This window comes from Passer montanus, unplaced genomic scaffold (genome assembly GCF_014805655.1).
Source record: "Passer montanus isolate IOZ18808 unplaced genomic scaffold, ASM1480565v1 scaffold2, whole genome shotgun sequence".
NCBI lineage: Eukaryota > Metazoa > Chordata > Aves > Passeriformes > Passeridae > Passer > Passer montanus.
Genome location: NW_024366591.1, coordinates 23685111 through 23748595, shown reverse-complemented (window position 1 = coordinate 23748595; position 63485 = coordinate 23685111). Strand labels below are relative to the sequence as shown.

At 39.7% G+C, this 63485-nt stretch overlaps 4 protein-coding genes and 1 pseudogene across 7 annotated transcripts in view; all 5 read right to left on the bottom strand.

Annotated features, from left to right (window-relative positions):
• Positions 1 to 11753: 11753 nt before the first annotated feature.
• LOC120501213 lies at positions 11754 to 12790 on the bottom strand (annotated as a pseudogene).
• Positions 12791 to 17828: 5038 nt separating this feature from the next.
• On the bottom strand, positions 17829 to 26498 carry TAAR1 (trace amine associated receptor 1). The gene is made up of 3 exons (XM_039707448.1): positions 26404 to 26498; positions 22469 to 22596; positions 17829 to 20249 (listed from the first exon to the last, which is right to left on the bottom strand). Exon 3 carries the CDS (start codon positions 20143 to 20145, stop codon positions 19144 to 19146), a length of 1002 nt encoding a protein of 333 aa, XP_039563382.1. The 5' UTR covers positions 20146 to 20249; positions 22469 to 22596; positions 26404 to 26498; the 3' UTR covers positions 17829 to 19143.
• Positions 26499 to 33555: 7057 nt separating this feature from the next.
• LOC120501231 (vascular non-inflammatory molecule 2-like) lies at positions 33556 to 52865 on the bottom strand. Of its 4 annotated transcripts, none has more exons than XM_039707174.1 (9): positions 52485 to 52865; positions 49441 to 49448; positions 39226 to 39459; positions 38988 to 39118; positions 37749 to 37941; positions 36842 to 37133; positions 35667 to 36040; positions 35307 to 35510; positions 33556 to 34038 (listed from the first exon to the last, which is right to left on the bottom strand). In XM_039707174.1, the coding sequence occupies exons 3-9, from the start codon at positions 39436 to 39438 to the stop codon at positions 33919 to 33921; spliced, it is 1527 nt and encodes a 508-aa protein (XP_039563108.1). In that variant the 5' UTR covers positions 39439 to 39459; positions 49441 to 49448; positions 52485 to 52865; the 3' UTR covers positions 33556 to 33918. The 4 variants fall into 4 exon arrangements, with proteins under 4 accessions (XP_039563108.1, XP_039563109.1, XP_039563107.1 ...); XM_039707175.1 differs by lacking the exon at positions 52485 to 52865 and adding an exon at positions 52310 to 52389; XM_039707173.1 differs by lacking the exons at positions 49441 to 49448; positions 52485 to 52865 and adding an exon at positions 41328 to 41394 and having other exon boundaries at positions 39226 to 39481.
• On the bottom strand, positions 43925 to 52248 carry LOC120501233 (pantetheinase-like). Its single transcript, XM_039707177.1, has 6 exons — positions 52230 to 52248; positions 50280 to 50472; positions 48572 to 48863; positions 47052 to 47425; positions 44716 to 44886; positions 43925 to 44353 (listed from the first exon to the last, which is right to left on the bottom strand). Exons 2-6 carry the CDS (start codon positions 50433 to 50435, stop codon positions 44234 to 44236), a joined length of 1113 nt encoding a protein of 370 aa, XP_039563111.1. The 5' UTR covers positions 50436 to 50472; positions 52230 to 52248; the 3' UTR covers positions 43925 to 44233.
• Positions 52866 to 57102: 4237 nt separating the features above from the next.
• SLC18B1 (solute carrier family 18 member B1) overlaps positions 57103 to 63485 on the bottom strand; it is a 17136-nt gene continuing 10753 nt past the window's right edge. The window contains exons 9-14 of the mRNA XM_039707125.1: positions 62698 to 62789; positions 61455 to 61550; positions 60797 to 60871; positions 59001 to 59094; positions 58855 to 58901; positions 57103 to 57616 (exon numbers count right to left, since the gene is read on the bottom strand). Of these exons, the coding sequence (XP_039563059.1) occupies positions 57544 to 57616; positions 58855 to 58901; positions 59001 to 59094; positions 60797 to 60871; positions 61455 to 61550; positions 62698 to 62789 (477 nt within the window). The 3' untranslated portion in view covers positions 57103 to 57543. The remainder of the gene's footprint in view (positions 57617 to 58854; positions 58902 to 59000; positions 59095 to 60796; positions 60872 to 61454; positions 61551 to 62697; positions 62790 to 63485) is intronic.

Here is a 63485-nt window from a genome sequence, read left to right as displayed (position 1 = left end):
CATGTGTGTAAAATGAAAATGAAAGTATGTCCCGTTTGGGGATCCATGCCCAGTATGGTATGTAACGCCTGAAAGAGATGGAAGTTAAGCCACACCAGCACGGTGTGATTTTGTGGTGTGATTTTGAAAAGCCCAGTATCCAGATCAGGACTCACCTTCCTGACTGTATTTCTGCCTCCCAGCTCCTGCTCCTGCCCTGGCCCCTAATGAGCAGGCACACAGGCCCGGCAGCGTGGGTGGCACAAGCTCCAGGGCCACCAGTGACGCAGAAATGAGGCACTCATTTCCAGGCAGCTCCCTGGGCCAGCACCATGCATGATGAAATGAAGGGGAGCAGCCCAGCCCTGGCCTCATGTTCCTGATGAGCATCGTCTTTCCAAGGCATGTGCAGTGCCTAAGCTGTGTGTAATTTACCATATGGGCCAGTTTCATTCTCTGCCATCACATCTCACTTGTGCACCTCTGGCTTTACATAGGAAGAGTAATGTTTTCAGTATTTGGCAAAGAGTCTGGCAGAGCTTCCCACACAGTTATTACTGATGCATTCCAACATCAGCAAGAATTCCTGTTATTATCATTGTCATCTCTGTTTGCTAATTTAATCAAAATATCCACTCCAGAACCTGAAATGAGATTAAGTTCCTATTATACCCAGGCCTGCCCATAATTATGATGGATGATGGTTTCCAGCTTGAACAGATTTATAGGTTTATTATACTGCAGAATGACCTGTAAAACCTCTTTATTAAAAAAAAAAAAAATAAAAAAGAAAAGCATTGACCATTTGCATGTTATTTAGGCTGGCACTTGCTCTCCAGCAATAGTAATTAACATAGAAGCATATGTTTTAAATAAACAGAGAATTCTATTCCCAATATTGATAACATTTCCTTTAAAAAAAAGAAAAAATTCACTATCAACTTATTTTCAAATCTTTCTTTGCCTAACAGTTTAATTTTCAAAGACATGTTATACTTTCATCTGCAGTAGTGAAATGAGCTGACATTAATATTTCAAAGCCCAATGTTTAATTAAGTAGTACCTGAAAATACATATTTTCTCTAACTTCACACACACCATTGTGAAACAATTAACATTTATAAAAGGCATAAAATCAAACAGCATTGCTTTGTTCAGATATAGAAATACAACCCTACAGAAGAAAAAATATTAAAATTTAAAGAATCTATGGACTGCAAATTCAGCAACTACCTCTGATAGAATCCAATAGGTTTTCATTTGGAAAATGAGGTTATTATTAAGCAACCAATATTCATTATTTTACAGCTCATCATCATCTTTGTCCTTCTCTTCATTTTCAATTCGTAATTACCTTAATTGCTTTCAGGAACCATGCAAAATAAAAGAAGAAACTTACACAAAGGAATCCTGACAAAATTTGTCTAGGTAAACCAAACAGATATCAAAGGTAAGGGGACACAGGACAGAGCTATAAAGATAAGGAAAACATTGTTTAATGATATTTCCAAAATGTAGTGTCAGAAAATCAGGCAATCTTGGCTACTCCCAGAATTTTAGCAGTATTTGCTCCTCACTTACCTGCTCTGCCATTGCTACTGCACACATCAGTACTCTGGGTTCTGCTTTCCCCTTCTCCATCATTCCAGCCTGCACTTAGCCAAAAAGGAGATCTAGCAACAGTCACAAGATATTATGGTACAATTCTCACATAAGAGCATAGATGGTGGTCACCCACCAAGGGACTAAATGTCGTCCACTTCCACAGAAGAAAACTATGAAAGCAGATTATGCAAAGGGACTCAAAAAAAACCCAAAAAAAACCAACAACAACAAAAAAAAACCAAACCACAAAACCACAACCTAATTGACTGCATTCATGGCATATAGCCTCAGTAATCTGTTAAGGAACCACAAAAACACAACCTAATTGACTGCATTCATGGCATATAGCCTCGGTAATCTGTTAAGGACTGGTAGATAATATCTAAAAAACAAATTAGCAACTTTGTGAATGTTCCCTTTCTCTATAGCCTTGGCTGCAGTGAATTCAGAGCAAAAGTTGTAAAGTTGTCCCTGTAAGTTCTTAAAGGTGTCAAGGTTGTTAAGTTGCCCCTAGGACATGACTTGGTTTGAGGCTTGCAGATTTCTGCACTGCTAAATGTCAAAACTTCTGTTATCTGCCTTGCTTAAGCCTGATACCCCATTTTAGATGCCCAGATGTGTCTCACCTGGCTCTCAGCTATTGTGCAGACATCTCAGGTTCCTTGTTACACCTTATGTGACATTTATTATAGAAAATCTGCAATTATGGGCAGTATGGGACAGTTTTTTACTTTCTACTACAGCATGAATGGACAGAAGAAAAGTAAAAGCAGCTTTGGCTTCTGTTCCAAGAATCAATGAATATTAATCTGGCAAAATGGGGGGACATCAGACACTGGGAGAATGAAGTAAAATTGAATTACACTCCAATTCCAAGCACAAGGCTTCCTATAAATCACAGTTTAAAACCACTATAAATTTATGATTACTCTCTATTCAGGAAATCACAAAAATATCACGTAAATCCTCTTTCTGGTCTCCTTCATTCAGATACTTACTCTAATTTCAAATGTTTTGAATACAAATATTTTTTCTCTGACCAGAGTCTTAACCTTATGGACAAAACCAAAAAGGATTTGAAATAAACAGATGTCAAAACATATTACATAATCTCAAAGTTGTAACTAACTTGTACTAAGAAAGGAAATTGTTCTTGACATTCAAAAAATAATGACAAGATAAAACAGAGGTAAAATAGTTTTACCATTTATTTTATTGCACGCAATAAAATATGTAGCAGCTAAAACAATCACTGTATTGCTCTGGTGTCCTACAGAACATCTACCGTGCCATTCCTTTTTCTATTTCTTACATTTGTAGGGCCTGATTCAATTACCTGCTGCATGTTGTAAAATCTTACCACCTTTCAACAGGCTGTCAGGCATCTGCTGGTCTCTTGCTGTTAGCTGCATGCTTCTGCAGATGTTTTTTTTTCTTCTAGTGTTTGTACTTTTCCCCTTCTCATCTGATCATGGAAAAAGAAACGAGTTCACAATTAAGAGAAGGGTCAAATAATGACAATTTACATCTTTCTAATTTGGAACAAGTAGAGATTTTTATCATGTATTAACTTACAATGTTAAGAATGCTATCACAAAATTTAAAACTGCCCATCATATTGTTCCTTCTCTTCCTTCTTCAGACAAAATTGCTGGGTACAGTCTCAAACTGAACTTTTGTTGAATGTGCTATGCAGCCCAGCAATCCACAGGAAAACCCCCAAAAATAGGATAAGTGAACTATCTGATATGGCTCAATCTGCAGTGAAGTCATGCATAGCCAATGTCTTTTTTTATTGAAACTGCTGCACATAACCTCTAAGATCTAAATACCTCTAAGTAACATCTGAATCTCAGTTCCTTAAAATAGAAGAAGAAAATTTCAGAGGATTATTGATTTTCTAAAAGGGTCATCATCTGTGCCCTTTTTTTTTCCTCACAGCTACCAAAAGAGCCAGTCTGGGATCTTTAAATAGAATATAACAGTTTGAGAAAGCTATGGGCTTACTAAAGTGACCTACACAGAGCTAGAACACTCATATCTCAAATCTTCCATCACTTGTATTATAGCCTGTAGTGCTGGCTCTTGCTATCCCTTAGTAGTGAGCAGTGACCACCTCTGAAGAAGTTGGTTAAGTGTTTTATCATTAATGCAGAGTGGTGGGAATGTGTGTAGAGTAAATACTCTCTCAGTTCCTTTTAAGATCCTGTTAGGTATAACACACCCCATCTCCCAGCCAGGGGTCCCAATAGGATATGGTGTGCAATTTCCTACTTCTTATACAAATGTAAAGATTTAACCTTAAGCTTTGTAGCTGGAAAATTCTAGTCTAAAGCACTTGCAATAAATTCCTCCACCTGCTGCATCCTATTTCTATGTAACTTTTGCTTTTATGATTTCCTGCTTTTGGTTATATTGATCTGCTTTCTATCTATTAAACTGCTCATGTAGGACACATCTTCTAAAGCTGACACGATCAGCTTTAGAAACAGTACCTCTGTAAGCAACTTAAATCATGTTAGAAGTGAATATGGAGAGAAAAGGAATCACTGCCTTCTCTAACTGTAGCATCTTTGTCCAAATCAGTCATTTGTAGAGAAGGATTAAAAAAAGGATAATTTAGTTCCAAAATTCAATTTTGTCTCTTATCTTTGACATTAACAACTTGTATATTTACTTCACTCTAGGATTTTCTTAATACAAAAGAAAATGTTATTTCTTTCAATTTATTGATCTTGTTATCCTTTGTCTCTTTTTTCTTTTATGACAAATTTGCAGATATTAATCTCATAATAAAGTGAAAAATACCAATGGTTTATCATATTCAAAACATTATATTTCATAAGTTTTTTCTGTCCAAACTTTTTTCTGATTGTGATCCCAAAGTACAGTTTATAGTAATTATTGATGAAGTAGAGGAATTGCAAAATATTGTCAGAAAATGTCAAAATACACATAGAAAAGAGATGAATAGTTAAATGTGACAGTCTTTGGGTCAATAGTTCACTGCAGAAGAATTAGTTACTAACAGGTGTTAAAAGTAATCCCTAAACTGCACAAGTGTTCTGCAGGTACAACCAATACAGCCCTTCTCCTGAGCTCCCAATTCCCTTTGCTGTTGCTTGCAATGAGCAAAACACAAGTCATCTGGGAATAATCTAACCAAAACAAGCAAGATGTTACCAGGACTTGTTAATTCACATTTCAGAAGAATAATTAGAAACTTAGGCTATTTTAAGCTGGTCGAAAAGTAAGGGAGAGGGGAAGGTAAGGTAGTGTGCTTCACAGTACTGGCAGAACAAAATAAATGAAGAATAAATGTACTGAAATGCAAGTCACCAATTAGTCCAGCCTGTGGAACGCACTGAATTACCTTCAACCACCTGGATATGGCCCATCCAAAGCTGCCTTTTCACGCTGAGCAATATTTTAGTGGTACAAAAAGGGCTGACATGGCTGAACTGGCCTGGGCAAGGAGTAGGAGAGAGCAAGGTGGGTTGAAGCAGACCTCCACATCCCCCATATTCTGCTGGTTCCAGGCACCAGCACAGCCCTGACCTGCAGCCAGACTGCCACTCCCAGGCTGTGCAGATACCACTCACTACCTGCAATTTCCACCAAAGGAAGCAGAAATGGCCAATATAATTGCCTGCAATTCCTTCCTTGCTTGTCCAGTGGTGAATCTGCAGGATTAGAGGTGTTCTGGTCCAGGGCTGCTCCATAGACTTTAAACATGACTTTCAAATGCTCTAGAAACACATTTTGTTCCTTTCTGAGTGGACCATGTTGCACTGCTGGTCATGTTACGTGAATGAGATACTGATTTCTGCTAAATTGTCACAGTGAGAAATAAAAGTCACTATCACTAGTATTATGGGCTGATTAAAAAAAAATTAGCTCAAAAAATTAGAAAAGCCAGATGCACCAGAATGTTTTGCATCACTAAATAGTGTCACCTTCCTTCTGTACTCACACATTAAAATAGCTGCATAGCAGCACCCAGTCATCACTGCGGTGTCCTGTCTGTGGGAAAGGGGTGCAGTGCAGTAAACACTGGGGAGACATAGCTGAAGCTTTGCCCATGCAATCTTTGACAAATATTATAGAGTTTTTATTTATATTTCATTTATTCCCTTTCATTTCCCTGAGGAAATGTACCAACCTTCTTAAATGATAACTTATTTTCATAAGGAATGCAGTGTAGCACATGGAAAGGCTGACAGTTTTTCCAAAAGTAGGCCATCATACCGTAAATTAACCCACATTTAAAATATTTTCCAGCTACATAATGAAAAATTACTTTTATAAAATCAGGCTGAGATTGGTTTGCCATGTCTGCAGTCCTGTGAGTAGGTAAAAATGATGGGAGTATTTTCAGTTGGAAAAGGTTTTAGCTCTGTTCTCATCCCCTAGCTCATTTGGAAAGATTGGTGTAACTAGGGCGCTAATTTTCAGACAATGATATCTAAATAACTACCTCCTGTGATTTAAGCATGAGTGCTTCCACTGACTCATGGATACAATGGTTCTTCCATGACTTGGTCATGTAACTTGTGACAGTGTACACACAGCAGAGAATCTGGATAATGTATCCTGTACATGTTCCAGTGTGCTGGGTCATTTCCCAGAACCCGACACAACATTTCTTAGGTTATTGTATTGTCTTGCTGGATCTAAGTCCACTCATAGGTTACCTGTTACTATATGTGACAGTAAATGCAAATACAGAAAAGACAAAGGAACCTATATAAATATTTGCAAAGTTTTCTGAAAGGAATTCCAAGAATTGCTAATTAATTTATAAAGAATAGAACAGGAAGGCAGTAGAGTACACTGAAAATAGTAGTCTGAGTCTTGCAACTGCAGTGACTATTTTCAAAGTGTTTTTTAATCAAATGATAAAGCATAAATTGTAAAACAGCAAGCAGAGCTGAAATAATCCATCCAGAAGGTGTCATTGCACAAGTCCTTAGGTGCTGAGAAGTTACTAAAAATTTCAACTATTGAAGAAAGGTAGTCAAGAACAACAACAACAACAAAAAAAGACATCTAATGAACCAACAACAACAGCAAAAAGCCAAACCAGAACTGTACAAACCAGCTAGTACTTAACCCCGAGACAACCAAGCTGACAGTTAACAAAAATAAAATTGAAAAGCTATCTAAGAAAATTACTTCTTTCTCAGGGATGGTGGTTTTGGTGATAAGGAAATGGGTGGAAGATGGTATAATTTGAGACAAGAGAGAGAAATCCAACAGGAAGGTGAGGTGCTGCACACAACTGCATCACAAGATGTGCAGGGGCTGTAGGAGGGAGCCCCAAGGTACTGGCATGATTTCATGGAGCTGGCTATGCTGTGGGCCATAGCATGACACTGGGGAAATGTCAGTTTTGGCCATGGAGCAAACCAGAAACTTGTTGGGAGACTGGATTTCTGGAGATGATGGATGGATTCACTCACAGACATATTTCCCACCATTTTGGACAGGATGGTTCCACACCTGTACGTGCACGCAGCACAGGGGCAAAGCCCACACTTTGCATTTCTAGGCCCTGAAATCTTAATAAAGTCAGACCAATGCTACACCAGCTGTGAGCTCCAGAGCCTGGATGAAGTCATGTTTTGGCAACTTGAGGTATTCAACAAAGTACTGCAACACAGTCAGTCCTGAGGGAAAAAAAAACAGATAAAAAAATACTTACACATTGAAGAAAAAGGTCTGTTAGGGAAAATGTTCTAGGGAAAAAGATGTCCTTTAGTACACAATCTCTTTTTTGAGTATTTTTTCTCCATCCTGCATTTTGGTGGAAATGGGTAATTAAAAGTGGAAACATTCCTCCTTTCTTACAGGAAAAACTGGAAAGTCCTTGGTTTGTATACAGCCAAAAAGATTCATGGCTGTCTTTTGAGAAACTGCACATCCTTTCTAATGTCAGTGTTGGCTGTAACTTCAGCTTCTGAAGTTCAGCTTCAGCTTCAGTCTGTTGCTGCTGCAGCCATTAAGGCTGACACACAACTGATCCGGAAGGAAGATAATTTGATTAGGTTCTGTAAACAGAACAACAAATGAATTACGGTTATAGCTGTATATGCCCTTTTGTCAGGAATTTCTTGGAACAGTTACTTTCATTTACCTAATTTTCACTAAAGCTGATTAAAATGTTATAGGGTTTTTTTTGTTAAAAAACATTGTAGCTGAAAAATGGATGCTATTAAGCACTAATTTACTGGAATTTATCTGACTTCTTTGGCATATTTTAGTTTCCAGTAGAAAAATTAATGCCTGTAACCCAAAATTTTTAATTTAAATCTTGAAGAATCAATTTTGAAACTTCATGCTAAAAGATCAACACAGAGATCTTTTTGCAAAAATTAACCCAATCTATTTCTTGAAGTTTTTAGATATTTAGCTTGCCTTTTTTTTTTTTTTTACCCCTGTCTTAATATAATGTGTTTTTGACACTTTTTGTTAAAGCTGGTTTTGCCTGCAGACTCCACAAGAGGGTAAGAAATCCTTCCTCAATATTTAGGCTGTGATAGAAAAGATTAAAATAGTAAAATAGAGTTTAACTATTCTGAACACAAGCAGGCACTGCAGAAAATACCTGCGAGTTCCTGATCTACAAATCATTAGAGGGTAAAAATATAACACTTTTCTGAATAAAAATCACTGTCTTTGAAGAGAACTCTGAATGTCGCTGTTTGAGGCACTGCAACAGGGAGGCTGAGGGCAGATTTCCTGGGCGGGATACTCTTAACCACATGTAGCTGTCCTGTATGTTCAAACTTGGATGTACCAAAAAAGAAAAAGACCATGGAGGTGCTCCTAGACTGAGGCCCTTGCCTGGATGTGGAAGCTTGAACTTCCTCCTGAAACCAGAATTGCCCTTCCTCTGACGGCAATGTCAACTCTTGCTAGACTCAAGACATCCTAACCATCCTGGCTGATTCCCTGAGGAATAAGAACACTGTCTGTATTTCATATAGACCAGAATTCATACTAAAACAGTTTGCTGTGTAGTGTGGAAAAATAGATTAAAGTATGATAATGCTTTTCATGGAAAAAACTCCCAACTCCCCCAAAACCCCACCAAAACAAAACAGAAAAACTGACACAGACACTTCTGTTCCACTGTGTACCAGCAGGGATGGTCTGCAGAAAAAAAAAATCCCTTTTATTCTGATGCACTAGATTTTGTGCCAAGCAGTGGGGTATTTTTTAGCAGCAAGTTTAGCACCAGCATCAGGCTTAACAACAGGGAGAACAACATGGCATGCCACAAAGTCACTTGAGAGCCAAATTACACCATGTGACAGATCTGTAAGAGCCCTTGGCCAGAAGAACTACTCAAGACCTACTGACAGGTTGCAAGTTGTTTAGCAAAACTAGCTAAGTAGATACTCATTTAACATCCAAGAGCATACATTGAGCACACAGAAGGACATGACACACTGAAACCTCACAGACAGGTCAATATTATTCCCTGAAGATGAGCTAAGACAAAAGTTGTGACTGTAGGAAATGTACTGGGTTGACTGTATTTATACTGTATGTTAATGAAGTAATTTTATCATTACTTAAATGTCTCCAATTGCATGGTGTGTCACCAGCTAAATATTTAATACTTACAAGAGCTTTCAGAAATACCTAAATGTTTCTTTAGAGACTTAGACACCTAACATTTCTGCAGCAGATTCTTGTGAAACTAACAGAAGGGATTTAAACTCTGCAAAATAGTTGAGTACTGTGGAAAATACTGCTGGCAGCAAACATTGGGAAGACACTTCAAAAGGATCTGTAGTTGTCTCTGAGACTAGGGTTATAATTTTTTGTGCTTCATCATTTGACTCATGGTCTCACTGCTGGGAGGATATCAGGGACCATACATAATTCATTAGCTTTCAATAAAAACCCATCATGGACTAGTTTTGACACAAAGACAAATCTGGCATGCAAACTTCTCTGAAGAAGGCAGCTTGACCTGTATCTTAAGTAATTTTATCATTACGTAAATGTCTCCAATTGCATTGTGTGTCACCAGCTAAACATTTAATACTTACAAGAGCTTTCAGAAATACCTAAATGTTTCTTTAGAGACTTAGACACCTAACATTTCTGCAGCAGATTCTTGTGAAACTAACAGAAGGGATTTAAACTCTGCAAAATAGTTGAGTACTGTGGAAAATACTGCTGGCAGCAAACATTGGGAAGACACTTCAAAAGGATCTGTAGTTGTCTCTGAGACTAGGGTTATAATTTTTTGTGGCATTTCTTTACAGACTTAGACACCTAACATTTATGTAGCACATTCTTGTGAAACTAACAGAAGGGATAGTTGAGTACTGTGGAAAATACTGCTGGCAGCAAACATTGTGAAGACACTTAAAAAGGATCTGTAGTTGTCTCTGAGACTAGGGTTATAATTTTTTGTGCTTCATCATTTGACTCATGGTCTCACTGCTGGGAGGATATCAGGAACCATACATAATTCACTAGCTTTCAATAAAAACCCATCATGGACTAGTTTTAACACAAAGACAAATCTGGCATGCAAACTTCTCTGAAGAAGGCAGTTTGAGCTGCATGCAGACAATATCTGGCACAGCTGGCTGCAACTCTCTATTGCAGAGAGTTCACCTCTCCCTGCCATTGCTGACACACTACAGGCCCTATGTATCACCCCCAAACACTGTGTATCTCACATGGCTCAGCCCCAAAAGTAGAACCAGAACGTTCCTGGCCACTAAGGTGGTGTGTGAGAGGTGTTGTATGTAAAGGTTGCCCTCTGCTTCCCCAGAGAGTTGACACCCAGAAATGCACTGCAGGAGCAAAGCCAGATTAAAATGAGTTTAGAAACACCTGAGGCAACAGCACAGGCCCTGAAAGTCAGGGCTAGGCTGTGTTGGAGATTCAACTTTCCAGAACTGAGTCCCTGGCTGCAATCAACCTGCTGCTCAGTTTTCTTGCTCTCCTCAAGCACTGCTCTGGCTGCCCTTCTGTTTAATCCAAGGGTCTCCCTAGGCGTGCATGGAGCAATGGTATGGGACAACACATTATCTACCTTGTAGGTGACTAAAGACTTTATTGCATCCAGCTCTTCTCTGTTCCCTGGTCTGGCTGTTCAGCTAGTGACAATTGTGCATAAAGAGAGAACTTGTGTCAAATTAAAGACCTTGGGGTTTCTGTTGGGAAAGGTGAGAGCCTTAAACAAGACTTTAGAGAAGTCTGTGACCTTCCAGGTCCTTGCTGTCTTAAATGATTCAGGGCTGACATGAAATTTGAATTCTCCAGATCCAAAATAGTACATGTTCCTGTTACCACAGATCCATTTAGAAGTTTTTAGCAAAAAAACCAAGCAGCCATCACTGGCATGGCATGCTAGTGCAGACGTGATTAGCTAACAAGCGGACAAAATGGATGGCTTTCTGGTAGTCACTCTTTAATAAGGGTAGAGTATACACTGTAGGCATAATGCAAAAGGTAAGTCAGGGGTACAATTCGTAATAAAAACACTGCTGTGCCTTGCATTCAGTAAAGACAACTCAGTTGAGCTTATTTTGAATGTTTAATGTGTGAATGCTGACAGTGCTTCTTTCTGATTTCAGAGGGAGGTCAGCATGGCAAGGACTTAAGTTAGAGGTTCCAGTTCAGTATGAAGGTATGGTGAGCTGTCAGCAAGCATATTTTTTACAACTGGAGCCTGATGTCTAAACAAAGACCAGACAAGCACAGAGCTGAGTGGGAGCCATGCTCTGGTTCCTGAGTACTCCTTCCCAAGTATAAAGCACATGGAAGATAAGGGATGAAATCCTGATTGTATTGTTTTCAGAGGAAAAGATTGACTTCAAGCCAAAATTACACTCCCATTCTATTTCCTTGGGAATAGCAGGAGACTATACATCTGCTAATGCCCTCTTCACAAAATGATCCTGGGATACATTCAGTTTAGAGTCATTAAGAGTGAACCCTAAGAAAGACTAGCTGCATAAATACAAGACTAGGTGAAATACTGAGTTTATGGGCTGTATGTAAATAATTTCTGAAATTAAAAAGAATTGTACAGGACTGACTTATAAAATTCATATTGCAATCATTCTGAAACATGAATATTCAGCAATCCACTGTTTCTTCTTAATTTCTAGAGATAGTCTCACTTATAGAATCTATTACTGTGAGTGATCTTCAGATAAAACTTTTACTGTGTGAAAATGTGAATTAAATATTTTGCCTTTTAAGATATATTTAAATGTTTTCTGAAACCATGGATAGAAAAATCTATATAACAATGGATTGCAGAAAGAATTTAGATACCCAAACCAGTTTAGAGAATCAAACAGAGGCAAAGGAGTGGAAAAAATTAAAAATGGATCAATTAAGACTGAAAAAAAACCAAGGAAACCAACATATTAAGAAACCCAGCATAACAATACTCAAAGTCTTAGCAGTTTTCCTGTCTTTATTCTTAGAAAACTCATATTTCTTATTATTTTTGAAAGCCTGTGTGCCTGACTCAACTCTGATGTGTGCCTTTGGGAGACAGTAAAGACTTTAACATAAATGCCTATCATAATGCTAGCAGAAGCAAATAAACCACTGTAAATAAAATAAAAAAGCCCCCCACAGTTTGTTGAACACAATCAGGCACAAGCCCCAGCATTTAATCAGCATTTCATAGCCCTCCATTCCAGAAGCATAAGCTTCTGAGAAAAGCACACCAAAAGCAAAAGCAGCTGGCACTGAACAGCATACAGCCACTATTCATTTTATGACTGTGACAGTCAGGGTGCTGAAATAATGCATGGTGGCAGATTGCAAAAACAATCCACGGCAATGGAACAAATTTGGAAAATGGAAGCTAAACTGAGCATCAAGTCAAAACTGTAATGAACCTTGCAGAATATAATCCCAAAACCCAGCAGTTCTCTACAGACTTCACCATGCTGTAGGGCATAACGGCAAAGCCCAGCAGAAAACCTGTTACAGCCACAGATAAGATGAGGAAATTGGTTGGAGAGCTGAGCTGCTTGAAATTCAAGATGGAAATGATTATGGCCAGATTCCCAAAGACAGTGAGAATGAAGACTGGTGTTATGAACAAATACATTACCCCTCATATTCCTGCTGACCTAAAGTTCCCAGGACAGGATCTGTTTCCAAACTCAGAGCAATCAGTCAAATCTTTTGAGATATTTGGAGAAAGCATAGTCAATCCTTTCTGAGACTTTCCTTTCAGAAGTGCAGTCCCATCAGCAGATTTAATTTTCACAAGTGTCCAAAATATTCCAAATCCTAACATGAGAATACAAAGTAAGTCAAAAGCATAAACTGCATAGCTAAATGAAATGCAATAATTCTGAGACAAATTTTCTCTTGGTTTAAATAGGGACCAACCACAACAAATTATTCTTCTGAAATGGTACATGAAATTCAGTACCTGGAAGCTATTTTTAAATTAATTAATAATTAATATAATTAAAATAACATAATATTTAAAACAAAACAGTTGAAGGTTGAAAGACTTAAATTGAAAACTTAATTACCTCTTAAATTAACTAAATTCTTTTATAATAGACATTTTATTTTGTATCTGGAGCACTTTGTAAAATATGGTTCTTGCATTGTTTATACATCATAATAATAGTGAAATTAAAGTGATTGAAGAAAAACATGCATAGATAAAGAAACCTCTCAAGTCACTTCAATATATAAATATTATATAGGATTTATATGTGTATTAGAATATTGATATTTTTTCTGTGGGAGAAAAGTTATGTGAGCTGCTATACCTCAGCCTTCTTGAAGGTTTCAGTTAATGAGCTATTCACTCAGATGCTCATCTTAAGAGTCACAAATGAGTTGCCAAACACCCACTTACCAAATTATTTATGCTGCTAAACTCACCTGCTGTGCATCACCAAGTATCAGCAATGAACGTATCTGATGGAAATCGGTCATAGAATTGGTATGATAAGCAATATTCTTTCCTTTCCCTATATATACACCTGTTTTCTATTATTATAATCGCACTGACTAAAAGGGTGTGGAGACAGGTTGAGGTTTATCTCCTGTAATAGACTGTGATCCTGCTGCAGTAGTTATAAATGAATACACTAGTGAATAGTTTCAAGGGGCAAAATGTTCATTTCAATTTTCTGGGGAGAGCCAGACCCATTTCTTCTACCTCTTTTCCTGATAATTTGTTTTGGACAAAGAGTGAATTTAGAAACAGATGCAGAAAGAAATACTCTTCTCCACAGCAGTTTAATCCACTTAAAATGAATATGGGAAGCAGCTCAGACCACTGATCTTTTTTCCAATAGGTATCATCCTATTGGAATGAAGAAAATACAGAAATTTTGCATAAAAAGATTAAAAACAGGTATGGGCAGCCAGTTTTATAGGTTCATCCTTCTCCTATAAAGAGGGCAGCCTCTTTATAGGCATCTCTTAATGATACCATAAATAAATTCTCTTAGTAGGCATTCTTCTGTTTTGCTGTTGCTCTGCAAAACTGCAATGTGTGTTAACAGACAGATCCCTCCTGTGATCTGGCTCAGATTAATGAAAGATGGGGATTTATTTTTATTTTATGACAATACATTTAATTCCCAATAGACTTTGTGCTAAACATATGTATGCAATTTAGGGGTTTACACCAACAGGAGATAAAGAAAGCCAAGTATCTGTATTCCCAACACCATTATTTTTGTTTGCTGTATTAATGCCTTTACCCTCATGTTTAGGGGAGCTCTTTTGGTGACTTAAGGTAGACACAAGTCATGTTGTGCCTCATTATTTCCATGCTGGCCTTAAATACTGACTGAGGAGAACTATTTGATTATTTATTACTAATGGCTTTTATTCCTCTGGGCTAACTTCACTAAAGCAACAACAGCAAAAGACAAGCGCAAGTTTTCTCGAAGAATTGTTTTCTCCTGTTGGTAACTGAGGAAGTCCAAAGGATATGGGATGCACTCTCTTTTCAGTGTTCCCTCTCTAAATGACAGATAGCTTTTAGTCTAGGAGCACCCAGTGTTTAATGAAATTGACTTTTCCTATATCTCTGGGAAAAAAGAAGTCAAGCTATCTAGGAGCAGGCAGTGGAAGTTCCCATTGTCTAAGTTACCTGTGGATCCAGTCTCTTAAGAAATTAATTTGTTTTACAAAGGGTGTTGCGTAATCATTTCACAGAAACATTTTTGATTACCCATGCAGCTAGTTGGACTTGAAGTGGCAGCATGAAGGTGAAAAGATCTTATTAATAAACCTACAAAAGTAGGAAATTAAATGTATCTGGTTGTGCAAAACCATGTAACATTGTGCAAGACTCAGTAAATATTATGGGAATTGAATTTCATAGAATCACAGAATTGTTGATGTTGAAGGGGTACATTCTGCCCCACCATCCAGATCATTAATGAAGATGTTGAACAGGACTGGACCTAGCACAAACCCTTAGGGTAGTTGCTGGCCTTCAACTAGACCATGCCAATGATCAGCCCCCTCTGGGCCTGGCCAGTTTCCAATCCACTTCACGGTCTTCTCTTCCAGCCCATATTTCGTTATTTTCTTTGTGAAAATCTTATGAGAAACAGTGTTGAATGCCCTCCTGAAGACTAGGTAGATAATAACAATGGCTCTTCCTTTGTCTACCAGGCAAGTCAATTCATCATAGGAGTTAATAAACTTTAGTCTTTGTCTAATGAAAACAGATTAGTCAAAAAGTGCTTACAGGCAGACACAGTCTTTTTCTGAATTAAGTCTTCAAGTGCAATGTGTGGAAGTAGTATCATTGATAATGAATATGATCATAAAATCTGCAGAAATAGAAGGATTTCATAGAACATCACATCTAATGTTTGACTGCATCCAGTATTTTCTCCCTTGTTAATGGATATTAATGGATATTAATGCATTGTAGAGGACAGAGACTGCACAGTGTGCACTGCCTATATGAGTTAGTGATTTAAGAAAAGCCATACACTTTGCAATATTTACACATTTTGACAGCTCATTTTTTCCTGTTCAAAGACTGCACTAATGTATTTTTTTTATCTAGGAATTTAAAATACTCCTTTTTGGAGTGACTCTTTCCTTTTTGAAGTTTCCAGAAGGGTCCTGCTTGGACAGCTGGGGCTTCTCCTCTTTTCCCATCCTCCTACTTCTGGTATCTGAGGGAGCATGAGATCTGGACACAGGTGGCACCACCATGCATGAGGTGCTACATCAAAACATGAGGCACTAAGGCAGGACACAGGCAGCAGTTCAGTACTCTGAAAGTTGCTGTCAGCTTTGTACAAAGCGTGGAAAGAAGGTGACATTGGAAATAGTGCTCACTGGTGACAAAAGAACAGATGTAAGTTTGCTGGTGAAACACAGCCTTTCTGGAATAATTGCATTGCACAAGTTTTTGGGGAAGTCAAAATATTTGAAATCATCAACAGGGGAATGATTTGTTTTGCAAAAGGTAGCCATCTGGAAAATGTTCAAAAAGGTCACTAATTAAATGTGTTGATAGGGAATTTGACAATACCCTTTGCACTTTATTTGCATTATGATTCTTTGAGATTGCAGTAAGGTATATTCTGTTCCACCAGATCTAACTCATAATCTGATTAGACAACAGCATCAGGCATTTTTCTTATGTTTTCTTAATTTATTCATGTCTTGGATTCAAATAGAGTCCCTGTGGCCTCATTAACACATCTAATTTGCCTCATCCTGACACTGGGAATAATAGCCTTACACAGTCTGTGATTAGAGCTAATGAGAGAAAATAACCTGGGACTTCATTACAGTCACTGTGCCAGACCAGGCTCTCAGTAAATAGAAGGCAAGGAGACTCTTTGGGAAAGTGCCACCTTTAAGTAATAGGACACCGGAGGAAAAAGGTATTTCTGAAACTTTCTGAGATGGTTCATGCACAAAGCTGGCTTATATTTTAGTTTATTAAGAACAAAGAAGACAGTCTTCCAGGGGTAGGTGAAGCACACCAGCAATCTGTATGTGGAAACACCTTCTTCTGCAGAGAATAAATATTGGTGACACCTTGGCTAGACTGGCTTGCCCAGAGAGTTTTTCATCTGTACACTGAAAATTTATTTTACTATTTCCCCTTACACTAAATGGATTACGATGGTTTTATGCAGACACAATGTTTGGATGCCCTCTCTATTGGTTTTGGCTGGGAAAGTGTTAATTTTCTTTTTAGTAGTTTGTCTGGTGTTGTGGTTTGGATTTGTGATGCAAGCAGTGTTGATAACACACACACAATCCCCATTTAAGCTAAGACTGAGCAGTGCTTACACAGTATTAAGGTTTGAGTAGCCTGGGAGTGCACAACAGTTTGGGAGGCAACATCTGAACCCAGCTGACCAGAGATACTCCACACCATATGATGCATTCAGCAATAAAAGCCTTGGGTGAAGAAGGAGGAACTGGGTGTTGGGAGCTATAGTGGTTTTTTCCCAAATAACCATTACACAAGGTGGAGCCCTGCTTTCCTCAAAATGGCTGAAAAACTGCTTTGTGGTGTGAAGTAGTGATACATTCCTTAATTTGCTTTACTTGCATGCATGGCTTTTGCTCTACCTATTAGACTGTCTTTATCAGCAATTTTTCTCACTTCAGGAATGTGGCTCCGGCTTCTATGAGTTTATAAGAATTAGCTTTGCAGTAGGGTCCAGGCACTGTCTGCAGGGACTACAGTCTGTCCTACAAGGAAGTTGGGATCCTACTCATTCATAAACTCCTTCTACAACCAGAAAACAATGCCTGAGAGATACCACATGTTATGAAAAGAAAATTACCAACTGTAAGCTCTGGTACAGCTGGAACTGTCTGGAAACACAGTAATATTTCCAGAATTTAAGGGAGATAGGGCTATAAGGAATAAAGGGAAAAAAGCAGCTTTGTTAACTTCCTGGAGGGACTACATTAACATGTGCTGATCTTACTAAATATACTTTATAATGCCTTACATTGCATTTGTCATAGAGGATCTATCTTTTCTTCAATCTAAATTATGACCAGACAAAATGAGTTATCACCTGGCAGCACTTCTGAAATTATTACTTCAAGAGAGATCAAAGTGTCTAAATGATCACATATTTTATTTCAGAAAGTAACACTGTGAGGGTGAGAATGTTAACTACAGCTGGGCCAGACTCACTGGAGATGAAGGAAGAAAATAATTACATATTATTTATTTGAAAGAGATTATTAAAAAATTATCTTGCTTTATTTTTGTGAGATTAAGTATTAAAACAGTCATGTTGTCATTAGCAAGGATCCATAGTAGAAGTGCTGATATGGTGCATGTTTCATATGTTTCATTGTTCCTTTTTATGTCATTTTTAGGAGGGCAAACTTTACAAGATGGCAACAAAACAGTAATATACACAATTTCAGATCCTGATACCTTGCCCTGCTGAAATGTATAATCATTCAACTTTTAATATTTTCAGCATAGAGTGCTTCAGTACTCCATAGAGTACAGAAAACAAAGACGAGATACAAATATGATGCACTTTTACGAGGAATACAAATGGAGGACATTCTGCTGAGTATAGCTCTTACTTCAGTACAGAGTCATCAATTTCTCTCCATGGTCTCTTCTCAGATACTGATCATTTCCTGCCCACTCCCAGTACTGTTCCGTCAGGATTCAGCTGAGTTCAACCGCAGGATTTCTTCACAATTCTCTATATGCTTTCCTTGAAAGCTCTTACAGCATTGCCATGAGACAAAATAACACATGCCCAAGCAAAAAAAAAGTTCTCTAAGATGCAACGTAGTAAATAATGTTTTACATCTATAAACATTCATTAGATAGACATCATTTTCTGGCATTCTCGGGTGCAATGCAGCTTTTTTGCAATTGTTTTTCACTTCAAACTTCATATTTTTTCTTGTCTTTCATCTTGTTAAACACACTTTTGATCTCATTAAGCAGCAAAGCCTTTAAGTGGCAAACTCATAAGTGACAAGTTGAAATGGAAACAGAAAGAGCAACACAACCTTTCTCCATCTCACCTTCCCTCCACTGACTGTGCAGGTATGGCCGGTTATTGGCCTGTTTTGACCTCTGCACACGTATGGAAGGGGAAATACAAAACTTAGAGAGCTTTGGGTTATTAGACAAAGATGCCAAGAAATCCAGAGGAAAAGGTTTCTCTGCTCTTTCTAGAGGAGAACACAAATGAACACAAATACTGTAATATAAACATGTTCAAGAAATTAATCTGTTGCATCAGAATATTTTTTTAATTATGAAGATTTTAATTATGGGATATAAACTGCTGTAAGTTTTTTTAAATGGAACTCTTGCTTTTCTGTGCATTGCAAATAAATAGTTATAATCAAAACACCACATACAAAATCTAATCTGGAATGAAAGAATACGTAAAGCACAATAGTTGCTTATCTGCTTAAACTACATTTGGTAAATAGGCAAACAAATTTTGGAAGGAATTTCCTTCCTTCACAACTCTTACATCTAAGAGTTCAACCTCCAGGCAAAAGTTCAAAGCCATGAATCCAACCATTTAAAGCATGTTAGTCTGAGAACAAATGAGTCCTGGAAGAGTCCTGTTGAAAAACTTTTCCAAACAGAATAATCTTCAACGCCCTGCGAAACCACATGTAAAAAAATGCATAAACAATTGGGTTAAGTGTAGAGTTTAAATAGCCAAACCAAACCAAAGCATCAATGAGAACAGGAGGTATCACGTAATTCATAAATGGATTGGTAGCTGTAAAGAAGAAGAATGGAGTCCAGCAGATGAGAAATGCTCCCATTATGATGCCTAAAGTCTTAGCAGCTTTCCTTTCTCTGCAGAATGAAATGTGGTGCTTCATTTCAAATTGCATTTTTTTTCTGCTAATTGCATTGATAGATCTTGCCTGCTTCTTGGCTACAGAGTATATTTTCCTATAGATGTACAGCATAACAAATCCAGGGATGTAAAAAGACACTGTGGAGGCCACAATACCTGAAGTTTCACTAAAAATGAGAAAGCATCCTCCTGCACAGTAAACATGATTATAAATCTTTTCTGCCCCTTTCAAGTTTAGGTCTAGAAAGATCATCCCAAAAGCAAAAGCAGCAGGGACCATCCAGCTTATGCACACCATGACCATGATGACAAAAGTATTTATCTTTGATTTGTATCTTAAAGGGTCACACACAGCATAGTAGCGGTCGATGGATATGAAGGAAAGATGGAAGATAGAAGCTGTGCTCAGCATAATGTCCATGCTTGAGTGGATCTTGCAGAAGAACTCCCCAAAATACCAGCAGTGCTCAACAGAGCGCACCATACTGCAAGGCATGATGAAGAATCCCAGCAGGAAGTCTACCATAGCCATTGAAAGTATCAAGAAATTTGTAGGCGTGTGGAGCTGCTTGAAATGGGATATTGAGATGATAACTGTCAGATTTCCAACGACTGTGGCCAGAATAATGCAACCCATGAAGATGTACATGGAGATACGGATGCTGTTTGACCAGGTGCTCCTTATGCAAGAGCCATTTACAGATTCACAGCACAATTGCATCCTTACTGGGGTCTCAAATCCACGTAGCTACGTAGGACACGCACTGTTTTTCCCAATTCTAAAGTATGTTTACAACTGATTTTCCACTTTCTAGATGGGAAGAGCTGCAGGGAGGAAAATAAAAGGGCATTGTAAACACCTTCATTTGGTTGGATGTGCAGGAAATTCACATTTCATATACTTATGAAGGATGAAAGAATTTTGTAATTACATTTAGTAGAATGACACTTTCATCATCCGACTTCCCTGGAAATGGGAATATCCTTTGATAAAGTAAACTGCATAATGGGTTGTCCTCACTCCAGGACAGAAGTGACTCTGAGATGCCTGCACTGGGCAGTGCCTTGTCCAGTGGGCAGATGAAAAGCCCTTTTCAATATTTTCTGTTTCAGTTTTCAGTTCTAGTCTTCTTCATCTGTATTAGCTGGAGTACTCTATTTCCACTTTGCTCTTGAAATTCAGTAATTTTAAATTCTGAAGCTTCCTCAACTTCTTTTTGGATACAGAAGTTTAAAACCTACAAGTCTAAAACAGAAGTGCTAAAGCTGAGGGATCCATGCGTGACCTCTCCTCCAGCCCTGCCCTGATAGTGATGACTGGACAGATCAAGTTTTACTGGAAAATCCTTGCAGGCTCTAGCTGTAAATAGAGATGCCAGGAAAAGATCTCAAAAAAAAATTTTCTGCCCTTTTGCTGACAAAATAAAATGGAAGAATCTGACTAATCTAAAACATTATCTGCTGCATAAGCAAATGGGTTTGTTTTCTGTTGAGCTCTAGTTTTTTTTCAGTTCTAGGAGTTTAGCATTACTATGAGTATTGACTATATTTGTCTGTTTTTTTGGCTAAGGCACAAACATGGAGAGAAGCATTCTCAGAACATAGGTTTAGTTTGCATCCAAGGACACAAACACCAGTGTCCTCTTGTGTAGGCAGTAGCATGTCCCTTTTGCAAGTCACTCTTTTTATGAAAACATTTAATGACAGTACTTTATGCACTTGGCAAGCAATATTTATTTTTGAAAAATCTTTCTTATAAATAACAGAAACATGGTGTTATTGTGAAAAAATAGAGATAATTAGCATATGTTGTTCAGTAGCACTATCATTATGGTCTAAAATGGTTGTCAGAAAAATACTGACATGGCGATTCAGCCAGTACTGATTTAACCCACTTGCTTTGGGATTTAGCTGCCTCTGCTTATTCTGGATAGAACACAATTTAAAAAATAATTTCTTTCCCATATTAAACCAAATGTAATTACAAGCATACCATGGCACTGGAAACTGAATGAACATAGACAAAAAACAATAGCTTGCAAAACCTTGACAGCTACAACTAGCAACCAGCCTATGTTATACAGAGGGATTTTGCAAGTAGGGCCAGGCAGTGGCACCCAAGTGCCAGGGACAAGGTTCACCCAAAGTCACTCTCAGGAGTGGGGAACATATGGAGTGTGAGTATATTTATGTGCTGTTTGGGGTGCTTTTCACTTCCCCGTTTTTCTGCCTACTAATATTTAACACCATCTCTGCACCATTTCACCTCATTTTAATTATCACTTCATATACCTTTTCTTTCCATTTTTGTCAGTCTATTAATGTTTCTTTTCCTGCCTGTCATTCCTTCTTTCATCACATTTACACCCGAGGCCAGATGACTATTTATTAACTCAAATTTTCAATTTTCACAGTAGAAAGAATTAAACACCAATTTAAAAGTATCTACTGGGCATCATTGTAAATGTGCCACACAGATTTTGAACTTGATTTGTTCTGTTTTAAAGTTTAAATAAATTAAATGATTGTGATAAAACATTCTATGAAGCCAATCAAAAAGAATTAACATGCTATCTCTAGTTTTCCTTAAGATTTAAAAGATTAATAACTTCTGATTTTCTGATAGATAATCTGTTTTCTGATAGATAAACTGATAGATTTATCAGTTTTCTTATAAATAAACTGTTTTCTGATAGATAAACTGTTTAGCCTTAAAGAAATATTATCTGCCCTGAAAACAGGTTTTCTTAAACCAAAAAAAAAAAGAAAAAAAAAAATCAGGGAAATTTTTTTTCTTTTTTTTTAAATAAAAGAAAGTAGAAGGCCATCTTTGGATGGAAAAAACTCAGATAAAGTGTGTGGCTTTGCATTACATGGAAACTAAATAAATCAAAACACATGTGGCAAACTGTTCAGGTGAGCTGAACCCTGAAGAAGTTTTAAAGAAGAAAGCAGAATGCTTTCCTTCCATATATAGTCACAAAAGTTAAAATTAATAAAATGGAAATACAAAGAAGCATACTGTTAAAATCCTCTTCTCTTACCTTTGTCACTTCATTCTGGGTAGAAGTCTGCTCCTGACACTCATTTGTTTTCTACTGGTTGAGTCGCACTTCTTCCTTTTAAAGACCATCTCAGAAGGCAGCTAATCCTCTTCACCACCATTACAGTTCTGGGTAACACAAATTTTGAGAGAACAGGCTTTTAATCCACAGCTGGAGAAGCCTCCAGAAGCCCCCGTGTGTTACTGGGGCATGCTGGTGTGATGGACAGCATTCTGGGCCATTTGACTCAGTAGCAGCTGTTGATGTGAATAGTAGCTCAAACTGTTTATTTTGTCACCCACAAAGAGAGCAAAATCATGGCTGTAGCTCCCATACTGGCTCAATGGGCCTTATTTATAGGTAAATTAAATTGATTTGAAGTACGTTTACTTGTTTGATTAAAAGTTACAGTCATATTGTGAGTGGCCCAGTATTATCTAAGCAAAGAACAAAAGACACCATGTAGTCTACCTCCCATAAGCTTTTAAAATATAGCAAAATACATAAGTATAGGTTGGTTACAGCAGCATGTAAGATTTCATTGGAAAGTATAATGTAGACAGAGTGACACGTTGTGTATCTACCAGCCTAGTCATGATTACTGAACAAACATGTTTAATCTATCTATCTGTTAGCTCACCAGCTAACAGCTATTTGCAGGATACAACTATTGGAAAAGTGTTTTAAGTAAACACCTTCTATTGGCTGTACCAGAGTCACAGATGAGTAGCATCAATTTTTTGTTCCACAAAGGACCGTGCAGCCTTTTAAAACAGTGATACAGCTGAATGTAAAAAAAGCATTATTGTGATGACCATCAGGTAAAGCCCAGCTAAGCTGGGTGCCTCAAGGGCATATGCAACAAGGTGGGTTGAGATACTATTGCAAATTCTTCTGATGACCTGGGTTAGCTACTTCATTATGTTGTGTGCACAAAAATCAAAACGGGTGCATACAACTTAGGTCTTTTATAATTTTTTTTGAGGCTGCTATCATATACGGACTGAGGTTTTGCACTACAAGATTCTCTTTGAAAAGAGAGTTTGACAACTAAAAAAGTGCAGAAATAACAATCAGACTGAGAGAAAAATCACTGGAGAGTGTTGAGAGGATGTGTTTAGGAGAGGAGTCAGGTCCAATTCTTCAGAGCTGGGGAAAAGTGAAAAAGACATATTAGGTCCCAAATACTGGTCTGTGAAAGAGGCCTTCACCTCCTGAGATGCACAGAGCCAAGCACTTCTCTTTGAGGAATGAAGGTTTAGGTCTTGGTAACTACTGTCTTGACACATATGCACTTTATAGGAAGGTAAAATTTAGGGGAACAAACCCATGTTACATTACTCTGTACAACTCGTTGTCATAAAGAAGTCTGTCAGCCAGCTCATTAAGGGCACTCAGTCCAAGGCCATCCATGCATGCACACAGGGCTCTCCCTCCATGCTCCACACTCTTGAGTAGCACAGGGCCAAAACTCAAGGGCATTTTCTGGAATGGCAGCTCTGCTTCAAGCGCTTCTTCCAGAGGCAGCTCTGGCAGCAACCTGCAAAGCTCTGGGGGAACCCCTGGGGCTGGGGTTCCCCTGCCCTGGGCAGGTGTGCCCTGCTGCAGAGGGGCAGGCAGCAGCCAGCCATGCAGGGTGGGTTTTGCTTTGCCTCCTCCTGTGCCCAGGCTCTGTGTCTGGTCAGGGAGCGCTTCCCTCCATCTCCTGGCTTGCAATAAAATTGCACCGCAAGACCCACACACATCGGAAATGAGTGAACCACAGATCTAGGGGGAGCTGTGAGCATGGGAACGGTGGCATTTAACAGAGTGTTGGCTGGAATGAACGTAAAGCAGGAGGTTTTGATATATCAAGATAATTAAGTAATTAAGCAGGCGAAATTGCAAACTAATTTAGAGTGAGAAGGAACACAGTGGTAACAAGCTTTCACTCTGTTGGTGCAGATGCTTCAAACAGGCATTTTCTTGTGCCTTAATGCTGATATGGAAAAAATATTCCAAATATTTATGTCATGAAAATAGTCTCAGTCTTGCTCCTTAAAATACCAAAGAGAAGCATGCTGAACTCTGTTTTTGTGAGAACTCAAAGCACTTACAAATTGGCAGTGTTTAGCAATCTTTTGAATCTGTAGTATAGTAAAGCAGTTATACATCAAAATTCATATTTAAAACTTTTGTACAATATTGTTGCTGTGGTTTTTTTCCTAAATAAAATGATATTTCTGCAATAATTATTTTTGATTTGGAAAATAATTGGTTTGGAAAACCATCTCTCTTTTTTTGGTTTGGAAAACCAAAAAAAGAGAGATGTCACAATGTCTAAAATACTATGGGTCATCTACTCTCCTTGTTTGTTTGTCTTTAAAACATAAACCAATTAAAATGGAAAACGGCGCACAAGGGAATGGAAATAGCACTTTTCCAGACATAAAAACTATTTGAAAAATGTGTTGAAAATTATCATGCCCTTCTTACACAAAACTGGGACACTAGAAGTGGGAAAGAACAGAAAAGGACTTGAGAATGACAACTGTTACTTTGAGAAAAGTGTCAGGAAAGCAGTGGTTTCTACTGTGATTCATTTAGCTTGCATTTCTGTGGGTATTGTTTGATCAATCAGCAGAAAGTTTCTCATTTTCACACAGTTAATTTTTAAAACTGTTTCTCTGTTAGGGGAACCATGGAGGCTGTAAGGTGATCCTATGGCTGAAGAGGAGTTTTGAAAGTGTATAACTCCACTCATCTTGTATGCATTTCTCAGAAAAAACCCCAAAAGAGCACAATATTAAAAAAAAAATCTTCCTAAGTTTCCATTCATATGCTTGAAATCTAGAGGGCAATGCTCAAATTCCCAATAAGCTAGTAGTACAAAATAATTATTTCTTTATAGGGGTTAAACAGAAGATCTGGCAACTACTAATCTGAATGCTTCTTCTGCAAACATGGTGCAGTTCTACTCAAGACAGTCTGAAATTAGCCCAGATTTGTACCCTAGGAATTTGGAGAATACATGAGATGATTGAGCTGCAAACTTTTTCCCACGGTTTCTATTCCTAGTTTTCAGTAAAAAATACCATTTTTCCTTGCCAAGTAAAGCTAGCTGTTTATACAGAGTAATGCAATGTTTGTACTCTTTCTGCAAGTACAGTACTTAGGCTAAGGACTATAAATCCAAACTCCAGCATGAATGCAAATCTCTGAAATGCACAGAGGACTAAGAGATTCTGAGAAAATAATGTTTTAATAGCAAAGCAAAACATATCCATCCAAAGCCAAGGAATTATCTCTACACGGGGTGAGGGATTCTACATATTTGGTAGTCTCAGTAAGTAGTGCCATAACGTGGTCCAGTGCCTTCATTCTGCAGCAAAAGCTTCTCTCAGGGCTCCTGAGGGCAAGAGCAGCCCCTTGCCTCTCACTCCAGCAGGGCAAGGGAATCCTTGCAGCTGCTGCACAGAGCAGAGGCACAGCAGGGCAGGTCCCTTGTGCCTTGTCAGTGCTTCTCTGCACCCATCAATCCAACAGGAACGAACTGCAGCTACCGACTGTAACTGCTTTGTTGATATTTGTTGGCTTCTGAACACCACCTCTAAAATGGAGGCAAACCCAGAGGAGAGAGGCACTGAACAGTGAAAAGGTACGATCAAATTCTGCATCCTTAAGGTCCTCTAATAACTTCAGAGAAAGGAAAGAGCCTTACTCTGAATTCATAGCTGTGTGTGAAAAGAGCTTTGCCCCCAGCTGTGTTTCTCTTTCAGCCATTGGGAATGAACAGCTTTTAAAATGATACTTTAAATCATACTTACTGCTGTTGGTGCTATTGCTGTTCACTACAGAAAGAACTGTGCAGAATAACAACTTATCTTCAGTGCTAACCATAGGAGATTCATCTTTGAAAGAAAATTAGATCCCAGACTAGCAAATCAGCAGCTCACCGTATTCCGGACTGCATGACTCGGAGATGATACGGCACAGGAGCCACTTCCTCATCACCAGCCAGCGCGGGCTGCAGATACAGCGTGGAACTGACTCATCCCACACCAATTCTCCCAGCTAAGTGGCTGCATGCTTGGTCTGACTGGTTCACAGGCTGCTGGGAAAATCTCATCAACAGGATGACGTAAATCTTAAATATCCAGAAAGGATAAGTATGCAATAGCGTATGCAAAGATGAATCAATTTGGAGCAAGCTAAAGCCAGGCTTCTTTAATGAAAAAAAGCATGCAAAGTGAAGGAAATGTTTATTGTGGTCAAGGAATAGATGGAGCTAATTAGCACTGAACTGTTTTTAAGATCACCCAATATTTCACTTACTCCTTTCAGTTTTGTGTAATGTTGACAAATTTTAACACTTTCAGTTATCTTTAAAAATTTGATTTATCTATCCCAGAGTGGATATTTCCCAAAAGCTCCAAGCACAATACTTTGACAGTGTCTGAAAACAAGACTGATTAAAAGACATTGTTTCCTTTTAAAGAAAAAATTTGCTAGCTGCTTATTTATGATGCTCAGGTGTTTATATGATATGCTTTGTAACAGGAACTTAAGAGCTGTTGATTTCCTATCTATATAATTTTACCATGCCAGAGAACTATACCTGCAGCTCAATGACAGCATCCCCCATCCTCAAACAATAGTTTTTGTCTTTCCTATTTATATACTTTTACCATGCCAGAGAATATACCTGCAGCTCAATGACAGCATCCCCCATCCTCAAACAATAGTTTTTGTATTGCTGAGGAACCCAGGAATGAGCATCCTTCTGGGAAAAAAAATTAACTCCAGAGGAAAGAACTGATCCACTTTGGGTCGGTTTGTGTGTATCATTTGGTGGGGAGCCAGGCCTTTCAGCTCCTGCTCCTCAGAGGTTTCTCTGAGCCTGTAGCAGGACCTGTAGGGCTCAGGCTGCAACTTCTCCCCTGGGTATTTGGGTTTGGGATATGCTTGGGACTTAGGAAAGTATGATACTGGCAAGGTGGCACAAAGGACATGAGGCCAAACAAGAAGAACAACTCACGCTGAAATGGAAGTCCTGAAATGTCACATTGTGGTCTGGGAGTGTGACTAGACTCTACGAAGCCACTGAACACTAAAATTGCTAATAAAGACTTACATGTCAATTAATAATGTCCTCTAGCTTGTCTGCTCATGGACTGTTCTCTGTTCCTTTCACAAATGCTGGATTTGACTACTAGACACATGCTATTTTCCCAGAAATATTGAATCAGACTGTTTCTAGTAGTCCATTTGCAACCCAACAGGCTGAAGATGCCAATACTAATCCACTGTGGGCCGTTTTTAAGGGGGCAACCTGCCAAGGCCATCTTTTCCTTCTACAGCCATTTCTTGCTGTAGGAAGCAGCAATGCTGTGCATGAACATCAGTGGTATTGTGACACTGCAGAAACAGCAACACAACTAGTGCAGAAATTACCAGTGCCGGAGGCTGTATCCTTTCTTGCTGAAACTTGGCTCAGGAAGACATGCCTGGGCAGCCCATTTTTTCACCAGAAAAGCTTTATTTATCTTGTCAGTCAGTGCTGTATATCAGTTGAATACCAGGTCACTGAAGAAGAGGTAAGGGTGCACTGAAGTCAATTTGAACTTGATTTATGACTTGTTATTGAGTCCTTACTAACTGGCTAGCTCCTGTCAATACAGAAGACACTTAGAGGGAACAGATGGCAGCAGGAGGTTCAGCTGTTTAAGTGTTCCTCTACCATCTTGTGTACATTTTTGTTCATGCAGGTGAGGACTGGTGAAGAGAAAGCATCTCTCTCTTCTCCTCCCTCCCTTTTTTACCCCCTGTAGTCCATTTTGCTCTTATTTGCAATTCTCCCTTCTACTTGCAAATGTTTGTAAGTCATCAAGATCTAATTATGAACCTTGGCAAATACAGGTCACATCCTTGGTGACGGAAAGGACAATGATCTATAAGAAAAGGTTCAGCAGAAAACACCTGGCTTGTAAGACTTCCTTGGCAAAACACAGGAGTGGTTACATTCAGTGTTACACAACCCTCAAGTTCAAGAGGTTTCTGTTTTTGATTAGTCTAATGCTGAGCTTGGAAGAATTCCTGCAAATAGAGGTTAATGTTAACATGAATAAACAACTAAAAGGCCTAGTGTAATACTAAAGGTAGTCTCATAAACTCTTCAACAAAATAAATGTTTGAGTCTATTGCTAGGTAATGATGATTGATTAAACTTAAGCTTTTACATACACACAATCCTCATACATACAGCCATCTGATACTCTTAAGATACAGCTAATTGATACTAGTTATGAAAAGACCACACATGTTTTTTTACTCACACCTGCCAAAAGCTTTCTTTCAGCCTAGCTACCAGAAAGTACCTCATTATTTATTAATGGCCATGTTTTTACAGTTTGCTCTTCCCTCCTGTAAATCAGTGTCAGACATATTTGATTTCTTCTTAGACAAGAATAATTCTTCTTTTTAAAAAAATGCTCCCATGAATGAATTACAATGTGCTTTCACCATTTGTTTATGGTAGTTATTGCAGCCAACCTGGCATAAGAACATCTGAGAAGATTGGAGAAGACAGCCACTTAACAAGAAGGGGATGGGAAGAAAATAAAGGTTTGTACATTTTTTTGTACACTTTGTAAGATGGGTGATAAACTAAGGTACTGGGAATGTCACAGGATCAGTGCACCTAACTTTTGTCAGGATGGGAGCTATATCCGTCACTATCTCTGAACTCTTCAGGGCAGAGTTGATGATTCCCAGCCTCAAACAAATCAAGACAAGTTGTGTGAGACCCTCCATGAAAGGGATCAGAAAAAAACCCACTGTTTGAGTTCAAAGCTAAATGTAGAACAGCTCTGTTTCTGTAGATGTACAATCAGCAGATGCAAACTGAATGCAGCCACCACTAATTTTAGTGGTATTATGTCCACATTTGACTTTATTGGACCTCAATGAAAAGAGCATTAAGTCAAGATTTCTGGCTTCTACAGATGCACAATCAGTAGATGCAAACTGAATGTAGCCACCACTGATTTTAGTGGTAGTATAGCAAACTCACTGCCCACATTTGACTTTACTGGACCTCAATGAAAAGAGCATTAAGTCAAGATTTCTGGCTTCTACTGGAGACTATATAGCAGCATTTAGCTAGCACAAGAATAAATGCTATATGGAAAACTTAAAAAGGTCTCTGAAAAGCATGGGAGAGTATATCCTAAAGAGTCTGTAAGTAACATGGCAATGGCATAGGCCTAGAGCTCACTGTACTTTCTTTGCTCAACTTAATAGAAACTGTCTGTCAGTACTATATTTTCTCTATGAATTAAATTAATATAGAAGAATAAAGGTTAGGTTTTTCCAAACTCGTCTATAAGTTTGACAAGAAAGTCTTGCCTGAACCACCCCTCTCTCTCCCCAACAATGAATTTTCCTTAGAGAGCCCTAAAACTAGAACCAAATAGACGTTTTTCAGTTTACAAAAATCAATCTCAGATGGCTGGAAAACACATCAAGGTGAATTGCAAAATAGAAAAATAACCATCTTATAAAAAAGTGACCTTAATGTTTCTATGTATTTGACCATGGTAAGTTCAAGTGTCTCATATTCCTAATGTTCATTTAGAAGTAAATGTTCAAAATTGCTGCTACAAAAGTCATCACTTTTGGTAAGTTCAAGTGTGTCTCATACCCCTAATGTTCATTTAGAAGTAAATGTTCAAAATTGCTGCTACAAAAGTCATCACTTGCTCCTGAAGACTATCTCAAAGGTATTAAATTTTTTTTTTGTTTTTTTGTTATTATATTTTGCAGTACATAAGCTGGGTGATCAACTGTATGCAAATATTCATTCTCCCATTTTTCTGAAAGGGGATTTCCTAAAGATTGACTATATGTTTGACATTAAAATCCATCCCTGCTTTGTATACTCATTAATCTTGTACCCTGACACTATCACAGCTCCCAGACTATGAGGTTATCAATCAATTTTAACATTAGAAGCAGCAAATGGAGATGGATAGACAAAGTTAAAATCATGCAGTTACAATGCATTTTCTATATTGTACATATTTGTAGTAGAAATTCCCTGCTGCCGTGAGAATATCTGAACAGAAAATTGATTATTTCCCTTGAAACTTTCTAGTAACTTTCTACAAGAAATATTTTAATACTTTCACAGCTGTTAATTTTTTTTCCCAGACTGAAAGAGAAAATAACATTGTGTTGTCAACATGCAGTTTCTGTTTCACCAGTCAGCTGTGTCTGATTCACAGACAGACAACACTTGGCAATGTTGTCACGCTCATCTGTGGCTTCAGTTGTCTGCAGTGTTAAAAGATTAATTTTTAGAAGGTATACTATAATTACTTCTCTGTTGGGGCTCCATGACATCTCATGGTCCATCACAAGCCACAGAGAAGCATTCCTGTATTAGCTGTGGTAAGCCTTATAATAACTGCTGCTCTCTTTATTGACCTACGCAAGCTATTCCTCTTTTTCAACTTTGTTGCTCTGATGGTGGACATTGGCATTGCAAACACCATCTAGATGAAGTGGGGCTATAATTCAGTTGTTGGTTAATTAGAAATTCTGCAGTTCAAATGCAGGTCATTGTCATTCTGTCTGTCACCCACTGTAACTGCACTGATTCAATGCACCCAGGAATGGTGTCCCATACTGTCAGTAATTCACCCATGATAACATGAGTTGTTCACAAACATTTAGCTTTGAATTACTTGGTTTAAAAGTCGCATGACCTCTGTACCTCACTGTACCACATTATTTAATGCATAAGTTGAGGCCATGATGACTTAAATATATGAGTAAAGACATGGCTGAAGAGTACTTCTCTCTTTAAAACTCCAGATTATTTTGATTCTTTATTTTTTCCCAAGGCCTCCTTACTTTAATTCAGTATGTAAAATAAAGTACATCAGATTTTACTCCAATTTTCCCCAAAATTGTTACTTTTTTTACTTAAGGTAGCTGCAATGTTTGGATCATATTTGTTTAAATGGAGTATTTTTATACCTTCATCTGAAGCCTTGCATCAATAAAATCTATTATGAACTTGATTTTCTTTCTGTGAGGTTAGAAACACTGTGGACAGGTGGGTCTTGTTTGCTTTGGCCAGCATCAAGGTGTAAGGAAGAAATATTGATATATGAAGAGCTTGCTTTTCCAGCTCAGAGAGGTATGGGTCTCATTAAGATACCTTCTGTAGTAGGTTTTGGGGTCAGATCATTGATGTGAATTACTTATAAATTAATTTGACTTTTCTACTCTGGCAGATCTGTCCCAGAGTCAGTAAATACTGCTGCTGTTAAACATAAATGTCATTTGTTGCATCAGACATTCATTACCTCTCTGCTTCTCTATTCTGAATGTTTCTGTAATTCGTGAATTACTTATAAATTAATCTGACTTTTCTGCTCTGGCAGATCTTTCCCAGAGTCAGTAAATATTGCTGCTGTTAAATGTCATTTGTTGCATTGGACATTCATTACTTCTCTGCTTCTCTATTCTGAATGTTTCTGTAATTTGCATAATTTGAAATTTCCTTTTATTATTAAACCTCATATTTCATTAACTGAACTTTGTCTAGTCACTTGTGACCAGCAATCACTGAGGTAAAGATCTGGTTGGTTTTTGCAACCCCTTCAGAGAATGCTCTCCCAAAAGCAGTTTGTGGTTCTTGTGTATTGAAATGATGGAAGTATTCTGAGGCTGCCGCAACAGTCCATGCGACTTCATCCTCTGCTCATCCAAATTCTTGCTTTGTCATCAGAAATGGGAAAGAGTTTCATAAACTCATCAGCACTTCATTGCATGGCACCCTTGAAACCCCCTGAGGGGGGGGGTAGAGGAAAATTGTGCAGCACATCTCAAAAACTGCAGGTGAGCCATTCTTCAAATTTGCTTTTAGTGTAATTTTCAAGGAATCCTGGACTTCTGCATTCTGCTAATGGATGAGATACAAGAGTCCTTTCCTGATATCCTGTATTTAACTAGCAATATTTATTGTATCCTACCTGTGCCAAACTCTGACAACCCAGGACAGTCAGCTCTGCTTGTACCTGGGAAGTACCCAAAACTTCCAGAAATGCCAGTGAGCAACACGTGAGAGATTTTTGTGTTCACTTGTGAGGTGCTGAACAAGGAACCAGCAAGCACAAGTAAGAGTCCCTGTCTGTTTTGAGTAACTGCTCCCAAGGGGTACAGTTATCCCACTGAGTGAAAGTTCAACTGTTTTATTTCCAGGATGAAAACACTCCCAAAAAGAGCCCCTGAAGTTGCATGCTGAGAAGCTGCAGTATGGGGAAAACCAGAAATCATGTGATTTCAACAACTTCTGGATAACATACGTAGGTGTGCGTGGAGTGGGAAGTTTTGACTTCCCACAAACAGAGTGTTTCTTACATGCCACATTTAGCACAGCTCAGTGCTAACCTTGGTGCAGGCTGTAAGAATGGCAGTAGATGCAAAATGCTATGGGATAAGTGTGGAGGCAGGGACCACTCCAAGGCATATTTAATGCAAACAAAGCTCATTTGCTCCATAACATTATAGACAGAAATGGGGCCCAGGGCTGCAAAGTTTGATATATCACTGCTAGAAATCCAAAATAAGGCTCATTTCTCACACTACAGGGTGAAATGTGTTTCAGGTGCTAAAAGATTGCCTATTTCATATATCTTAACAGTTTTGAAGTAATTATCCATATACCCAGGAGAAGGTGTTGGAGTACTGTGTTGTATATGGCAAGTTGGATGTGAAGTGCCCTGGACCCAACACCCATCTGCCACATACAAAGAGGTGCAAAATCAGAGGGACTGCAGAACTGGATGTGCTGTATCTTATCTTAGCCAGACCCAACACCTGGGTGGGTTGTGGAGGACCGCTTTCTCTCTCTAAGATTGCACCTAAGATTTTCAAATCTGGTTTTCTCTTTATTTTACAGTACCTTGGTCAGAATGGGGCCAAGACTCATTGAGTGTTAAGTAGGCCCTGTTGATTGGGCTGTAAGGCTGAAAAATACAGAAACTTAATGATTACACAGTCTGAAAAACAGTAAAGAGCAAAAGGGACAGAAAGACTTTCTTGGAGAGAATTTATTCTCCAATAAAATGACAAACCACATTTCATAGATATTGATATCAGTCTTCTTTCTGCTGTAATCCTAGCAATCTATATGATATTTTGGGGGAAAAAGAATTCTGATTAAAAGTTTCACGTGACAGATCATGCTTACTAAAAAATAATTGCACTGGCTCAAGCCCTATTAAAAAGGCACTCACACCAGGGTGAACACATAATTTTCTCCCAAATAAGCCCAATTGCCACAGGTGCTGAGCAGAAGTGCAATATTGCAGAACAGGAATCATACAAGGTAACTGCTACAGCTCAGGAAGAAACTCCCCTCCTGTCACTGGTGAGTGTGTGACTCCTAAGGAGATACTTTACAGGGAAATTCGCAGAGGATGTGGCTGGTCCTTCTCATAAGGCCTTCCAAAAAGTGTCACTGTAATGAGCGGTTTTGAAGTGCCATGCTTGCTTTTCAAACGCCCGTCACGTAGCACCTGGTGGAAAAGAGAAAGAACAGCACTAACAGTCAACTAACAGAGTAGCAATAGTGCATAGAAAGAATAGACCTTAGATGCTGAATATTTTGATGCAACACTTTCAAAAACAGTCATGATAGTGAAAGAAAACAGAATTCTTTCTGGGTTTGCCACAGCCTCCCCATTATAGCCTTCCCAGATTTCCTTGGTCCCAGAAATCCTTAAACATTCTTCCGTCTTTGGAAATAAGTACCATTTTCTCCACCTCATAAGAAAGTGAGAGTGAGAGTAACTAATTTGTTAGGTTCTCTTTAGTTACTCATACAAGGCAACAAAGATTATATGCACATCTAGGACATACTTGAAACATTTTTTGATTTGTAGACCCCAAAACAATTTTCAGATGGAAATAGAGAATTTCAAGCTACTGGCCAAATGTAGCTTTTCTTAGTTCCTTGTTATGTATCAATTTGAAATCACCAACTGTGAACACCTGTGACAATTTTTTTCCCCTGTGACAAAAGGTAAGCATGTATTTGTTAAGGAAGTACAACCTATTGTTTTAAAATTAGACCATGATCATATTTTTAGCATACCAATAAATTCTTTGATGTGCCTATTTTTACAGAAGTCTCATTCAAAAACAAGTATGAAGGGTGAACAATGCTTTTCAATTTCCCACTCTGTAAAAAAATCACCCTTGTTTCCCCTAAAATTTTTCAGGTCTTTCTCACTGTCTTCATTGTCTTTTGTAAGCTGTTAAATACTTCTTCCAAATCAATTAGGATTTCATCTAGCCTATTGCATAAAACTAATCTAGGGTTTATGAATGAAAACACCTTTGGCAAAACTAAAATATGAGCCAGCAAATAAAAAAAAAACAAACAAACCACAAATCCCTCAAAAATCACTTTTAACATTCTTAACTGCATAGAATCTCTGCTCTTACAAATTATACTTCTAAGTAATTTTTATTGTTTAGGTAATTTCTCAGAGTTTTTTATTTCTTTTTGTCCTAAAATGACCATAATGAGAAACCTGTAAAAATTAGCTCATTGAAAGCAGTGTTTTCTCCATTTGCGATCTGAAGTGGGAAGGCAGATTTGCTAAAGAAAGCACTGAAGAGAGTTTCAGCTCCAGGAATGGTATGCTCTCATCAGTAAGGATTGATTCAATGCACCTGTTTAAATCAGTCCCCTTGGGTTCCAGTCTGCAGAACCAAAGAAAGACATTCTTGGATGGGACTTTGCTGCCAGATCAGTTTTCAGTGCCACAGCGTGAGAAACCTTGCAAGAAACAGCTCCAGGGTGTCCCATTACCTCAAACTCCCCGGGGGCCAGCTGCACCCCGCTGTACAGCACTTCTGGGAAGATGTAGCTGGTGCCAAACGTGCCACTGAGGGAGAACATCTCAAACTTGGTCTGAGCCATCTCCATGGGCTGCCCACATGTGCTCAGGTTTGTGCTGGGGCACTTGAGCAGAGTGCAGATCTGTGGGGAGGAGGAGACAGAAAGGCAAAACACCACTAAGCTTTCAGCAACCACGAGCTGAAATTGGTAGCAAGAAAACTTCCCAGGATGCAGTAATGGACAAATATTTTTAGGTGGTTGGCATGTGGACACACTCACCTCTAAACATTCAATTACCTGCCAATGGTATTTTATGAGAGAACCATGAAGCCCATCAAATGCACCCAGGACATAAACTTCATCTCTCCTCTTTTTTGACATCTGGTAGACCAGATGACAGCAGAGATCTCCTTGGCAAACAGTGTAATTTCCATCCTTGTGCCTGAGTTCTCTGAAAGTGAATATATCCTTCCGGACAGCTCCCGAGAAAGTGTCATTTTCTCCAGGAAATTCCTTGATGCTCGTGGCATACAAACTCCAGTTGATGGCAGGAGGGTAAGTGGGGGAAAGACGGGGGTGTGCACTCAACTCTGCTAGCAGGAGACGTCCCTCCTCGGTGGCACTGTCGTAGTGGTAGGCAGCAGGTCCTTCTGGTGTGAATAGCCCACTGCCTGCCAAGGACATCACCAGCCCTGCGTTAGCCAGCACCACACAGCACGGCTTGGCAGGGGCGCCAGTCACCCCCACACCACACTGGCATTGTTGTTCAGTGATACTCTTTTCATTCAATACGTTACTGAGAGATTTTGGAATAATTTTAAAGCACAGAACAGCTAAAATACCCATGCTAGTGTTAAAACTTAGGTTCATTTGAAAATAAATCATAGCTCTCCGAGTGGCATATTTGACAAAGGAGGTAATGATGGGGGCAGTTATGTTTCACTGAAGGACACACTGGGCTATGGCCGAAACTCAGTCTATTTAGGGCAGGCAAAAATATTCCTTTGTAGTTTTCACTTTGATTCAGGGAAGAATAACAGATGCAGCTATGTAGTTTTCTCAGTTAAGAGGGAAAAAAAGTTTTATTCAGTATACAAGTGGAATTCTCCTTTTGGTTTTACACTATTAGGTTCTGATTAAAACATTTTTTCTCCATTTAACTGTTGATTGAATTTTAAACAGAAAATGCTGCTTCTAGATGAGAGACTGAAAATTTAAGTGAAACTTTGTGCTATTTTCTGAAATAAAATTTTACTTTTCAGTTATCAAAACTTAATGTCGTGGTCTTTCTATTTTTACCTTTTTCAGAAAATTCAACATTCTTTTACCTGAAGTTGTTTGTTATATTCAGAAGCAAATAACAATTTTCAGTCCAATTAAAACACTATTTTTCAGAGACTTCACTGTGTCTAAACCATTTCTCCCTACTTCTGAATCTGGGAACAAATTCCCTGTTCCTGAATGTAACTCACCTGTCATTGCCATGGTGGTATTGTGAGTATTTGCAGAAAGTAAATTAACACGCATGCCCATGGCCCAGGCAGAATTAAACTCAATTGCAGTCAGAAAGGGCAAGACATTCATCCAAGCTGTTGGGAAGAGCACGGTGTCCACCTGCATCTTGCTCACCAGGACCACGGCAGGCTCATAGAAAAGGATGTCAAAGCAAGTGAAAATGCCAAACTTCCCAAAAGGAGTCTCAAAGGTGACAGCTTCTGGCTCTTTTGGATAATTAAACTGCGTTTCACCTCTAAACAGATTGTACTGCAGATGAAGAAAATGGCACATTAGTGACTGAAAATAAGGCAAGATTATGAACAGCTTTTGTGTCTGAGACAGGCTTTAATGCAGAACTGGGAACTGAGGTAACTGCTCAGGTAACTGCTCAGGTAACTGAGCTGGCTGGCCCAGCTGGTTTATATCCATCCAACTGACCCTCCTCCCCAAAACTGGGGTGTCTGTACCTCCTGAAAGCAATGCCCATTCAGTATTATCTGCTAAACTTCAAGACCAGGGGCCAAAATATCCCCTGCAAAAGCACTGTCTAGGTTGGCTATGAATGTATCAAGGAAAAGCTAATGTTTACTGAGTATGGAAAATTCTGTCATGTTTTCTTACCATTTACTGTCATAAATGTAGCCCTCAAGTGTTTGGCAGCTGGCATGCACTCTGCAGCTGCAGTGCTCCTGGGAATAATTTGCCTGACTGGTCAAGCAATTACTTTGTTTTCCTTCTGGCCATAAGGTCATCACATCATCCTGGATTGGTTGTCACTTATAATAATGTAAAATTACTGTAAAAACCATCTGAAATTGGTGCCAGAGAGCTGAAAAATTCATTGATAATAAATTAGAGGTGGATGCTGAAGCATTTCCTTACCTTATGGTACCGAGCCACCAGCTTCCCCTGTGCATCAAAGACCACATCCGTATTGTAGTGGTACCAACCATCCCCGGGGCAGCTGGGATCGCTGGAGTCACACGGCTTCTTGTCCCCAATATTTGCAACCACATAGATGGAATTATTTCTGGCCATGCAGCTGAGTCGTTCCTGCACTGGTGCTGGACCAAATCTAATGCATTTTTAGTGAAGGAAAAAAAAGTCTTAGAATTTTAAGTGTCCCATGTAAAAGTAATGCATTCAGAATTACTACTCCATTAACTGCACATTCCCAGATGCTGAAAAAGCAATAGGTCAAATCATAGGTTTTGTTCATTTTCTCCTCTGTTCATAGCATCATTTTAAATTGCCAATCTCTTTTATCTTTAAAAAAATGGCCTCCCTGTGTTCTTCTTTCCTGTATCCTTTACAATGTTATTTTCTGTGTGCATAGAATTCCTAGCTAACATGCATACAAAGATGTGAAAAACTTCACAAAGCAAAGACGAGAATAAATCAGTACAGAGACATAAATCTTAAATAGCTTAAAAAAGCAAATTATCAAGCAGCTCTAAGTCCTGATTCAGAAGAAAATTTTAGCCTTTTTAAATAATTGTTTCTACATGCCTGTAGTAAAAAGCGGGCACAGCATTTACAGAGCTGAGGACTCCTGAAATCTAGCTTCATATGGCCTCAGAAGAGAACATAAAAGCTTAGCTTAGACATGAACTCAGTCTTTTCAGTGTCCCAAGCTCACACACATTGGGACCACCTCTGTGTGTAACACGGCAGATGTGCAAGTGGCTGGATTTCCAAAAGGTCTTTCTTTCAGATCTAGATTAATATTTTGTGCAGTTTGGTTTAGAAATCACTCAGTCACCTGAACTGAGGATTGAATCAGCTTGTCTGATCTATGTAGCTACATGACAATAAAATAGCTTCTACTTACAGAAGGTTTTCACAAGTGATCTAAATCGATAAAGTTGTGCATGTTTTTAAAATAATTATTTTGCCTAAAACATCCTCATTTTTGTCCTTTTACAAGTGAAACTGTCTCAATGCTTTTACCTGATATATTCCCATTGCCATGTAAATAAGAATTCTTTTTGATGCATCTCTTTCCTACAGTACTTGTGAATTTTTATAGATTAAGTTCTTAGTCATTTAATGTGAGCTGCTCAAGACTCCATGAGACAGACAAATGGTTGAAATCACCTAAACCACTGCAGAAGGAATCACCTTGAGGGGTCAGTGCAGGGAATCCAATTCACCACCGGATCAGGGATATCCTCCAGGTAGGGGTAGATGGTTTCTCTTGTGAATCGCCAGCCATAGATGCCGTCTTCAGGAGTCACAATGATGTGGGCACCCTGTCACAACAGGCTCCGTTTAAAGGGCACCCATCAGCACACAGCCAGGAGGGTCAGCAGGAGCAGAAAACACTGATGGACAACCCTCACTGAGGTAGCCCTCATACCTGCTGGGCGGCTTCCTTGATGGCCCCTTCCAGGACATCCATGTTTTTGTTCATCAGGGCCAAAGCATCGCTGGGAGAAACGGGCTCCTCGGTGGGATGCGGCAGGATGACGGCGTGCTCGTAGACGGCTGCCATGAAGGTGTCGGAGGCAAGGGCCTGAAGGGCTGCGAGTGCCAGCACCACAGCGGGCAGGAGAGCCTGGGAAGGGAGCATGGCTGCAGCCTCCCAGCTCCTGGATCAGCATGGGGAATATAAACTAGAGAGAAAGAGGAGGAGTAAAGACTAATAGGTTTGCTTTGGCAATAATCTTCTGTTGAGTAATCTGAGAAGATTTCTGCCAAAAAGCCAAAGCTTTCCTAGGAATTTGATCTTGTTTCCAATATGAAAAGTTTTAAATAAAAGTAGAACAAAAGGCTAAGAGATCTTGTCAGAAGCCAAGTTAATCTACAAGGGGTTCATTGGAAGGAGCACTTACACATTTCATTTGCGCATCCCTCTCCACACTTTTAAACCCATCTTGGGGCAAGCCCAGACTCCCCTGGTTAGGATATGCTACTCCATATCACCATACTGCACGTGGCTGCTGTCAGTGAAAACTTCAGCCGCTTCTGAAGACAGATACCTGTGTGGGGTACAGCCCTCTTGCTTCCAAGAGCAGATAATTCAGCAATGCTTATGAGACATGGTCCTGCCATACCTCCTGCTTTTGGCCAATGGCTTGTTATGGTTCAAGTGCGTGCCTTGAGAGTGTCCTCCCCACTGGGCTCACACTGCAGTATAAACCATCCCTTGAATTGTGCTGACCTCTCTGCCTAGAGCTAACAGACTTGCTTGTTTTGTGAGAAAGAATTTGACGACACAATTTTTTCTTTACTATGGTCCTTTCAAAAGGAAGTTTTTGTACAATAAGCAACTTGAAATTAGTAATGGAAAGCACTATTTTTTCTCATGGAAATAAATTTTTAGCATAGTATTTTGTAAATGGAATATTGCTGCTATAGTTTTAGAACATCCTTAGAAAAATCTTAGTTAGGACCTGTGATACTTTAGTGAGTGTAAAGGGATATAACCTGACTTGTCATTTAGCACTTTGAAGAAATAAATTTTAAAAAATCTTTTTTCCTCCTTGAAAAATCTTCCTCTTCACTATGTAGTGTCACCCAAAAGAATGATTCTTCTCCATCAGCACCAAGGCCTCCTCAGGAGAAGCCAACACTTCATCAAGTTTATGATTCTAAAATGTCATTGTGCTCACAGATGGCTGCAACATCTGTGCTCAGGGCACAGGCCTGCAGAGCAGAAAGCACCAAAAGCACAGCAGAGGCTCAAGTTTTAGGAAGCCCCATGTCTGCAGCCTGAAATCAACTAAGAGGGGGTGGCAGGCAGGCAAAGGCAGTGGGCTTTAAAAAGAGGAAGTCTTGCACAAAAGCTGGGAATTCCCCAGGGTAGCTAAAAGATGACACCCATGTAATCACCCTGTCCGGAAAGACTCAGTATCAAAGGCAAGAGAGCTGCCAGCATTGAGCAATTCTGCCTCACAGCAACAGCAGGGAAGTCACTGAGAAGCCACCACTGTGCTGCAGCTGGAAAAACACATTACTTACCAGATATACAAAACAATCAGGCATATTATTGCTGTAGTAACTCAGTTCAAGGCAAGCATGGGTCCCAGAAAAAAAACAAAATTTGGGAAATCTCAGCAGAGAACAGCATGGACCCATTCCTGCCCAAACTCAAGGGCATGAGGTGCTGGGAGATGTAGGTCCTAGCATGGGTAATACCTGAGCCACCACAGCTCAGCACAGCACAGCTTGGAGTAGCAGGGACTTTGGGGTCTACTGCATATCCTAGGGGGGAGCTGCAGGGAAGACTGGTTGTCTGAGCAGAACCATCAGCATACCCACCACTCAATAACCAAACCCCAAAGATCTCTGGTCTCCAAAGGTCTCAGTAGGAAGACTATCGTGAATAGGACACACAGTTTCTAGATTTTGCCTATTACAGTGTGCTTTCTTCTATCAACAGATCACTCCGGCAGATATCTTGAAGCTAAAGCTGCATGTGCACAAAAATCACTTGTATCTGGCACCCAAGTTTCTTACCTTCTTTGGTTCTGACTCAGCAGTCAGGTAAGGAAAGGGTTTTTTCTGCACTACCCTCGAAGAAGTGTTTATTGTTATCAGTGGTTACACGCAGCCCTGTTTTTATACAGAGTGAGTTGGTATGTGGGTAATGGGTGGACTTGCATAGGATTGCTTTCTGTATGCTTGACTCACTTCTCACAATAACACATTTCACAATGATAAGTGTTGTGCAATCTCTGTAGCAAAAAGAATCCATTATGCCATTATGGCTTCTGCCAGTCTTCAGTAGGAAAATACTCAACATACTTTAACCAAACCACAATGACCTTGAACAAAATCCTGGATTCAAGATACTCACCACATTCAGGGTTGGGATACTACACCACCTGCACACACATTCCATTATCCCGAGGACTGGCATAGGCAGTGAACAAACCTGAAGAAGCCACCTCTCAGCTTTGAGACTGGCCACACACTCCTGCTGAATTCTTTCTGCAAGATGAGACCTTCCCAGAAGCCATAACTTCCCTCAAATCCAGATATCCAGATCCTTTCCCTGGGAGAGAGTTGTGGTGTCACCCACCAGGTTCCCTGGGGACAAGTACAGTGTCTGCACTGAGTTTGTACCCATGGGAGGAGGACCACACTGGATAATCCCTTGCTGGACTGAGATCAGTCTGTGGTCACGCAGTAACTGACTCAAACAGTGAACAAGGTTTTAAGACAGTGTGGCCTTAGCAGCAATAATGTTGAGCTTCCATGAGTCAGAGCACATTGTCTGGGGCTTTTGATAAACATGTCATTATGTGAGACATGTCACTGTTATGTCACATGTGTGTATCTATATACATCTGGAAACAAAAAAGGTTATACGGCGCACAGCAGCAGTAATCACAGTGCTGGAGATTGGAGAATATTTGCACTCCCAATGTCTCACCAGCTCCAGAATATGGGAATGAGGACCTTGAGAACATCATGGAAAAAATCTTAGATGAGTAAAAAAATGGCTAGATGACACTAAGTTGGGTGGAAATGTTGATCTGTGTGAGGGTAGGTAGGAGGGGTCTACAGAGAGACCTGAACAGACTCGACGAATGGACTAAGGGATAATTCCAAGAGGTTCAAGAAGGTGAGGTGTCAGGTCCTACGCTTGAGTCACAGCAACCCCAGGCAGTGCTACAAGCTGGGGGAGGAGTGGCTCGAGAGCTGTTTGGCAGAAATGGACTTGGGAGTGCTGGCTGACAGCTGGCTCAGTGTGAGCCAGCAGTGTGCCCAGTTGGCCCAGAAGGACAATGGCATCTGAGCCGGTATCAAGCAGTGTGGCCAGCAGAACAAGGGAAGCGATCATCCACTGTACTGGTGAGGCTGTGCTTTGAATGCTGTGTTTCGTTCTGGAACTCTCACTTTAACAAGGGCATTGAGGTGCTGGAGCCTGTCCAGAGAAGGGCAATGCAGCTCCTGAAAGTTCTAGAAAACATGCATTATGAGGAACAGCTGAGGGAGCTGGATTTGTTTAGTCTGAAGAAGAAGAAGCCCACAGGAGACCTCATCACTCTCTACAACTCCCGGAAAGCAGTTTGCAGTGAGGTGAGGACCAGTCTCTTCTGCTGTGCCTGCAATGAGAGGACCAGATGTAATGGCCTTAAACAGGGACAGAGGACATTCAGGTTAGATATTAGAAAAAAAAAATTTCATGGTACAAGTGGTCAGCATTGGAATAGGTTGTGTAGGGAGGTGATGGAGGCCCAGAGATGTTTAAGAGGGGTCTGGATATGGCACTGCATGATGGTTTAGTGGTTTAGGGGTTACAGTGACAATGTCAAGTTTACAGCTGAACTGGATGATCTCAAAGGTCTCTTTCAACTCTGAAGATTCTGTGATTCTTTGGTGAGACCAGCAATTGTAGCAATGTGGGGAAAAGGAAGGAGAAATTACACAAACAGGTCTCTGACCACTCTTAAGGACACAGCCACAGAACATGCACATCTTTATACACTGATCTGCTGAAAGAAGGTCACTAAGGTCCAGCAGCATCAACAAAACACAGGTCACTGGGGAGAAGAGAAAGCAAAAATGTGAACAGCGACATCTCACCAGGACTAGCTGGTCTGAAACAGAACTATAAATCACCAAATTCCTACAGAAAATTCATCTGCAGGGCAGCCCCACCCAGCATTAACAAGGGGGAGCAAAGGGAAAAGCTCATTTCACATACATTGGTGTTACATGACCAGAAAGAAATAGAGAAGATGGAAGGGAGGAGCTGCTATGAGATACCAGGTCACTCAGTGACTTGTTTACTGGTTGCAGTAAAAATTCTCTCACTGAATAGCAGCCAGTGCAGTCAGGAGGTGTCATCAAGCTGTTTTTCAGAACTGACAACCACGATATGATAACACCCTGTAGTGTGCTGAGCCAAGTAACTGTTTTTTTGAAGGAACATGTTTTCAATGCTTGTTTTCCTTTTCAAAGGAAGTTAGAATCTTCAAAGATTCTGGTAATCTCTTGTTTACAAAAGTGGCTGTTCAGAAATGGGGTGGGAACAGTGTTGTGGAAATGGCTGCTAATACTCCAACAAACATTTCAAATAATTAAAAGCTCTTTTTTATTGGGGCACAACCCACTGAATCCTACACCACTAAAATCAGAGGAATTTATTTTCTAGTGTTCCCAATATTAAGGCCAAGCCTATGCCAACCAAATCCATCATATAAAAACACACACACAACAGTCCAGCATCATATTGATTTTTTGCTGCAAAATCAAGTCAATAAATCAAAGTGCAGTAACTATGCTGGTAGATAAGACAACTAGAAAAATAGAATGCCATTTTAATTATGAACATTACTATGAATTACCATTATTTGTGATTAATTGGCATTACAGAAACGGGTCGATGAAAGCTTGAAGGATCTGCACTGAAATCATGCTGAAGCTTGATATGTGGATGGAGGGTCCTTTTCATACCACCTCCCATAGAGTGTTACACTCAAAACTGGCTTTGATGTAGTATTCCGATTTTTCAGACGTCCATCAGCTAGCACCTGGTAATGAAAAGGTAAAATAAGCAGGAGCAGCATCAAAGCAGTACTATTGTGTGGCAAGCACAAAATCGTATATTCAGTAATGCTGACCTAGTTGGGAGAGCTCCAGTCTCAACTGGGGCTAGCAGGAAGTCTGAGGAAAAACTACATTTCTGTCTTGAGGGAGATCTGGATTTGGGGGAACAGGGCAGAAGAGAATTGTCAAGGTGGACTTACTGTATGAATACAGGCAGGAAAATCAGGCAGAAAGAAAGCTGCCTTGAACTCAAGGCAGAGGACAAGGACTCTGGTAACAACTAAGTTGCTCTTGTAGTGGCTTTTTGACCACTGATGTCTGACAAACCACAAGGGTGTCCCATTACCTCGAACTCCCCAGGGGCCAGCTGCACCCCGCTGTACAGCACTTCTGGGAAGATGTAGCTGGTGCCAAACGTGCCACTGAGGGAGAACATCTCAAACTTGGTCTGAGCCATCTCCATGGGCTGCCCACATGTGCTCAGGTTTGTGCTGGGGCACTTGAGCAGAGTGCAGATCTGTGGGGAGGAGGAGACAACAATATATTTAGCAAGATGGTAACTTTTCAGCTGTAGCTTATTTTTTTACCCCTTGATCTGACTGGGCATATTCCAGGCCTGCATTGCCTTAGTCTTATAATTTTACAAATAAATTGTCTTTGACATAAGTGCAGTCAAAGCACCTTATTTAATCTCTGAAGCCAGATCCTGTCCCTTCCACTAATTCTTTCAATTGGCAATTGTCTTATTTGAAAGTTTCTTTCCCACATGTCTTAGTAAGATGAGTTTGTGTATGGAAATTTTAGGCAAACAAAGCAAAGTCTTCTACATGGGTATGTTGTACAAGTGCACATCCAGGTCCTCTTACTGCTAATTGTACATGTTGCTAATTATACTTCATTATATGGCCTGGTAGTCCACGGGAAGTCTGAATTTGATATTCCCTGTCCAAATCCTAGTTAATATAGGCCAAGGAGATGAAGTTAGCATCTTTTGTTACAGTTTTGTGTTAGTAGTTGCAGCACATAAAGTAGGAATCACAGTGTTGTTTCCCTTTTATCATGAAAGTTAATTATCCAGCTGATAAATATTTATGGTCTTCATGAGAAAATATGAAACAGGGCTATCACTCCTCTGATTCAGGAATGATTTGAAGGATGTTGTCCGGTTTTGCTGATAGGTGATGGAGTTTTTCTACGTGTCTGGTATTAGGGGATAGAAGCATAAATGCAAAAAATCAGAAGTATTATTCATCAGCAAATGTGGTTTTGTGTTGAAATGCAAATAAGCAGAGAAATAAGGAATATGTTCTGAGGAAATGAAAAAAGTATTGATGGAAAAAGGAAGAGTAGAAATTCCTGTATTCTCTAGAACTTTCAATTCTGTCAGAGACTATCTGGCAACTTCCACAACCACTGAAATAAATATTGCAACCAAGCTCACCAAGAACTGAATTTATTCAAGTTACCTTTCTAGTATTAGATGAGCTGTTTGCTGGATAACACCTCCCCTCATATCCCAGAGTCTGCACCAGCTGGTACGAAATGGTGATGCTGACAGACAGAAGTAACTAAAAAGAAGTACAATCTGCTGGCACAATAACTTAATTATGAAGGCAAAGGATGTTTTCAAATATGGCTTTAAGAAAATTCAACCAGGATGTAACTCACTGTCTTTGCAAATATTTGATTAAAGAAGAGGAAGGGAGGATTTTTCCACTAAAAGTCATAAGCCATTTAAGTAAGATTCATTGCTATGATTTGGATAATGACAAAAAATTACCATCTCTGTGACCCTAACTTATCAGAGCATCTCATAAAGATAACTATTATCAACTGATTTTTAACGGCAACTCTTTGATGAAAATACAGTGAGACCACATCTGGAGTACTGTGTCCAGGCTCCTCTTTCTTTCCAGTACAAGAAAAAAAAAGGAGAGTGTCCAGCTGAGGCCACAAGGATGATTAGGAATGAGGAACTTCTCTCTTATGAGGAGAGACTGTGGGAGCTAGAGCTGTTAAGTCTAGAGAAGACAGAGGGGTCTCATCAATACATACAAATATCTCTAAGGTGTGTGCCAAGAAGATGGTGCCAGGCTCTATTCAGTGGTGCCCAGCAACAGGATGAGGAGCAATGGCCATAAAAACACAAGAAGTTTCACCTCAACATGAGGAAGAACTTTTTTACATTTAGAGTGGCAGAGCATCAGAACAGGCTGACCAGGGAGGTCATGGATACTCCTTTTCTGGAGACACTCAAAAGCCACCCAGATGTGTTTCTGTGTAATCTGCTCCAGGTGACCTTGCCTTGGCAAAGGGATTGGATTATGTGATCTTCAGATGTCCTTTTCAATCCTAACTATTCTATGATTCTGTGATACAGAGGAGGTTCAAAACACTTACTGCAGATATTTACAGAAAAGAACCTAAATTTAGCTAACATTGCACACCCCTAAAATAGTGAGTGCACTCTGAGCATTTAGAAGAAGAGGTTTAGAGACCTCTCTACTGCATTTGTTGGATTTGAAGGCAAATAGGCTTGGAAGTTTTAGCCACTTCTTTCCATTACTATCAAAAGGTGCACCAGGACTCCAGCATAGAAGACATTGTCTTCTGCTTTTCCACCTGAAATTTTCTCCCTGTAAATAAGCTTCCTAAAGTAAATAACCCCTTCCAAAGAATTACCTGCAGATAGTACTGTCCTTCAACAACATGAAGGCCATCAAAAGCACCCAGCACATAAACTTCATCATCTCTTTTCTCTGCCATCTTGTAGCTCAAATGACAGCAGAGGTCTTTTTGGCAGACAGTGAGATTCCCCCCAGGCTTAGCGAGCTCCGTGAAAGTAAAGAGGTCTTCAAAGACAATTCCTGTGAATTCATGGTCATTCTGTGAGAATCTTTCAATACTCAGAGCATATGAGTTCCAGCTGACAGCAGGTGGGGAGGCAGGAGAAAGACGAGGGTGTGCATCTAGTTCAGCAATGAGGAGGTGACCATCTTCAGTTTTCATGTTGTAGGAGTATGTTCTGGCTCCAGCTGGTGCATAAATGCCACTCCCTGAGGAGAGCACAGTAGTCAGTCCAAGAAGAATTTAAAAAATCATGTTGTCCTTCTAATCATCTCTGATAGCTTATCCACTATTCTATACAGATTACAGTCATTTTAGTCTCATCTAAGGTGACCATTGCAACTCAGTACACAGAGCTCATGCTTTGGCAAAGAATAGCATTTATTCCCTTAGATAAGGTCTGCTCAGTGTAGCCAGAAGATGTTTGGTTTTTTATGTTACGCTATGATTATATTTATAGCCTCCTGAGTTCTCTTTTCCCCTGTGTCCAATGTAGTTGATAATTCCTTGTTTCTTGGCTGATTGATGTGAAAGGACCAGCTACTGATTGAGACAATCCAAAACACAACACAGGCAAGTATCACAGGCCTGTCCATGAACAGAAGGAGACAGCAACTGTCCAGCCCCCTTTACACTGGCTGAGAACTCCTCCCCTCCTGGGGGATTCACATCTGACCAGCACCAAGCAACCGAGGGAAATCAAAGTTCTGTCATACCCATCACTGCAGAAGCCTGTCAGGCATTTCAAATGAAAAGTCCCAAAACAATACTGTGGTTGCACAGCTCAGTGAAGATACTGGTGTAACTGAAATATACTATTCTATAATCTGAGGTCTAAAAAAAAAAATCAATGCTACTTCTAAAATGAAGATGTGGACATCTTAGCAGTGTTACTACAACAGGCCTGAACATGTGTTTTTAATGATTTTCTGTACAAGTGTTAAATGCAGCTATAAAAATAAATATCTCAGTTGGCAGAATAAATGTAGCCACATATATGGTTTATGAGTATATTTACAGTTTGGCATTCAATCATAGACTTAGAAGTGGAGAGGAAAAGAGCCTTAAAAAACACAAAAATTTCTGTTCAGGCATAAGGGCAGTGACCTACTACTTATTTAGAGCCATTAAAAGAAAAGATAATCCTAATAAGCTAGGGAAAATAAAACACTGTGAGTTTTGTTGTGTCTTTATGAAACCAACAGGAACAGGATCCATCAGCTTTAAAATTTAGTGACTAGTCTCTTCACCTTCCAGAGAAATACATTATATTCCTCTGCAAAATCACTTTGTAGAACAGGGAATAAGAGATTCGTGGTTATAAAGATTCTTGCACAGAGTGAAAATCAAGTTACCTGTCATTTCCATGCTGGTGTTGTGAGTATTGGCAGCTAAGACATTGACACGCATGCCCATGGCCCAGGCAGAGTGAAACTCAATTGCAGTCAGAAAGGGCAGGACATTCATCCAAGCTGTTGGGAAGAGCACGGTGTCCACCTGCATCTTGCTCACCAGGACCACGGCAGGCTCATAGAAAAGGATGTCAAAGCAAGTGAAAATGCCAAACTTCCCAAAAGGAGTCTCAAAGGTGACAGCTTCTGGCTCTTTTGGATAATTAAACTGATTTTCTCCTAGAAAGAGATTATACTGTAGGGGAAGGAAAATAAGAGAAACCAGTTAGAGGCACTTACTTACCATGTGTCTTGGGGTCATTCCCTAAAGTGGTTCAGAATGAATAAAGAAAAATTTTGACCTGTGTTGGAAGCCCTCACAGGTAGGAAATCAGGCTAAAATTATATGATCATCGTACCCAAAATATGGAACACATATTACATATTGCCCTGGCATCTAGCTAGAAAAGCAGCCAGCTGCCTTCAGGCCTGTTGGTGTCATCTGCATAAGAATAATCTCTCCACTCCCCCCACCTTGTTTATATTTCTGGCAACCCAAATGCAACCAGAAGAGAAATAGCAATGTAAGGGAAGCGTGGGGGATCTTGTGCCAAGGGACAAAATTGGTGACTTTGGTGTGGAGATGCCCAGAAGTACTGGAAGTACAGAGCACCAGTATGAAGCACAGGATAGTATTTGGGACTCTGCAGAGGAGAAAACAAAGGCTGTGATGATGGGGGAAAGGCAGATGTTCTCCGCCAACAGAAAAATTGAAGTTTGTGACATTCTCAGCTTTCCAACGTTTTCTTCCTCCTTCACGTACATATTTATTAAGAGTGCTCTATAAATGTCCAGGTGGTCTGAAAGTAAATATGGACACCAAGCCAGAAAAGAAGTTCAAGTTTACTTAACTTGTAATTTACCATGTGGGCCATAGCAGGCTGGACAGATTTGTGTTATCAGTGTTTCATTCGCCCAGTTTGCTCACAAATAGATATCTTGGCACTGTCTCTAAACCAGATGAAATAATGGGCCCAAAGTGCATTAAATAAACTGACTTTATCCACACTGGCATGATATCTGGCACACAGTTCATAAACAGCTTTGATGGAACTTGCAGGTATACACATAATATTGAAAGAGGAACTTATAATCCAATATCCTTATCTCTTTTTACACCCATCTGGCATTTTCATTTGCTTTTCTATGTCTAAATAATTCCCACTGTGCAAAAACTGTGCCAAAACAGCATCAGAAATAAAGGTCCTGCCTCTCTGAAGTCAGAGTGCTCATTTATGAGGAAATGGATGTGAACATTGAAATCCTGGAACATGAAGTGGTAGTCTGGTGAAAAGCTGGCACTGAAAACTAAAACTGCTCAAGCAGCACAATTTACAGTAGTAGTGAGCTAATGAACTGAGGAAGTCAGCAAAAACCATATGCCACTAAATTCTACCAGAACAATCATTTTTCATTCCAGTCTGTTTTGAGAAACAGGACAGCAAATGCAAATTTGGCATTGACGCTTCATAGCAAGAGAGATATTTTTTTTAATTATAAAGAAAAACAAAACTCTCCCAGTGGACAATGACTGGCATCTAATTCTCTTCCCAAACTGAGACATTTTGGAAGTAGTGGAAAATTAATTTCTGTCTCTCCAAGACCACTTTACCTTATGGTACCGAGCCACCAGCTTCCCCTGTGCATCAAAGACCACATCCGTATTGTAGTGGTAGCGACCATCCCCGGGGCAGCTGGGATCACTGGAGTCACATGGCTTCTTGTCCCCAATATTTGCAACCACATAGATGGAATTATTTCTGGCCATGCAGCTGAGTCGTTCCTGCACTGGTGCTGGACCAAATCTAATTTATTTTAGGAAATGAGAAAAACAAAATTAACAAAACCTGTGCTGTCAGCGGTGTCCATTTCCACAGTACTTGAGGTCACAAGGGCAGCATCTCCAATCCTGCAGCCATGGCAGGGTAGGCAGATACACAGAGTTGCTGCAGTGCTTCCTCAGATTGCTTCCTGCACCTTGGGGTAGGCCCTGGAGACCTGCCATTGGCCCCTGCAGGGATATGCCTGCCAGTCCCCTTCAGCACCTGGAACATGCTCTGCAGTAAACAGATAATCCTCGGGCTGGGAAAGGGCAGGAGAGCAATTTCTGGGCAGAGGAAGACACTAGCGTAGTGTCACACAAGCAAACATTTTAGCATCAGGCATACTGACACCTGAGGGCTGCAGCTCTGGGCCCTTAGCATACCAAGCAGGCTTGAGCTGTGGGATAATGCAGATGTTATGGACAAGGCAATTCAGCAATTCATTTCCTCCCACAGACAGGAGCACACACACCTGTAACCATGGCATGAAGAGCAGTGGGCTAATAATTTTGAGATGTGACAGGGTCCTTTTTTCAGAAACTGGCAACCCCTCTGAAGCATCCATACCAGCCCATAAAGAGAGCAGCCATTCATTCCCCTTTGTAGTGTGCCAATACCCATGGCTTTGCAAGGTGTGTGGGGGCCCCACAAGGGGACCTCCAGGCAAGATACACATACAGCACCAGGAATAAGGCATGCCAGACACTGATGGCAATATTCTGATGGCAATGTTATATTCCCAAAAGCTGCTAGTGAAACCCCTGATTTGGAACAGTGAGGAGGCACTCAGATCACCTCTGCTAAACCTGTGTGACCGCACTAGAATAAAGACCTGCTTAGACACACTGCCACCCCACATTCCACCTTCAATGAAACACTGTATACTCTATTTACTTACATCTCAGCAAAAAGTTGCACATCCAGTGCAACTGTGACCCTTCTTCTTGCAAGCACTGAGTTATTATATCCCCACAGATACAATAACCTGCTCCTCATCAAGGAGGTGAAGAAAGCCATGCTGAAAAGGGCAGCCCATGGCTGTAATTCCACAGCTGAAGACAAATTGCATGCTGTTGGAGTGTAAAGTCCAGGCCTCAGCTATAGCTTAGTTTGTCACTGCTGAAACATGCTGCTTGAATGATCGTGTTCTACAGCACAGAGACTCTAGCAATTCAGACTTTATCTTACCTTAACTATGGAAAACCAAGATTAAAAGTTCCTGGGTTTTTATCATTTAGAAGTTTGGACTTTAATTACTGACTTCATCACCTCTTATTATCTGCTCAGAGACTACTTCTTGGCTGTCCACAAAAAAGGTTTGTGGGCTTTTGTTTCAACATGTCATTTGTAAAAGACAAACAAACAAAAAAAATCAAAGAAATACTACTGTTAATAATTTACATTCAGTTCTATTCAAAATAGTGTGGAAGAATTGAAAACAGAATAAGAAGCAGGATATTCTGGCATCAAAAAAAGACATTTCCTCAACTTTTAGTAGTCCAAATTCTGTATGTTGTTTGAATTTCTCCTTAAAGTATCTAATTAAAAAAAAAATCTTAATGTTTCCCTCATCAATTAGTCATGGACATATTTAACCATTTAACTACCTTCATACTGAATTTCAATAAAAACTTATGTTAGAGATGTTAGCAGTTCTTAGTCATTTAATGTGAGCTGCTCAAGACTCCATGAGTTATATAAAAGGTTGAAATCGCCTAAACCACTGCAGAAGGAATCACCTTGAGGGGTCAGTGCAGGGAATCCGGCTGGGAGCTCGCCCAGGAACAAGAACTGACACCCGGTAAACAAACAAACGCACCAAATAAACTGAAGCAAACTGCAGTGACCCGGCTTCTCAGTAGCTGTGGACACTTTAAGGGGAAACTTCTATAGAGGTCCGCCTACTTTCCACACCTCTCTCCTCCCAATACACTCTTCCCATCCCTGTACTGCACCCATCCCCATCGCTGCCACCGCCTGATGGTGGGGGCTACCTGAGGATTTACTTCGTGAAGCCGGATACAATTTGGTGCTAAATCAGCTTAGCTGTAGAGGGAGTCTGTCGTCAGGCTGTGCTCCGACTTCTTTTCTTGAGCTTAGCGAGAGGAGAGCGTGAGGCAGACCGCGCATCGCAAGGGTTAACCCTGCCTGGAGGAGGCTGCCTGAAAGGTCACTGGGACAGCCACGCAATCGCTGCCGAGCACGGAGTACGCGTGAGCTGCAGTCAGGAAGTCGCAAGGCGCTCACTGCTGCCAACAGCACCTAGTTATGTTACTGTGCCCTAACAGCACAGCTTCTCCTAGGGCGCAGGTAGAAATTTAAAGATACAGTCCTTTTCCTCCCTAAACAGTAGAATGTTTCCCAGTACTTCCACTACACGAATTGTAGAGGGTTTCAGTTTGATACTTTCACAGAATACAATTTTATTTTTAAGACATTCCCTTGTCAAACCCCACCCCTCCCCCAAAAAAAAAAGAAAACAAAACAAAAAACCAACCAAACAACAACAACAACAAAAAAACCCTGCAAATCAATTTTTTATATTATTGGTCAGATTAATTGTAATGTTTGTGCTTCAGAGCAAACCTGCAGAACAAATATCAGAATTAGGCACACATAGAAATCTTAGCTGGGAAACACAAAGCACCCCAGTGCACTCCCCAGAAACACAGTCTGCAGGGCCCACATCCTCAAACATGCCAGCATGTCCCACCTGCTCCATCTGTTCACTCTGTGAAAAGTGTGTATCTTATGACTGGCTTTTCACAAGTATTAAAATGAATATTGTATGTGTTATGTTAGAAAGGTATGCTGTATTAATTTTCTTAAGTAGTGTAATAAATATAGTTTTAGGTTGTAACATAACGTTAAAATAGACCTATGGTATGTAAGATATTTTTTTAAGAAAGGATTTGCACCAGATAGAAGCCACAGAACACCTAAATCTTTCAGAGAAAGGGAATTTATTGCTCTCTTATCAAGCCACCATTCCATGAGAACACAGACATGCTCTGGAGAAACTGCTTGTTTTCTGCATTTGTGACACAAACAGTTATCAATCATTCTGTGGTAGGGAATTCTCCACATCCTAAAACTGTGGCCAGAAAGATTAAAGCAGACTCCTCTCTCATGAAGTACATATCATGGTATGATAACACACTGCAGTCTGCTGAGCCAAATAACTGGTTTTTGATGGTACATGGTTTTTAGGTTTGTTTTCTTTTTCACAGGAAATTAGAATCATCAAAGTTTCTCTTGTTCACAAAAGTGGCTGTTCAGAAATGGGGTGGGAACAGTGTTGTGGATATCTTTAAATATCTTCAGGGATTGCAACTCAACCACCTCCTTAGGCAGCCCATTCCAATGCTTGACAATCTTTTCAGTGAGGATATTTTTCCTAGTAACCAATCTAAACCTCCCCTGGAACAACCTGAAGCCACTTCCTCATGTCCTGTCACTTGGGAGGAGTGATCAACCCGACCTCCACCTCACAACAGCCTCCTTTCAGGTAGTTGCAGGGAGCAATAAGGTCTCCCCTCAGCAATAAATCCTGACAAACCTACAACCTGCAAAACATTAAGAGCAACTTCTGCAGATATGCCACAGATGTACAATCAGCACAGAGAAGCATAAATACTCATCTTCCCCTGTCCTTGCCTGCTGGGTGACCTCACCTTTAAGGGTGTTACAGCATAGGGTCAACCCAAGGTCTACACTTCCATAATGACACTGAAAAGCAGATTAACATCCCTAATGAAGTCAAAATGTATAATGAAGAAAAGAAATGAATGTATGGGGGGGGGGGCTAAAAATGCCTTAAATGCCTCCAAGACAAAAAAAAAAAAAAAAAAAAAAAAAAAAAGCACAAAGCAGACTGCAAAGAGACTATTGCAGCCTTCTCCCAGTTCAAGTAAGAATAGAAAACTCTTACCTGCAAATAATACTGTCATTCAACAACATGTAGCCCATCAAAAGCACCCAGGACATAAATTTCATCTTGCTGCTTCTCTACTGTCTTGGAAGAGATGGCAACAGAGGTCCTGCTGGCATATGGCTCGATTTCCCTCAGATTCAGTGAGTTCCATGAAGGAGAAGAGATCATGGTAAATGACCCCACTGAAAAGAGTGTTTGTTTGATGGAAGTTGTTTGATCTGGCTGGCATACAATGTCCAGTTAACAGCAGCAGGAGTCAGGAGAGAGATGTGGGAGTGAACTCAGGTCACCAAAAGGTGACCATTATCCATTTCAGTATTGTATGCTCTTGGACCATCTGGGGCAGAAATACCACTCCCTGCAAACATATAACACAAGAAAGTTTCTAATCTGAAAGCAAATATATGAGACAGGAAAGCAGTAGTCACTAATTATATATGTGCAAAATGTAATTCTAATGTTTACCAGACTGTTTTGAAACTAAATTGAGCCTTCATGGACTACAATCTTAACTTAATGGTTTTTTTGCCATCAATGGAAAGTAGATCAAACTCTGGTGTTTCATGTATTTTAAGTGACAAGATTAGTGTCCTGATTATATATGATTTAAATGGCTGAAGTTTTGCATTCTTCTCTAACTGCATTAGAAATCAGTAATTCTGATTAAAATGGGTGGTGATGCTGTCCAATCAAGAAGTTTTTAAGGAAAAGCTATCACCAAAGTTCACATCTTTATGCAAGTGCTTTACATAAACAAAGACATCTTTAAAGCCCAGAATAAAACCTATTCATAAAGAATATGAATTGTGACATAGGGTCATCAACTGAGAACTAAAGGAATGGCTCACATGTCCTTTTATTTGGATGGTAAAGTTTAGAGCTACATTTTAGCAGTACGTTTCTCTCAGTTCTGTAAACACATGCACACAAAATTGGTGCTTGACTTCTAGCATCTGCTCAGGAAAAAATAATACTGTGAAAACAAAGCCTACAAAGAAAATGTGACACTCAAAGTCTCCAGCCCAGAACTACAATTTGCAGAACTCACAAGAACATTTCTCAGAGTTAGGGTTCCATCTAGTGGACAAAATGAAGTTTGGGTCTTTACATGGCCAAAATACCAATAAAACACCAGGGCCAGAAGATGAAGAATATCACTCATAAACGCCCAGGACTGATTATTTAACTATTAAACATTAGAGGTGTTGTAGTCAACTTAAGAATTTCCAAGTTCTTACATAGCACATTTTTATTTCCTTTATATCAAGAACTTCACATGTCCAAGTCCTGTGACATGAGTATGCATGCTTAAAGCTGATGTGAATTTCTGCTCAGGTCAGCTGCACTACACAGGTACAAATGAGAATGACGATCACTTAGAGCACTCTCACATTACCCAACTGTCATATCTGAAGTGGAGTTGTGTGTATTTGCTGAAACTGCCCATGAGAATGAGGATCACTTAGAGCACTCTCACATTACCTGTCATATCTGAAGTGGAGTTGTGTGTATTTGCTGAAAGGAAGTTGACACCCATTCCCAAGGTGCAGGCTGAGTGAAACTGGACAGCTGAAAACAGTGGGTGTTCACCCAAGCAGTTAGGAACAGAATGGTGTCAATCTGAAATCTGCTCGCCAAAACCACAGCTGGGTCATGGTAGAGTATGTCTGCACAAGTGAAAATTTCAAAGTAGCAAAAGGATGTATTGAAAGTCACAAATCCTGGATCCTTGGGGTAATTACATGGTTTCTTTGTCACAAAAAACGTTGCACTGCTCATGGAAAAGAAAAAAAAATGGAGAAAATAAAATATTAAGAAAATACCTTGCATCCAACTCTAGTCCTCTCAGCTCTTTCTCACCTGGCTCATCATCAGCACTGGCATGGTCAGCATTTCCTAGTAAGGTGAGGTATACATTCCTGGTTTCAGTAAAGTCTAATGTCTGATACAAAATGGAAAGGAAGCTATTAACGAGATGTTCCTTGGGGAAGCCTGCCCTTTGGTACCCTGAAGTTCCACAGCCATTTGGCTACCACAGCTGCAGTTGTTTCTAGTCCAAAAGAGCTCTGGCAGAGAAAGAAATATTTCTTATGTAAAATCCAGGAACTATTCACAGAAGAAACTGACTGCAAGTTGCTAGGACAGACCACTTTTCTTATTTGTGGTAAAAAGCCACCACAGAGAAGCCCTTCTAGAAACCAGTTATGGGCTCAATGACAAATTAAAATACTTTTGTCACAACTGAGGTCAAGAAGTCTAGCGTGAGTTTGTCAGGAGTGTCCTTGTCTCAGTTCCCCTTGCATATCTTCAGCTGAGCATCCGAAGAGGTGAGGAAATGGGTTTTTTTTCCACAGTAGCTCCAGAGACCTTATAGATTTGCTGTTGCAGAAGCAATTAGTACAAACATTCCAGCTAGCATTTATTAGCAAAATAAATCTCAAAATCACCAAGCTAGGTCTTCATATATAACACAAATATGCATTTATCTTTTGTGTATGTATATAAATGCATTCACCAGATGACAAGTCTCCCCCAGGACTGAAGATCAGTTTTTACTCTGTAGATATGGCAAATTTTCATTATTTTTGCATCTCATTTTCAGGCATTCTCAAGAAAACACAAGTGCTGGTAGACCAGAAGTATTTTAGACTCTTGTTATCTAAGAAAATGTACAAAACTTAGGGAAAAAGTTGCTTTATTGAAAACAATATTGTGCTTCGTCATTTACAGTTTCAAATTCTGTTTTTACAAAGTAATGAACTTCCTTTAAAAAAGTACAGAAAATCATGGTAGCAAAATAGTAGCTTTTCCCAAGAATAATGCACAGCACACACAGGCATGGAAACCAGACCTCTTTTCACATACAGTGGTGCGCTGTACATGGAACACAATTAAATAGGCTGACAGCTGAGTGTTACTCATCATTTAGGAGAACTTCCAAAAGAAAGGCAGTCAGTGTTTAGTGTTTCAAAACAGTAATGCCTCTACAATTAAACCACAACTGGTTGTTCACTAAGGGATCATGTCCCAGCTCCAGAATAATGAAGCAGTGTTAAGGCCAGTCACCTCAATACTAGGTTACACCACAACAGCAAACAGAGAATTGAAAGTATGTCTGGCTACGTTTCATTGCCCATTAGACGAGTCCTTTCTTCATTATCACCAGGATGATTTTGCAGGCTGGAACTGGAACTGTTCACAAAAGGAAAAGAACAGGAGAGATAACACAGATTTCATATTCTCTAGAGACTTCTATGTGATACAAACATCATAGGTAAAGAAGCACATTACATGCAAAGAACTACATGGATCACTGGATTTGATTCCCTACATCTGCACAGAACCATTCACTGTTCATTCCCATGATCATGCAGGGGTTCAGACTGAAAGGGACCTTTAAAGGTCAGCTAGTCCAGCTACCTTGCCATGGGTACAACGTCTTAAACTAGACCAGGTTGCTCAGAGCTATGTCCACCCTGGGCCTGAATGTTTCCATGGATGGAAACTACCTCTCTGGGCAACCTGGTCTAGTGTTTCTACCCTCACTGTAAAATTCTTTTCCTCATATCTAGTCTGAATCTACCTTTTTTAGTTGTTGGTAAGGATACTAAACAGTACTGACAGATACAAGACAGACCCCTGAGGGACACCACTCATCACTAGTCTGTGTCTGGACATTGACCACTGCTCTCTGCATGTGACCATCCAAACAATTCCAGCTCACAGACACCTTCCTGATGGAGGACCTATCAGTAGGGTTTGCTCATTAATGCCACAGTCCTGCTGCTTGTATAGAATAGACATTGCCTGTTTTAGCTGTCTGTTTAGGCCAGTAGGGATTTAGGAAACCATACAGACAAATTATTTGCAACATCTTAAACTAGACCAGGTTGCTCAGAGCTATGTCCACCCTGGGCCTGAATGTTTCCATGGATGAGGCATCCACTACCTCTCTGGGCAACCTGGTCTAGTGTTTCTACCCTCACTGTAAAATTCTTTTCCTCATATCTCGTCTGAATCTACCCTTTTTTAGTTGTAAGGATACTAAACAGTACTGGTCTCAAGACAGACCCCTGAGGGACACCACTCATCACTAGTCTGTGTCTGGACATTGACCACTGCTCTCTGCATGTGACCATCCAAACAATTCCAGCTCACAGACACCTTCCTGATGGAGGACCTATCAGTAGGGTTTGCTCATTAATGCCACAGTCCTGCTGCTTGTATAGAATAGACATTGCCTGTTTTAGCTGTCTGTTTAGGCCAGTAGGGATTTAGGAAACGATACAGACAAATTATTTCAGCAATGTTTTTATTGCTCATCTTATCATTCATTATTAGGTTGCTAGTGAGAAAAAATGCAAGTACAGATTTCAAAGTTTTGCTTTATATGATTGCAAGCAAAATAAATAAGAAATATCTCAGCATACCTTCTCCTGGTTGCCTCAATGATATAAAATATTCCAGTTGCGAGACCCTTTGAGGAAACAGCCAGTTACAACTGCAGTACTTATAACAGACTTATGCAATAGCTTATAACTGCAACAGATACAAAAAAACCCATGTAATTACTTACACTTAACAGTGGCCAGCCTCCTTGGATGGCTGCGGCCCATTCAAAACCCAGCTCTTCATTTAGAAATCCTCCCAGAATTGGACCTACAAATGCCCTGCATCAAATCAAAATCAGGTATTGGCATCCCAAACATAAAGGATAACATACCATATTCTCAAAGAACTGTTTTACTGGGTTCTGTGGCCTTCCTTCATAGACTCTCACCTTTGACAACAAAGAGATTTTCTTTCACAGACCTAACTTTCCTAAAATCCACAATAAGTATGAATTTAGTGTTTGCCAAGGCCCCAATAAATGTAATTACCTCCTCATCTGGAAACAAGATCCACATCAGAAAGCTGAATGCAGTCTTTTTCAGCAGAGAGACTCAATTAAGGAACTCAATTAAGATGCTCTACGAAACCATCTATGCTGATCAATTCTATCACAAGAGAAATTCAAAGTTGCATCCCTCAAAACATAAAGTTTCTAAACTTCAAGACAAAGGTCTGATGAATATAAGCAGGTGGGGAGGCACAATGTGACAAACACAGTCACTGTAAGGTTCAGCTGTGTTTAACTGCCCTGCATCTTCCTGCCTGTCTAAAAATGCAGATTATAAAGGCTGTGCAGCTGCTGTCTCTTTAGAAAGGTCTTACATATTATGGACTCTCACACCAGAAAGGGACAAAACTATGTAAAACTAGAGAGTTCCTTCAAGCAAGTTACATTACAAAACCAGGCTTGATAGCAGCATAAACCTGGGGTTTGCTAACTTTGTACTACCTGTGTCTGCACTAAACTTTATAGCATATAAACAGGACTGCTAGACAGCTGGATCTTAGAAAAAAAATGGTGCAAATTTGTGCCCTTCATGCCTGTCTAAAAATGCAGGTTATAAAGGTTACACAGTTGCTGTCTCTTTAGAAAGGTCTTACATATTATGGTCTCTCACACCAGAAAGGGACAAAACTGTGTAAAAATAGAGAGACTTCCTGGAAGCAAGTTACATTATAAAACCAGGCTTGATAGCAGTATAAACCTGGGGTTTGCTAACTTTATACTGTACTAAATCCTATACCAAATAAACAGGACTGCTAAACAGTTGGATCTTAGAAAAAAAATGGTGCAAATTTGTGCCACTGAAACATACCTGCAGCCACAGAGGACTACAAGGACAGATAAAAATATCCTGTAAGTGACTGCCAATAGGGCACTTTGTCACTTCCCACTGAGTGACAGCTCTGAAGGGCCACTCAGCCAGTAGCACCTTTCACTTATTTCTGGGACGATGACCCTGACTATAGAGAGTTATAGAGTTACAGACACACTCTGCTAAGCTATACAAGCATAAATCTTGAAGAATTTCTGTGGCTTAAAAAGAAGATTCTACCTTAAGCTATCCCTGACAAAAGGAGGAAATGTTGAAAATGTTGAAAACAGAATTAGTCAGGAGCAGACATCTACCTCACTCTGCCTGGGTGGACTTAGCTTTGTAAAAAATTAAGGTTCACATTTATATTGAGCATTAGATATTTTCGTGAAAGGAAAAATGATCACAGAAAAGTGCAAGCAAACATCCACTTTAATCACTGCAGGTTTTTGATATGCAGAAGATATGTTTCAAGACAAATTCAGAGCATTGTCAAAATAAAAGTTTTACCTTTTGTTGGGTAAAAAGCTTTAACATGCCTACCAGGCACCCGTCAAGCAAGAAACTTTTGAACCAAGGTCAACACAGCAACAGCCAGGTTTCCATGTGGCAGTAGTGTGGAACAGCTGAACTCTCATAGCTTACAAAAAAGGGGTACACTTACCCAAGAGACCACATGGCATTGAAGAGCCCAGACACCAGTCCCAGAAGACTCAGACCTTCTTCAAATCCATTCTCACTGCAGAAAGACAGATCAGCTGGTGTAGTACAACACACACTGTGGCTCAGTCTGTAGCCTGAGACACAAGTAGACTCCCTATAGACTTTTTCTCCTCCTTTTAATTTGCACACCACATAAATAGTCAACAAGCAAAAGTGCACAGTAGAATTTCTGTTTACCCAGTACTCTCTTCTTCACTGCGTCTCTGAAGGATTGCAGTGCCATTCCACATCTCTGTTTTCTCGCAAGTTAAGATCACACCATCACACCAATTCCCCACGTTTCATATGGCAAGTGTGAAACTGTGACAGGTGGCTTTTTAGAAGCAAAGACCTTGTTCCAAAAGGAACATAGTAATAAGAGTAAATCAAGACCCTTCTAGGTCATTACTGAGGTACACATTTACAAAGTTATACTGGGAGAATAATGACTGGGGTGTTCAATCAGAAAAAACTAAGACAATAGAGTAGTGGAAACATTTGAGTGTCACTATCTGCCTTTGCCTCAAAAGGGGGCCAAAAAGCCACACTTCACCCCTGAAAAACAGTTACAGATTCCTAGTGTCAGTAACATGAAAGAAGGGTTGGACTGAGTTACTTACTATGCACATTGCAGGATCTCTGGAAACACTGGGATAGCACTCATGCCAAGGGAAAAGCCAATCAAAACCAACACTAGCACAAACATCCACAGCTGACTGAAAGAGAAGCATTTACAAGAAGTTAGCTGCTGAAGACTCTTTTCAGTAAGGACTCCATGTGACTGAAGGCTGTTGTATCAGCTCTCCCTGACTGATCAGCAAACTATGTGTCTTGAAGCCAATACTAATACTTGAAAAATCCAATTCTATGCTTCAGAAAAAAGACCTTGTAAAATAATATGAGAACTTGTGCTCAAATTATATATTTTCTTATCAAATGCAGTTCATTTTATGACATGCATATAGGGAAGAGTTAGATGAAGTTAATTGAGCAACGTCTGTGTGCAAGCATCAGACTTGGTTTGTTGCAGAAGTGAAGGATCTTGAAGTGAAAATTTTGTAGCCTAATATAATACAACCAATATACTTAGCTAAAGAATTTTGAAGCCTTTACTAATTTATTTTTCTCCCCAGCTCAAATCTATGATCTGAATTTGAAACCGCACCAGTTACAAACCTCTGATATTTAAAAATTACCAACCTAGGAGGAGTTATATGCATTAACAAGCCTATTACAGTATCTAACCTAGGACAAAAGGATTGTGTAGTTGTTTTGTTAATGTAGCAGAATGTTTTGCTGTGAATTAACTTGAGAAATATGACATTACAGCTTTCAGATAAAACAGACATTGTCTTTGCTAGTGACAACAAAGCTATAAGCTGTCACTTTTCTCAGCAGGCTATATACAGAGAGAAGAAGTACAATCAGTACTGCTGCACAGCCATGCAAATAAACCCCATAGTTTAAAAACACTGATGAAACAGAAAAATTTGGAAAAATAAGACAAAATGAGAACTTTGTTTTGCTGAACAGGAAATGCCACAAAACTCTGAGGGAAGGAAAATAAAAAGCAACATTCTTCCTACCATTAGGAACATTAACATGAACACAGTAACACTAAAAAAGCAAAAGAAAAGTGTCTATTTTATGAAGCTGTAAAATCTCTGTTTTCAGATGCTTTCACAGCTTTACACTCACAGTCTCATGCTACAACATCAAAAAACAACTATGTTTCATGGTCAAAGGTAGAAGTTAAAAACCTAATCTGTTTCATGGTCAGAGCTGCTAATTACAGACTTACGGACATACATGACTATGGCTGGAAACATCACATAGTGGGACAGGCTCAGGTAGAGGCAGTACCTTTCAATGTGCAGTACAGGAGCAGGTCCTAGCATGAAAAGGCACACTGCTGTCATTAAGTCTCCAAATATCAGCAGCCACTTCCTGATGTGCTGTGTAAGAAAAGGAAAAGCTATGCAATTTAAAACTGGGAATTTGTCATGTATATCAAGAAACAACAAATTCTTGTTTCCTCACCCCAGATGCAATTACTGGCAGCAGTGACTTAGTACAGAGATTTCAGGATACTGAGCAATGATCCTTCTTGGATAGCAAAGTATTTTAGGTTTTAGTCTTCTTTAATAAAACACCCTGTAGCATTTCATGATGATCTTTAACTTCCTTCCAACCCAGGCCATTCTATGATTCTATGTAGTTCTCATGTACAAAGGGCATTACTAGTTTGTGTCAGAAAAAAATTATCATAAAACTGTCACTGTCCTTCAGGCATAGTATTCAAAGTGTAGGTTTCCTTTATCAATTAACACTGGGTGTCAAATAGGCAGTTTTAGATGTACCACTGTCAAAGTCTCTTTCTGTGGTGCTGTTAAGAGCTAAAGGATCAGGCTAAAGGTTAGGCAGCCCACTGTGCTGCTCTAATTTGAATATTACACTTTTTAGGAAATAAAGTCAATACAGCTAACCAAAACATCTTTACTCCTCTTCTCAAAAGCTAATAAAATTAGATGTGGTTAAAAGCATGGATAACTGGGACATATTTTCCTACTCTCTATTCCATATTGCTTTGAAAAAGTTTGTGCTTAGTCCACTAGAAAAGCTCAGCACACTTCAGCTGCTTGTCTGATTTC

Excerpts from the sequence above, each read along its gene's own strand:
- TAAR1 (XM_039707448.1), bottom strand. The coding sequence starts at position 20,145 with ATGCAATTGTGCTGTGAATCTGTAAATGGCTCTTGCATAAGGAGCACC.
- LOC120501231 (XM_039707174.1), bottom strand. The coding sequence starts at position 39,438 with ATGCTCCCTTCCCAGGCTCTCCTGCCCGCTGTGGTGCTGGCACTCGCA. Across the intron at positions 37,134-37,748 it reads TGGTGGCTCGGTACCATAAG|TACAATCTGTTTAGAGGTGA; the intron begins GTAAGGAAATGC and ends CTTCATCTGCAG. Across the intron at positions 36,041-36,841 it reads TACCACCATGGCAATGACAG|GCAGTGGGCTATTCACACCA; the intron begins GTGAGTTACATT and ends TGTCCTTGGCAG.
- LOC120501233 (XM_039707177.1), bottom strand. The coding sequence starts at position 50,435 with ATGGCCAGAAATAATTCCATCTATGTGGTTGCAAATATTGGGGACAAG. Across the intron at positions 48,864-50,279 it reads TGGTGGCTCGGTACCATAAG|TATAATCTCTTTCTAGGAGA; the intron begins GTAAAGTGGTCT and ends CTTCCCCTACAG. Across the intron at positions 44,354-44,715 it reads TGGCCCCTGGGGAGTTCGAG|GTGCTAGCTGATGGACGTCT; the intron begins GTAATGGGACAC and ends TTTCATTACCAG.